At 36.0% G+C, this 72,089-nt stretch overlaps 6 protein-coding genes, 1 long non-coding RNA gene and 1 pseudogene across 8 annotated transcripts in view; 5 read left to right on the forward strand and 3 right to left on the reverse strand.

The window, feature by feature from the left end:
* Positions 1-4,681: 4,681 nt before the first annotated feature.
* LOC125197232 (uncharacterized) lies at positions 4,682-5,878 on the reverse strand. The gene is made up of 2 exons (XM_048095949.2): positions 5,528-5,878; positions 4,682-5,170 (listed from the first exon to the last, which is right to left on the reverse strand). The coding sequence occupies exons 1-2, from the start codon at positions 5,679-5,681 to the stop codon at positions 4,932-4,934; spliced, it is 393 nt and encodes a 130-aa protein (XP_047951906.1). The 5' UTR covers positions 5,682-5,878; the 3' UTR covers positions 4,682-4,931.
* A 9,256-nt stretch (positions 5,879-15,134) lies between these two features.
* On the forward strand, positions 15,135-15,923 carry OFP8 (ovate family protein 8). Its single transcript, XM_048096059.2, has one exon. The coding sequence runs from the start codon at positions 15,230-15,232 to the stop codon at positions 15,782-15,784; it is 555 nt and encodes a 184-aa protein (XP_047952016.1). The 5' UTR covers positions 15,135-15,229; the 3' UTR covers positions 15,785-15,923.
* Positions 15,924-30,871: 14,948 nt separating this feature from the next.
* LOC148928588 (uncharacterized) lies at positions 30,872-32,002 on the forward strand. The gene is made up of 3 exons (XR_016137729.1): positions 30,872-30,982; positions 31,194-31,258; positions 31,771-32,002. It is a non-coding gene; the product is annotated as an uncharacterized LOC148928588 (long non-coding RNA).
* A 589-nt stretch (positions 32,003-32,591) lies between these two features.
* On the forward strand, positions 32,592-37,252 carry LOC125195090 (germacrene A synthase-like; annotated as a pseudogene).
* Positions 37,253-40,127: 2,875 nt separating this feature from the next.
* Positions 40,128-41,846, reverse strand: LOC125192971 (polyol transporter 5-like). Its single transcript, XM_048090657.2, has 2 exons — positions 41,671-41,846; positions 40,128-41,604 (listed from the first exon to the last, which is right to left on the reverse strand). Exons 1-2 carry the CDS (start codon positions 41,774-41,776, stop codon positions 40,271-40,273), a joined length of 1,440 nt encoding a protein of 479 aa, XP_047946614.1. The 5' UTR covers positions 41,777-41,846; the 3' UTR covers positions 40,128-40,270.
* Positions 41,847-52,025: 10,179 nt separating this feature from the next.
* On the forward strand, positions 52,026-54,701 carry LOC125206597 (protein FAR1-RELATED SEQUENCE 5-like). The gene is made up of 2 exons (XM_089056717.1): positions 52,026-52,702; positions 53,276-54,701. Exons 1-2 carry the CDS (start codon positions 52,026-52,028, stop codon positions 54,699-54,701), a joined length of 2,103 nt encoding a protein of 700 aa, XP_088912843.1.
* Positions 54,702-64,426: 9,725 nt separating this feature from the next.
* ALDH2C4 (aldehyde dehydrogenase 2C4) lies at positions 64,427-68,829 on the forward strand. The gene is made up of 8 exons (XM_048093781.2): positions 64,427-64,643; positions 66,741-66,883; positions 66,966-67,349; positions 67,425-67,514; positions 67,718-67,891; positions 67,965-68,240; positions 68,321-68,382; positions 68,458-68,829. Exons 1-8 carry the CDS (start codon positions 64,544-64,546, stop codon positions 68,729-68,731), a joined length of 1,503 nt encoding a protein of 500 aa, XP_047949738.1. The 5' UTR covers positions 64,427-64,543; the 3' UTR covers positions 68,732-68,829.
* A 44-nt stretch (positions 68,830-68,873) lies between these two features.
* The window catches only part of MSH7 (MUTS homolog 7), an 8,937-nt gene continuing 5,721 nt past the window's right edge, over positions 68,874-72,089 (reverse strand). For both annotated transcript variants that reach the window (XM_048093777.2, XM_048093779.2), the window contains exons 13-17: positions 71,928-72,089; positions 70,646-71,056; positions 70,456-70,552; positions 69,647-69,774; positions 68,874-69,531 (exon numbers count right to left, since the gene is read on the reverse strand). The exon at positions 71,928-72,089 is cut by the window's right edge and continues 33 nt beyond it. In XM_048093777.2, coding sequence (XP_047949734.1) covers positions 69,061-69,531; positions 69,647-69,774; positions 70,456-70,552; positions 70,646-71,056; positions 71,928-72,089 — 1,269 coding nt within the window. In that variant the 3' untranslated portion in view covers positions 68,874-69,060. The remainder of the gene's footprint in view (positions 69,532-69,646; positions 69,775-70,455; positions 70,553-70,645; positions 71,057-71,927) is intronic.

The raw sequence follows: 72,089 nt of genomic DNA on the forward strand, positions 1-72,089 counted from the left end.
CTCCAATCATCCCCAAAAAACCAAATTTGCAGTCGAAAACACCTCCAACCATGTTGCAAATCGCATTCCAAATCGTCCTTTTTTGCGTTTTTTGAACAGTGATACGCCAAAGATGCAGTGCACTGTAGCTACTGCATTTCACTTTTTGAAGTTCCTGGAAATTGCACTTGGCTCCCTCATTCTTTGTATTTTCGAATGGAAGCAACGACTATGGAGATTTGTAAATGGTTGAAGAAGTTGTGAAGGAAATTTTGAGATGCAGAGAAGAGAAAACGAAAAATCAGAGAAGGGGAAGAAGACGATAGCTGCGCTGGGAGAGAGAGAAAAAAAATTAGGTTTAGAATATATTTATTGCTAATTCAACCACCTCCAATTAAACATATGTGGAGTATTTTTTTTTGGATTTGAGAATCGGAGATAGGCTAATTAATTATTAATTATATGTATAAATGTAATGATGCATAATATTTATTTGTTTTAGGACGATTTTATTTTCAAAAGGTTTGTTTTATAATAAATTATTAATAAGTATTAATTATTTATTTTGTGTGATTTGTGAAATTATATTGAATATAATTTATTAAATAATTTATTGAGTATTAGTAATTATAATTTGAAGTTAGTGTATATTTGATTGAATGCATAATATATTTAATATAAATATCTTATTATAAATAATTGTATCAAATTATTTACTTATATTTGGAAAATTATTGTGGGGTGAATGTGTAATTTAAATAAATATGTAGTTAAGATTGAAAAAGTGTAAAAAGTAGGTGAATATGGAATATTCTTTTGAGTTTTGAGTTTGGCGTAAATGGTTGGAGTAGAATTACTGTTTGATGTGACAGAACTGGAAAAATGGGTTTGAGTTTGGTGTAAATGGTTGGAGATGGCCTAAGGGGTAATCAAATGCTAACTAATTCTCAATTCAGAACCCATAACTTCAACATTATGTTGGAAATTTCTCAACATATAGATATAATTTTATCAACATAACATATAAATTTAATCTCAGCACAAAGATATAATTTTATCAACACAAATCTATTGAGAAAGTTGTCTTTGTGTTGATAATTTTAATACATAATATTGAGATAGTTCTGGATTTTAATTAGAAGCTTGGTTTTATTTTAGAGGTATTTTAATGCTACTGAACAAAATTAGAAGAAAAAAATAAAAAAATATATTGACAAATCAAATCGATGACCATCACCAGTACTAATCAACTAGTCTTAGGAAATTGGGTAATTATTGTCAATATGCCATCATCCTTATCTTAATCGCTTTCTCTTTCTACTTTTTCTCAAATATAAAATATTAAACCTTACCATTTTTTCAATCCCTCCAATAAATTCATCTTAAATTGCTAATCAAATGGTAATGATAAGTTATTCTATCTCGAGTTTGTGATGTGAAACGTAAAAGATTTGTATAATTTGTTTGATTTTTGTGGTCGGGGTGAGAAATAAAGTAAATCGATGCTTTATTTGGTAGTTATGTACATTTTGAGAACGACAGAAACCACATTAAATTGATTAATATTGCAGAAAAAAAAAAGCAATTCCATCGCTTGATGGCCTCCCACACTCCGGCCTAATCTACTGTATGCCAGAAGCTTATCTCTCAATATCTCACACTTGTGCCTGAAAGATGGAAGCAACTACACGATAGCAGTGAGATTTAAACCCAAACTCATTGCAGCAAAATCTGTCCCTCATTTGTCAACTGTGGTACGCCTCGGCGCGCGTAAATTTGATTAAGTATGAATCATATATAAGTAGTGTTTCTCAGTCACGCAAACTTGCACTCATATATCCAAAAATTATACTAATCGGTTCATTATTTTCTTGATTAAATTTCGATTAATTATATGGCTGCATGGTGTGACGATAGAGGTGAACATTTGGGTTCGTTTCGATTTTCCGCTGAAATAGAATCGAATCAAAAATTCATTTTTTTAAAAATGAATACCGAATCATATCAAATTATTCAAAAGATCGAAATTCAAACAAAATAAATTGAAATAGTACAAATATATAAAAAAAAATGAAAATTCAAAAATCATTTTTTCCTGAATTCACATAAAAAAATATACATATTGTACTACTATCAACAATTTAACATAACAATCTTAATAAAATTAAATACCATCTATTAACAGATACAGTATATTATTAATTTTTTTTTTCTTCCAATTTTTACATATCCAAACAGAAAAAATTATTATTTGCTAGAAATGAAATCAACACTAAACCAAATCTAAAAAGCGAACTAAAATTTGAATTGGTATATATATACATATAATTTTTGGATATTTTGCTCACCTTTATAAGTCGGTCTGCACCAGCAAATATCGGCATCTCTTTCTTCATTATATTACACTACACATCACTGGGAAATTGGCATATGTATATTACAAATCTGAGTCACATATTCAAAATAATATAAATTATTTCATTTGTAAGATGTGCTATATATGAAATGATTATTTTAGTTTAGCACTTTATCAATAAAATTGATGTTGCAATTGTGAGCACATATATGATCACTGATAAAAAAATAATTAAAAAATATCTGGTCATGATAAAAGTAACAATAGCTTTAAAAAAGTCACATAATGAAGAATATAAATATGTGTGCCTCTTGCCTTTATAACTGCTTTATGAAAAGCGACATTACAAGAACCAAGTACAATATGAAAACGGTTTCATATCTTTTAAAATATTTGATGAGGTAGTGAGGTCACGGACATGGGTTTCTCAAACATTGGATTCGCATATGTCATATTGCTTTAAATATTTCATGAATGTGTCATGTTCCACTGTAAAAAGCCTTTCATGTGGAGTGGTACCTTTCAAGTTTCAACCCTTATAGTCAGATTATAAAACGATGTTACAATAATTCTTATGTTGTTGTATTTGAATGTTTTGTTTTAATTTAACTTCAGATTGAAGGTTTTTAATTACAAAACTTATGCAAGGATTTCATATTAACTCAATGACTTCAAGTTCATTTGAAAGTTTCAAAAATAGAGAGTACTACTGATGTAGCTAATTTAACCCTGTGTTAGAGACTTTTTTTTTTCTTCAAAAGTTGAAGTCATTGATAGTGAATTATGATTAAAATTGAACTGCATGACATTTTTAGTTCAATTTAGAAAATTCGAATTAAAAAATTATGAAGGTCATTTTTTTTTATCATTTTAGATCATTCTTTCTGAAATAAATTAAAATTAGCCGCTGTCTTTTAGTTTTGCAATAAGATTGAGTTTTGTATACATAATGATCCCATGAATGTTTATACTACATATAACTCCACTATATATTTGTCTGTCGTATAAAATTAACACATGGTATAAATTTTAATAAAGTTAGGCTAGTGTATTTTATCAATAGAGAAAAAGCTTAATTTTGCTGTTTTTAGTTAACTAATTAATTTAGATAATGATGAGTTATTGTTGATTTTCTTATACGTAGCTCATGTGCAAAATGAGGATAATTAAAGTGTAAATGAAATGCGTAGAAAAAAAGAAAGTTAAGAAAGTCGAGTATAAAGGAAATGTATCCAAAAATGAGGGTAAATCAAATTTTAATAAAAGACATGGAGTATATAATTTAAATGACAATTTATAAATTTTATTCTTATTAAGTACTAGAAAATTTGGATCGAAGTAGCAAACATGCTAACCTCACAAGTCACACCCACGCATATATACGAGAATAAGATAAGTACTACTACTATACGACACTAGTGGTCAATATCATACAAGATTTTAAGGAGCTTAAGTCTCTACCATGTTTGTATTAAAAAAAAAATCGTTCTACAATATTTTTTAATTTATACAAATTTCATATAAGTTGTTTTATAAAATCTCTTCAATAATTTGAATTATCTAAAAATATATATTTTTTTAATTTAACAAATTAAACCCTCAATTTTTTTAACATCTACCACTGACCGTCACTCACACACCGTTCATTCTCTAGCACTACACAATGGTGGTGTTCAATTTCCTAAATAAAATAATACCAAGATATAATATAGGATTGAGTTGTGAGATTATTTTAGTCATAGAGAGTTAGCTATGACTAATTATTCAATAATTATTCATCTAGGATTGAATTGTGGGATTGAATCTCATAAACCAAACAAACTACATATTTAATCACCTAATACAATCCTGCAAACCGAACACCAGTAATATATCTATTTAAACCTGTTATCTCTATTCATATACGATATTCCTTAGTCAATATAAACGTCTTCCGAATATTCAAAACAAGGGAAAGGGAATTAGAAGTTAGGACAAAGATGATGCCACATGCATCAATTTAGTACATTATCCTCTCATAGAGTTTGTAGAATTTCAATTTTTTTAAGAGAGTAAATATTGTCATTACCAATTGGTCTGTCCACTAATCTTGTGACACTTAACAGCAGCACATTGGTGGAAGTTGTAAAAGAATGAGTCAATCACAAACCTAAGTTGATTGGAATATATAGTACCCAATTATTTGGCCTCTATGCAGTTGTTAAAGGGTGAGAGAAATTGGCACATAGCACCTACTCTTTATTTCATACCACATTCATGTAGTTAATATTCTTTTAAGGGTTTTTTTTGTGGTCATGAGAAGTAGGAGTAAAAATGTACTAATGAATTTTGGAAAGATGACAAAGCTAATAAGAAGATCATGTGCAATATTATCCTATCCCCTTTGTTTTTTTTACATGCAAACTCTCTAACAAGTAGAGTTGATGTGTGCAAATCTTTCAAATTGTAGTGACAAATTGAGAAAGAAACCTTTGTACATGATCTCAACCTACCTAACTAATTCCTAAGAGAGATACGCTTCCAACTCATATCAAATCCCCAACTATATTAACAAACCAATTCTTGTTACAAGAAGAAAAGGGGAAATTAATCTCAATCAACATGAATATGCAACCTTTTGGTGGACTCTATCTCTCAAAATGCCATTGTAAAGGGCCACTCTATTGGCTGGCATTTCTTGATTTCTCCTACCTTTGTTTAAAGTGGTTGAATTTGAATATTTATTGAAATTAGCTTTCTGTGATTTCCTGTATTCTTCGCTGTTTCCTCTTGGGTCCACCACATCTTCTGCAAAGTGCACCTTCTTCTTCTTCTTATTTCTTTTCTTCCCTTCATCTGTCCACATGCACTACATTTACTCATTTTTTATGGAGTAATAATTTTATAGGATTTCTTTTTATAAATAATATTTTTTTCTCATCATCAAATACCACATATTCCAATAACACATTTCACAACTAGTGTCCAAATAAAATACACAAATCATTGCATATACACAAAAAAACACACATAGGATTTATATCCATGATTCTTGGACAAAGAAATTGAATATTCTAGATCAGTTTTCCCTACTCCAAAAATGTTGTCTTTTCAATTTTCATTACCCGTTTTGAGCATGCAAATTATATTTAAATATTTGTAGAAGCAGAAAATAAATAGAAAATGGAAATAAAAGTTGATACGAATACATACCTGAAGAAGAGATGATGCAAGATGGTGGCCGTGGAAAATTGACAGTCGACGACGGCGGCTTCTGGTGGCGGCGAGCTGCGAGAAGAATTACTGTGCCGGAAACCGCCATGGCGGTGGCCAAAACCACGCTCTGTGATGACAGGATCGAAGACATATATATATATGTGGTTGCTTACAGATAGAGAGAGAAATAGTTAGAATTGGAATTGGAACGAGAGATGGAGAAGAGAGGGACAATGGTTGTTGATTTAATGTGGCAGTTTTGGCTGATGCAGTTTTTCAATTGCTTTTAACATTTGTTGGTCATTTTTTATTAAGTGTTGTCTAAGGATGTTGAAGGGTTCATTAGTCCCATTTGTTTAACTTTAAATGCCGTATGGTCGTTTTATAATCATATTGGTGTGCCTTCGAATTAAAAAGTCAATACGTCACTATTTTTTGGTGGTTAGAATAAATGTGTCTATTAAGTAACTATTCACTAGTTGATTTATAAAAATATGGAAGGATGAGATAACTGATATGAGGATTCAAATTTGGTCTATATCCATATATTAATCTTTTGATCATTTAATTAAGGAAGCCACTCGGTCATACTCCCTCTATCTATGAAAAATAGGGCACTGTGAATGGCACATATTTAATATAGAATTGGTAAAGTAAGAGAAAAAGGAAAAAAGTAAGAGACAAGGAAAAAAAGTAAGAGCATCTCAAATGGGACGGATATCCCATTGGACTTCCCAAAAACACTTCTTGCCACGTCATAAGGACCTCCCACTGCACTGCCACGTCATAAGGACATTCCACTGCACAATGACGGATATTCCCAAGGACTTCCCGTGTGAACTTTCTGCAATAAAAAAATTCACAAATTCACAAATATGCAATTTACGTTACGGAAATAAAATTTCGACACCAATACGGATGGAGAATATGCAACAACTTCATTAAAAAAACATACATAATTATAATAAAAAAAATTACAATGCAAACAAAAGAAAATTAAAATATCAACGTCCACCCTCCGCGTCCATAGCTCTTCAACGATATCGTTCTGAAGTCGTACATGGGCTTGTGATTGGCGCATGTCAGCAAATGCGCGGATCCGATCGACTTCTCCATGGGGTATCCCCATACGTACATTCGCGGTGCCCACGCCGTGGCTTGGACCGGCACCCATAGCATCTTCATTGGTCCACTGAGTCAGTTCAGGACCTTCACTTTCGACAATCATGTTGTGCAGAATAAACATGCGTGCATGCATCAGCGATGCTGTCAATATACTACAGTCGTGAAGGACCTTTCACTGCCGCCCATTAACTCTAGAACACACCAAATGCCCGCTCCACATCCTTGCGTGCTACCTCCTGACGACCCACAAAATAGATCTTTTTATCTTTTGATGGGCATTTGATCGTCTTCACCATGACGGTCAGTTTGGGTATATCCCATCTGCCAAATAGTAGCTCATATTGTGCTGGTTGCCGTTGGCGATGAAACTGATGGCGGGACCAACGCTCATGCACTGGTTGTTGAAAAGGGGCGACGACTGAAGGACGTTGATGTCGTTGTTTGACCCGGCTACTCCAAAATACGTATGCCATATCCACAGCCGGTAGTCAGCTACAACTTCAAGGATCATCGTGGGATGTTTGCCTTTGAAGCCGGTAGTGTATACCCCTTTCCAGGCGGCAGGACAATTCTTACACTCCCAATGCATACAATCTATGTTGTCCAACATCCCGGAAAACCCGTGCACCGACCCGTGCATATCTATCAGCTGATGGCAGTCTTCGGGGCTGGGCTTCCGAAGATACCAAGCCCCGAATATCTCTCTAACACCCTCGCAAAAAAACTGCAAACACTCGCGGGTTGTCGACACGCCAATGTGGAGGTACTCGTCGAACATGTCGGCTGCGCCTCCGTACACCAGCTGCCTGATTGCGGCAGTGCACTTCTGTATGGGCGTGTGACCGGGTTTACCAACCGCATCCTCCCTGAACCTGAAATACTTGTATCGATGATCTAAAGCACTCACGATACGCATAAATAGCGGACAATGCATCCTAAAACGTCACCAGAATAAGTTATCCCCAAAACACGGCTCCAAAGCGAGGTAGTCTGCAAACAACCGATGATGTGCAGCGATGTGGTCCCGAGGTACTATAGCTCGACGATGTATGGGGCGAGGTACCACTGACTGCTATTGCCGCTGCAAGGCCTCGCGTATCAGGCGATTTATCTCCCGTTGCATAACAACCTGCACCTCTTCATTAATTTGCCCGCCCGCCCGCACCACTACTAGTCATTTTGGATATACTGAGAATAGAAATTTTAGAGGGAGAGAACTCGTTAACACAAGTGGTGCGAATGAAATGAAGTTCAACGAGCTGTATATGTAGAGTTTTTTTTTTAAATAAAAAAATCGGAAGTCAGCGTCGTTGCTGCAATGGCGGATGTCCGCACGGACTTCCCGCCTCAGCCGCGGATGAGCGGTGTCAGCTCCTCACGTCCGTCCGCCGCCCCGAGCCCTAGTGGCGGACGACCGACACGCCGGTCGGACGTCTGCCGGGACGGCCGACATTGGAGATGCTCTAAGAGAGAAGTAGTGTTAGTGGAATGTGGGTCCATATTATTAGTAAGAGAGGATAAAAAAGTAAGAGAAAAGTTGTTAAAAACTTTCATTTTTTGAATGTGCCTATTTTTTATGGACAATAAAAAATAACAAATGTGTCCTAGTGTCCTATTTTCCGCATACGGGGGAGTACTATTTCGTGCTACTCCAATTAATATAGTATAAGAAAACTAAAATTAATGTGAAAAGCATAACCATACTCTTGCCTTGGTGACATACATGTTGAATAGTTATAAAAACCAATCAAATAATGGTGTTCTAGAAACGCCGGCTGATAGTGCCACTTTCCACTTTAGATGGGCTAGATTTGGGAATCAACTTCGTCACTCTCTCATTCTTAAAATATGTAAAATTTAAATAAAATAAGATAAAAAAACAACCAAAAGTTCAAATTATCTTCTTGCCTATTTTATTTATACTTGATAAAAAGTTGAAACTTCTTCTAAAAGAAGCACGCATACACGTAATGCCATAAAAAAAAAATCATAAAATTAAATGAAAAGTAGCTACGGATCGGAATGGTGGTTGTGTCAGTTGTGTGTGTAAAGCATATAGGGAAATTTAGTTACACCAGTGATAGATTAAAGTGAAATGTCGCCTATCTCATCCCTTACGTAAGCAGTATGAAATTTATTTATGAAAAAATATTTTCACGGACCACGAGAATAATCTTATTTTCAATTTTAAGCAGTATGAAATTTATTTATTTATTATAAATTTATACTGTATTTATAATATACAGTTTCATTTTCACTATCAATAGAATTTGGTGGAGCGTGTTTTTTCACATCCCGTCCCGATTAAAATTTTTCCGGTAAAATACGATCGATCTAGGCGCTCGTAAAGTTAAAAAAAAAAGACGCTCGTAAAGTCTGCACGTACACACCATACATTTAAATCCTTACATGCCATTTCCTTTCCTAGTTTTTTCGATAAATCTAAGAATTTGATTGACAAAAATCAAAGTTTAGAGCTGTCTAAGTTAGAGTACTTTGAATCGGAAAAATGGAAATGGTCTGCGTATTTGGAAAAATGTTTTGTTAAATTTCTAATATCTTGTCCCACACCGGCTTGGTGATGATCCTATCTATGCTATATAAGGATGGATAACCCTCCCCCTTATGAGGCCTTTTAAGGGGTGAGTGATTCATTTCTAATATGGTATGTTTCGGGTATTTGAGGAAATATCTGATTAACGAATTAAAAATGCCACGCAATTCCGTCGGAAGGAAAAACCAACCGAAGCTTAATTTTGTGATTTTTCATACCACTTTAATAATAATTTATGAAAAATAATAAATTTTTAGAAAAGTTAATGATTTTATGGAACAAAATTCCTGTTTGAAATTACCATTTATTTTATAAATGATCAATGAGAAGACTACCAACTAGAGTATTAGAGATTTAGATGTGACTTGAATTCGTAAATTTTCAACGCGTGGTAAAGTGGGCCTTCGGATAGTGGGCTTTTAATAATCTGATAAAGCGTGGTAAGTTGGGCCTTTCAATAGTAGGCCGACACAACCCAAGTACTAATTCCCACTAGTTTTAATAAATCTGGTAACGCGTGGTAAGTTGGGCTTTTGAGTTGTGGGCCCATCTACCAATTCGATACAAACAAATACACACTATTTATTTCATTAAAATAGACTCTTTAAGAATGACACAAATTTTAAAAACAAATTTTTCAAGAAAGTTTCTCCCTTATTCGAAACTCAGCAGTTAGACTTGGCCAACTCATAGTTAGGAATGAATAGGTATGGTCTACCTTACTGAAGAGTCCTTTCTTTTTTTGGAGTGTCTAGAAGCTAATGATGATTAGTGAAAACGTGCTCTTAAAAAATAAAAAATAAAAAATAAAAAATACTGAAGAAAACCCTCGGTTCAAGAAATCCGCTAGACACTGGTCTAGGAACTCAGAGAACCTTGAGCTACCTGTCGTCGGGCACACAATCACTTCCTTAACTTCCTCTTCAAAAAACCTCAACCCGTTTAGCTAAAAGAAACTAGTACGTGGAAGTAGCGATCGAATCCACAGAGATGAATGCGCAAGTAAACATGTTCAAGGATTTGGGGACTATTTTTGTGTTGGCTGCTGCCACACAATTTTAGGGTTGAGCTCTTTATCCTAGACTTGGTAATTAAAATATGCTACTCTAACAACTGGATCGAAAGAAATACTTCCTAAATTTACCTAGACCTAGGAAAACAACTAAAGGTGGGGACCATTTTCTGAAAAGGTAAAGTACGGATGAAAGACTGCAAAATAACTAACCTAAGGACCAACTAACAGCGACATCATCTTCTCCAACATTTGGCATGAAACAACCAGTAAAAACAAAGCGAGAACGTAAATCGAAACGAAGCAGACGGAATTAAAGACCACAAAACGAAGAACAGTTAAAACTAAAGCAGATCTACGACTACTAGACGAAATAAAGTAAAAATGAAAGCAGAAAATCAAAAATCCATGCACTACTCATTTCCCCTGTTTAGATCCACACTTCGGATGCTAAATCCACTCCGGATCCAAGCATCCGAGACAAACTCCGATTAAAATCATCACCATAACTATAGATTCGCCGATTCACCACAGATCAACAACAAATTTCGCAGATCAAGTACAGAAACATCCAAGCAGAGAACAACAATCAACCTCCGAAATAAAACCTCAAAACATAGAATCAACGTAAATCAGCACAAAATCAACACCATCATGACGTAAAATAAAATTCATAGATAAACGATAAGTAGCAACGAGCAGTCGACTTCGAAAATGGTGAAGTTCGACGGAAATCAAAGCGCAAAAACTGAAAGGTAAACAATTGTATCTTCGCCCTCCTTGAGGACGGTGTTGCAACAGAATTTCTCGAAAATGAACCTCTAAACTACCCCAGAATCCCCATTTTCCCAAGTGTGTGAGTGTGTGTGTGAGCTGAGAGCTAAATCATGTATATCATGTGTTGCATGCTCCTCTTTATATAGGCGTGGAAGTGGGTCCAGCAGGGGCTCTCTTGTGGGAATAGTCTTCTTTGCCCTCAGCTTTGGACTCCCTTCGTCTAGCCATTTTCTTCTTGATTCTGCTCACTTTCCGCCTCTTTCCTTCGCTGGTCCACTGCATTCAGTTCTTCCTGGACCTGGCGAATTCCTTCACACACCTGGCTTAAAATTTGTGTTAGACCCAGTAAATGGTGACTTTTCATCACATAACCGATGCATGAAATTAGCCTTATCACTTACCAAAACCATAATACCGTATACCGAAGAGCCAGTATGTGCAAAAGTCATACTCCCTCAGTCCCAAGATATTAGACTCATATACCATTTTTGGGTGTCCCAACATACTTGAGTCATTTCTATTTATGGTAAAAAATTACTTTATTACCAACTCCACTTACACCACAAAACAACATCTCCTAAATTCCTGTGCCTAAAAGAAAGGGTTTTAATATCTTGGGACGGAGGGAGTAACTTTTACCTTACCAATATTTTCAAAGTTTTCCATAACATGTTTCGATGAGAATGGAAACTCCGAGCACCATCCTCTCACCCAAGATCCAATGCGCTAAAAAGTAAATTTCTTCTCAAAATTCTAGTTAGGCTTGAACTTTTAGAAAACGTTCTTATTACGGATATCCCAAATTGACTAAGAAATAACATAGAACAAGACAATCTATATTTATTTTTCAACATTGCTAAGAGGAATACCAAGCCAGGACATGAGGCAAGCTCCTGATTAATTAGGAAGACAGAGGGAGATATTCCACCGATCACTGCAATAGTACCAGAAGTTGCTTGAGATCTTGTAGCTGAAGAAGAGATGTTCATCAGTTTTCGGGTCTTCTTTACAGCACATACATTGATCGTCTTTTACTCCAGTACCGAATTTGAATAATCGAGCTTTGGTGTTTAATATTCCTGGAGAATAAACCATGCCTATAATTGAGCTTAGGCTGGGCAAGATTCCTCCGAGCCAATCGTCCTTGATCTGTAGTTGTTTCATCATTCCGCATGAGTTTTGTGACATGTAAAACAAAGTTAGAAACCGAGAAAGATTTCGAAGAAAGCACAAACCAAACTATGACACCCCTCGTGATTTTAAACCACGTGATTAATCTACAATGTGGATTAAAGCACAACCATAATTTGATTTTCACGTCGAGTAACAAACTGCAGCCGTGAATCAAAAAATTAGCTTGCACGACGCCATCAATTTAATCGGAAATCAGTCTTGTGTGATAGTATTATTTTGCTGGATTTGATTTAAGTACAATTTTTCCAAAATAAAGTGAGTTAGTTGGGGTTTGGAGTGAACCGGCTAATTAGCATCAATAAAACTTAAGAGTGCACCCATATATATTTTCGGCAAATTAATGTCACTGAAGCTAACCAATAAGACAAATAAATACTCTCTCGACTAGCTAGTTGAAATGGCCAGACAATCCAACTTACATTATCCAGTACATCATTTTTTTATGTCCGATCTTACTATTAATTTGGGAAACAATTGACAACTGTATACAAAATTTGAACCAACGAAAATCCGTACATAATGTAAATTAATCTTGTAATTTTTGTGCAAAGTTAAACATTTACGAAAATTTGTCCTAAGGCACAGTTATCTATTTAATTTAATTTATACCATTAAATAAGGCTCCCATTTTTTCGAAAAATAAATTACTCAGTTTTTTACGTACACTCCAATTACTCCCTCCGTCCGTCATTAGGAGTCACATTAATGGGCGGCACGGATTTTAAGAAATGTTAAGAAAAATGGATGGAAAAAAGTGAGTGAAATAAAAGTCCCACTTGTATATATTAGTTTTAAATGAAATGTGAGTGAAATGAGTTAGTGGAAGGTGGGACCCTATTAAACATTTACGAAAATTTGTCCTAAGGCACAGTTATCTATTTAATTTAATTTATACCATTAAATAAGGCTCCCATTTTTTCGAAAAATAAATTACTCAGTTTTTTACGTACACTCCAATTACTCCCTCCGTCCGTCATTAGGAGTCACATTAATGGGCGGCACGGATTTTAAGAAATGTTAAGAAAAATGGATGGAAAAAAGTGAGTGAAATAAAAGTCCCACTTGTATATATTAGTTTTAAATGAAATTTGAGTGAAATGAGTTAGTGGAAGGTGGGACCCTATTATCATTTATGGTAAATGTGAACTGGGACTCATATTCGCGGACGGACTAAAATGAAAAAACGGGACTCCTATTTGCGGACGGAGGGAGTATTAGTTAATAGGAGTACATGTATACTATGACTCACAATCACGGGAGACCAAGTTTTGTTCGTACGTTTTGTTAATTTAAATTAAAACCAAATATTCCAATTCTTCTATAATGATCCCAGCCGCTAAACTATCTTTCTTCTTTTACTAGTAAGTTGGATGTAATCGTACAAACTCACTTTAAATTCATGATTTTTGAGACAATTAATCATTTGAAGTGGCATATATACATGGAATGCTGGAAACAATCTGAGTCACATCATTGTTTATCAATGCATAGATAATGAAATCATTTATAAAGAGATAGTTATTACTCCTATTACCATTTATGGTAGTAGTGAACCGGGATTCCTATTCGTGGACGGACTAAAATGAAAAAAACGGGACTCCTATTCGCGGATGGATGGAGTAATTTTGAAGTATGGGTAGCCTAAATAAATTAAATACTCCATAAATTAAGAATTAATTCAGAAAATATCTCCAAGGAAAAGCACCTTCAACATAAATTACTTAATCATGGTACAGATAAAGAGAGCAATTTTAATATAAAACCAAAATGCATTTATTTTTATTGAGTGTAGCGACTCTTTACAGGGAAAAGGGAAGTAGTGGAGTTGGAATTTTATCATTATTATAATTATCTCAAATTATATTTCCCTTGTGTAAACTAAACCTTTAATTTATAGACTTACATAACAAATTTAAATAGTGTAATTTCTACTTCAATTTTTCAAACAAAATTAACGACTGCACAAATCTCATGAAATCATAAGTCAATAACGAAAGCAATATCCCTAACTTTAACAGACCTCGAAGAAATTAATTTATACATATAGCACCTGGATTCACCCCATTAAAGGAGACAACAGTGACGACAAAAACGGCAAAAGTGCTCTCATCATTTTCTACTCATAAAAACAAATTTTTCAAAAAGGTTTCTCCCTTATTCAGAACTCAGTAGTCAGACTTGGCCAACTCATGGTGTTAGTTAGAGATTTTTTATTTTTAAATTTAAAACTTATATTGGCGCATCCTTTCCATTATAAAGGAGGAATCGTGTGGATGGTAGGAATTTTTACATGGAAAAAAAAAAATAGAATTTTAAATATTTTTCGCTGTTGCTTTCGTTATTACATAGAAGTGACAGATATTTGTCTATGTGCCTACCAGATATATCAATCTACCCTTCAAACATTGTTCAATTGTTGTGACATTTTTGAATAAATTAGCTTAGTTTAAAAAGTAACTGTATGACAATCAAGAATTAATAATATGGTGTACTACAATATATGAACAATGAAGAAAAAGTGGCTATAATACTAGAATTGAGTAAAGAATCATATTAGAGCCAAAAATATAAAATAATTAAGAACTCAAATGTCGGGTGATTTATTATAATGCTCAATTTGGGGAGTAGAAGTTGGTGTGGATAGAATATTGTGTACCCAACAAAACTATCGAAAACGTTAAATTTGCAATCATTAAGTATATATGTTGGATAATCAATCTAGCTAGAATGGCATAATAATTTAATAAATTATCTATTGAAACGCCCACCCTCTAATTGCCTCTAAATTAATTCAAGCTTTAATTAATGTTGATATTATTATTTCAGTTAATTTGAAGTAAAATCAGAGGGATATATAATTGTGACTTTTCTTAAATATATACATAAGCAATATTCCAAGAGTAGCAAGTAAAATTCAAATTCAGATACAATGATTTATTTATTGAAACAGTCTTTATTTGAATTACTCTCCCTATATATATAGATATGAAATGAGTCAGCATTTCCCCCCTCACCACCACCCACCACTAATATTAATATGGCGGAGAACAGCCTGAAAATCCGCATCCGGCGCATGCTCCGATCATGCAAATCCAAAGACCAAATCTCCGACGTGGTTGCGCCGTCTCATTTCTCCCCACGATTCAGCTACGCACTCCTCTCTCCCGACGTCGTCAATGGTCGAAAATGCCCCCCGGCCTCCCCCATCATCAACAACTTCTACGATTTCCCGAGGGGCAAAAGAGGCAGGAGAAAAGCGCGTTACAAAAAGCGGGCTTTCGATAACCGATTTCCCGATTGCAAGTATGTCAACGGGCTGTTTAGCAGCGACGGCGAGTACGAAGACGACACGTGGCAAATGCCATCCACGGTGGAGGACAGCTTGGCGGTGGTGAAGCGCTCCAGCGATCCGTACACCGATTTCAGGAATTCAATGGTGGAGATGATTGTAGAGAAGCATATCTTCGCTGCTTCGGATTTGGAGAATTTGCTGCGCTGCTTTCTCTCTCTCAATTCATACCATCACCATAATCTTATTGTTCAGGTCTTTGCTGAGATTTGGGAAGCCTTCTTCTCCTCTAATCATCATTAATTCAATTATCATCTTTTATTCCACCATTACTTTGAAACTGAATCATGGAGTTATAATAGAAATATTTGTTTGTACATCTTTCATGTTGCACTTTTTTCTTCTGCTATCAATTTGAATTTCATCGTACCAAATTCTGAAATGTCGCTTTTGGTTGGATGTCAATTTTTAATTACTAGATTTAATGAATGTGTGACAGACATAATGTAAAATTAACTAAATGTTTTTATGTTGAATGATAATTATTTAATTAATACTTATTCTTCGAGCTTTGAGATCATGATTTTTATTGGTAGAGTAACTTTATTTGGGAATCTGGTAACATGAGTGGTGGACTCAAACAAGCCAGAATATAGGGCCACCATAATTCAAGAATGTCAAAAGGTGACAAAAAGTAATTTTCAATATAATAATGGTCATTTGACAAAGAAATACTTTCAGAAAGTGGGGGCTACATGTTATATGTTTTTTCTTATCATAATAAAACAGTAAATAGTAATGCATTTTTTTGAATAAAATAAATTATTTTAGGTTACACGAAATAAATGTTACTCTCTGTCTAAATTGTTGTATATGTGTTTAATTATTTATATTTATGGGAAGTTTGATTTCTTACATAAGATAGTAACGAGATATAATATGAGATAAGTAATAATAGGATTTGTCTGATATTAAATTAGTTATATGAATAAAGGAGAGATAGTTAATCACGAAATGTAATTATTCTTGACATTTATGAAAGGAGATAAGATACATTTTCATCAGTCAATTTTTTTAAAGAAAACGTAACTGAACAAAAGATAAGATTAATCATAACTTTTAATCAGAAGGTCTTATTATTTCAAGTTTGTATCAATTGAAGAGTCTTACTATTATTTGTCACGACAAACTTTTGATGATTTTTTATGATTAAACTATAACTATATCCAAAATTCTTTGTGAAGTCAACGAAAATGTATGCCCTTATTTATTTATTAATTATCTTGTGTTTTTAGTCAAATAATTCCATGTGAATAATGATAAATTATTGATATTCGCAACATGCATCGATGAAGTTAAACTAATACGCTGTATTGTAAATTATCTAGCCCATACCTACAAAATTAAGAAAGGGATTGGGAAGTATACTATACTTTTCTAAAGAAGATTGGGCATGGCCCATGTGGATGACTGATAATTAAAGACAAATTATCTGAGAAAACTATAGAATCCCCATATACATTTAACAATAAAATGTTAGGTTTCTGTTTTACCTGTCATTATTAACTAATAATTAACACCATTATTCCCTTTGGACATGGTTTACTTTATTGCTTATGTTTATGTCCTTTTGTTGGATAAGTTTGTGGCTAAGCTATGTTTTGATGAAATTTTGTATTATTTCGTTCATTTGTTTCTTGCAGTTTCAATCATTATACTTGTATAGAAAAAGTAACAACAGTTTTATGCTTGAATTCTATAGAAAGAGACAAATGAATTCCTAGAAGAAGGAAGTGGGATAAAATTATGTTCCAAACACATTATACTAATATACTGTTAGTACAAACCTATCCCACATCGGACATTTGTGGAAGGTTGGAAGGTGTATATAATTCATGTCCAACCCCAATTAGTTTGAGGCCTTTTGGGAGTGACCCAAAAACAAATCTGTGCGGACTTGACCCAAAGCGGACAATATCAAACTAATGTTTGCCGACGCCGACAATCCTGACAAGTGGTATCAAAGCCAAGTTGGCATCGGGTCTGGTCCGATTTGCGAGACCCATGTTTGAGTGGGGCCGACGATCCGTCTGAGTCGGAGCCCATTATGTGTTTCGATGTGGTCTCGGTTTGAGGGGAAGGTTTGTTAGTACAAACCTATCCCACATCGGACATTTGAGGGAAGTTGGAAGGTGTATATAATTCCTGTCTAACCCCAATTAGTTTGAGGCCTTTTGGGAGTGATCCAAAAACAAATCCGTGCGGGCTTGACCCAAAGCGGACAATATCTGTAACAGCCCGCGTTTCTAGGGTATAATAAATGCGGCGACTGCTACCAAAACGGACCTAAAAGCAATAAAAAAACATAGGCTAGGTTTCATTTAAAGAGATTTGACTAAGGAATTTAAACGAACTACCAATGCAATGAGTCCACAATTAACCTAGAAGCTTTAATAAATAAAAGAAAGATACCATAGACTATGATCAAAAATCAAGGTTCGACATAAATTCAACCAAAAACCACAACATGTATCAATCTTCTTAAACCAAAGGGAAACAAGTTCAAAATGACCAAAAGCTACTAAAGAGTTTCAAAAATTCAGCGGAAACGACCAAGAGAAAGTGAAGCCGTGTATGAAGACACAGCTACACTCGAAGTTCAAGACATCCATCTTAATTAATTAATATGCTCAACACCCGCCACCGCTCGTCGTCGTTCAACCTGCACATAAGGAAAACACATGCAGGGCTGAGTATTTTGAAATACTCAGTGAACTCGTTGCCAAAACATTTTATAAGTTATGTCACCCTTACTATAGTGAACTCGAGGTTTTACAATTATCAAAATAAATATTCAACGAGTATCACAAAAATATTTCCATAGACTGGCCAGTCAAACAACTCCCCACTTTTCTCATCAATTTCCACAATCACAACATTTCCATGGTGCGGCGAAAGTGTGGCCACACTTTTCGCCCACGAGACGGCCGACTAGCAAGGACGGCTCCCGATCCCACCATGTACACAACCTGGTAGGGTTTGCGGCCCTACTCAGACCCGAATTCGTTTAAACATATCCATAGCCCTTATAGCCCAATGGAGCGAACTCTCAAACTGGGCATCAGACGCACAATATCACAACAAAACAGATATAGGCATGGCATAACAGTTAAACCGCCCTTATTTCTCCACTTTCATAAATTTGCAACATGAGTTTAAGAATAAAGCCCACCTCGATTGCTTAGATTTCAAGTATGTTCTTTCCCATTGTTATCCTGCTTCGCAACCACCTTCTAATCACATAGGCACATATCATGAATCAGATTCAACACAAACTCCTAACTCATGCATGTCTCAACGCTGTCCCTTTTCCCATCGGTTTATCTTAATATCACCAATCAAAATCATGTTCATCATATAAATTTCATTCGCATCTTAACTCTAGATCTATCATCAACATATGTCACACATGAGTGTTTTGCCAACACACACACACAAACACACACACGATGCACACACGCACACGATTTCACACATACACACATGCATACGTTTTCTATGTCCCTCATACCCCACTCTCACTCAATCCAGATGCATGAGGGTTCAAGAATACCGATTAATCGGTTAGAAAGAAGAAGATGAATACGAGAATACCTACCTTTATGAGAAAAACGAACGGTAGAAATCAAAGTATTAGCCTTGGTTCTTCAAGATTCTTGAATTAAACTTCAATTCTTCTCCAAAAGATGACGAAATATTGGAGAATAGAAGAAGAAAAATTTGAGAGAGTGAGAGAAGAGAGGGAGGCGTGTACTTTGGGTGGGGGACGGAAATTTGATGGCTAGGGTTTAGGGGTTTCTCTTATTTATAGAGTTAAATAGAATCTCTAGGTAAATAAAATAGAATATTTGGGAAGATTTGATTCTCCTCAATTAAATAAAATATTGTGGAGTAGGGATGAAGAAATAAAAAAAGTGAGCTAGGGTTCAAGGCATGAAGTTTTCGAAAAATATGGCTCTTATTTAGCCAAGATTTCGTTTGGTATATTTTACGGAGTGGAATAAAATATCACGGAGCAAAATAAAAATAAAAATCCTCCCAATAAATAGGAAAATAGGCGTGTAGAAAGGGGTTCTTCATAAGGAATGGATTTTGAATATTAACTAAAATAAGATATGGCAAGATCTTTTGAGGTATGGTAAGATTTGGTAGAATATTTAAATTCTAGGTATGGAAGGAAATCAAATAAGGGATCAATTAAACAATAAAATAAATTCTTCCTTCCCAAGAATAGGTGATTTTCGAAAATCACCTTAAAAACAATAGGGTTCGATTTTTCTCAATAAGAAGTAGAGAATAATTGGGTTTTGGATTTAAGTTGGATAAATATCCTAAGAATTAAATTAAATCCGGAAAAATAGAGTTCCTTCTCCAAAAGTGAAGGGGTCGAAAATCTCAAAAATTATGTGGCTAGAATTTATGGAAATTTTCCCTAATATTCTCACTCACCCTTAAACAAATAATTCACCTCATAATTTAATTAATCACATGCCACATCATATAATCAACAAGTTTGACTTTTCAAACTTCCAACGCAACCCTAGGCTCGACTCGGTCAAAGAAACTCATGCAATAAATTCATTCCTCAATTAATTCTCGTCTCCCGCGTCATCAATAAAATTTTAGGGCTCAAAAATTAGGGTTCGAAAATCCGGGATGTTACAATATCAAACTAATATTTACCGACGCTGACAATACTGACAAGTGGTATCAGAGCCAAGTTGGCGTCGGGTCTGGTCCGATTTGCGAGACCCATGTTTGAGTGGGGCCGACGATCCATCTTAGTCGGAGCCCATTATGTGTTTCGATGTGGTCTCGGTTTGTATAGGATTAGGTTTCCTAATTGGGATAGGATTATGTTTCCTGGGCCCAGTCTGTCTAATGTGTGCCTATATATATGGGAGTAGAGCACATAATTCTGTGATCTGACAGATCCAATATGTATCTGAAAACCGCAGTCATAATACAATTTATCAAACGTTTGTTGCAGTCGACGATCATAACAAACTGGTATCTAGAGCCTTGGTTTTCGAACTAGGGTTTTGAATTCCGCTGCGAGGGTTTTGTCTGGTAAATCGAGATTTCTGCTTTGAACGTGAAGGTCGACAAATTTGGGAGAAGTTTGTTCGTCTGGCATTGTAATGATGCATCTGCAAGGTGAATTCTGTTTATGGAAAATCTAAGGCAGGGTAGGAGAAGTCTGTTCATCTGGCATTGTAATGATGCGTCTGCAAGGGAGAATTCAAGTCAATGTGGAGATTTGTTAGGATGCCTTGAATTTGTATAGGATTAGGTTTCTTAATTGGGATATGATTATGTTTCCTAGGCCCAGTCTGTCTAATGTGTGCCTATATATATGGGAGTAGAGCACATAATTCTGTGATCTGACAGATCCAATCTGTATCTGAAAACTGCAGTCATAATACAATTTGTTCTCCGTTTTTGCTCGTGGGCGTAGCCAACACAACGTTGGTGAACCACGTAAATTTTGTGTCTATTTACGTTCTTTTGTTTCTCGATTCACAATTTCCCTATTTGTCATAACATATATTGAAGATGCAATTTCTTGTGTTTGCAATTTTCGAATATTCAGGACACAAAAAAAAAAAAAAAAACCGTACTTATAATTAGGACTCTTGCAATAATCATTTGTGCCTCTAATTTCAAGAGGAAAGAGTAAAAAAACTCATCGATCCATCCCCTCGTGCAGTAAATTGTATGTCTGGGAGTCGTATAATACTCTCTCCGTCCCATAGTAGATGACATAGTTGGGGAATGACACGAGAATTTAGGGTAGAGAGAGAAAATAGTATATTTATATTAAGTCGTGTGCACGACGTAACTTAAAAGAATCATCAGTACAATAGTTCATTGTTGTATTATTTTCATATCATTATTGATATATTTTGTATATTTAGCGCATGTTTGATAAGGTAGATAACTCATTTAGGGATGAAATTGAACGAAAATTTCATAAAAATAAACCATGTGGCAAATCAAGAAAAGGGCATTTTAGTGTGATTTCTACTATATAAAGGTTGTATAAAAACCGTAGAATATTTTTAGGTATACTTATAAGTTATAAAGCTGAACCCTTAAAAAATATTTTCAATTCGAGAATACTAAAGCAAAAAAGTTACTACTAAAAAAGCTTACTGTTTGTAATCCAAACATTTTATCAGTAATATATTTATTAAAGAATGTAGAGCAAGACAAATACAGAGATGTCTGATGATTGAGAAATAATTAATGTGCAAAAGTGAATGAATAATTGACTAATAATTGATAAATCCAAAATTTGGATTCGAAACTTAATTAATAATGGAAGTAGCTGATGGTGACATGTCATTATGAAAATTTATGTACATTACTTTTAACCAGCGCCGAGATAAATTGGTTATAATGTACTCCATCCATCGTGCTATTTGAGGCATTTCTTTTTTAACAGTTATTATGAAAAAATAAAACATAATAAATAGTTAAAAAAGTAAAATTTGATGAATAATTTCAGTAACAAAATACTTCCGTCTTTTTTACTGACTTACATATCACATGAAAGTATCAAATGGAGTACATTAGAGCATCTCCATCGGCGGACGTCCCGGTCGCCCCTCGTCGACGTCCGACCGGGCGTCCGCCGTAGTGGGTGGGAAGAGCGCCCACGCCCGCCCCAATTGCCCGTCGGATGGCCTCGCCCCTCGCACCGACGTCCGACCGGACGTCCGCCACTGTGGCGAAGGTCGGACGTCCGCAATTTTTAATTTTTTTTTAAAAAAAAAAGAAAAACTCTATAAATAGGGCTCCCCCAATTTCATTTCATTCACACTACTTGTGTTGACAAGTTTCTTTCTCTAACCTCTTTTTTCAATTATATCTAATGGCGAGTAGTCGTGCGGGCAGTAGTGGCGGAGACGCTAGTGATAGTGATGATGAATTGGATCTCGCTATGCAAGAGGCGATTGATCGATTGCTCCGGCAGAGGCAGCAGCGGCGGCAGCAGGCGGCGGCGGCGGTACCTCGGCCGATCCATCGCCAACGTCATTTACCCCGGGGACCACATTGCTGCACATAATTTTTAATTATATCCGTCATGTATGTTTTTTTTTAATGAAATATTCGCATTTTCACGTTCGTATTCGTGTCGAATTTTAGTTCCGTAAATTTTAATTTTAAATTGTGAATTTAATTTTATTGTGGGAAGTACTAATGGGAAGTCCTAGTGCCGTGGAAAGGGCTAGTGATGCGGCAGTGGAATGAGAGGGGCTAGTGATGACGTGGCAGGCAGTTTTGTGGAAAGTCCTAGTGGGAGGGGCGCCATCGGAGACGCTCTTAGAATTTAGTGCCCCATACAGCCGTCGTAATGACTAACAAGTACTTCCTCCGTAGCAGTGAAAAGGGCTCACTTTATTTTTGGTTTGTCCCAATCAAGATAATTAATTACGAAAAATAAAAACTACTTTATTTCTACTTTATTCTTTCTCTCTCTTACTTTACTCTATCCGCTTAACACACAAAATAAAGTTGCATAAAATTTTGTACCGGAAAAAGTATTCATCGTCAAGTGGCGGATTAAGACGGACAGAGGAAGTAATTCATTGTCAGTGACGGATTAGGGGGTAGGGAGCGGCAGCACTCTCTCGACCATTATGAGAGCTAAATGTTCTCTGAATCGAGTCAAAAATAATATGTTCATCTTTTTTGAGTGCAGAAATATATTTTCTTTCAATATATATATGTTATATAAATTTGGTAGTTTAACGGTTTAGTAATTAGTAGTGTTTTCACTAAGAGCTCAATGGTTCCCTCTATAAAAACATTACATCTTTTATTTTATATATTTATTTTATTCATATTTCTTCTTATTATAAAAATAAATCCTTTTAATACTTTATGAAATCTAAACTTTTACTAATTTGCATATAGTATTAATTTTTTTAGTTAATATCATTTTCTTTATATTGTGTTTGTTTTAGTTGTCCAAAGTACTTATTAATTGTGATCTATTCGCGTATGATTCATTATGTACCAAAATAAATATTCAAATATTTACAATATCTAAGTAAGGGCTGACAATTTTTGATATGACACGAACCCGCACGAAGTTAATACGACATGAACACGCACATTTAGAATTTGGATCCTTATAGGGTCGACCCAATAAGAACCCGAAAATAACGGGTTAGGTCGGGTCGGGCTTGGATCGGGTTAGTGTTATACGTTAAGAAAAAAATAATTACTTTTATTAATTAAAAAATGATTAAAATTTAATTTTAATTATTTTTATTGATTAAAAAATATTATACTTTAATTTTAATTAATTAAAAAAATACTATACTTTGATTTTATTAATTAAAAAAATATTAATTAATTTTTTATGAATTTTAAGAAAATATTATGCTTAGATTTTATTAAAATTAGTTTTTTTAATTATTTAATTTTTTTATTTAGGCTTAATATTACTGTACTATACTTTAATTTTATTACTATTTTGATTAAGAAAATAATATGGTAATTTTTTATTTTAGCGTGTAATATCATGTTTAAATTGTATAATAACATCATGTTTTAGTCATTATCGTATCGTGTCAAGCTAACTGACTATCATTAACAGAGGGTTGGCTTTTTTTTCGAGTACACGATAACATGCACGAATCCGACACGAACCCGTTGGATTGTGACACGATAAGAGTCCGATGATTTCGGGTTGGGTTGAATTTTGACCTTATTGGGTTGGATTAATAATGGGTTGACACGATAACGACCCAACCCGCACGATTTGACAACCCTAGTGCTCACGGTCGACCGCCACATCATTATTACATTAAAAAAAGAAATAATCAATCCATGCGGTCTCTCCATGACCGAGGCCTCTTCCAAGGCTAACACCAACCGGCTGGTCTCCATGCAATTTCATTTCATCATCTAATGAGATTGTGCCAAATGACACAATCTCATTGGTTGATACTCCCTCCGTCCCCCATAATTTGTCACCATTTGATCCGGCACAGGTTTTAAGAAACGTAGTAGAAAGTGGGCTGAAAAAGTTAGTGGTATATGGGTCCTACTTTTATATATTAGTTTCATAATAAAATGTGAGTGAGAATGAGTTAGTGGAATATGTAGTCTACTATCAAAAATGGTAAAAGTGAAATGGGACAAATTTTTCGGGACGGGCGGAAATGAAAATAAGTGACAAATGGAGTATTATTTTTTTATAATTAATAGAACTTTAATATACCAAACTAAGAGCATCTCCAATGCTATTAGGCCAGCCATAGGCCAGCCACTCTCCCTCCCTGCCACGTCAGCAGCACTAAAAATCCACCTGCCACATCAGATTTAGGCCAGCCATAGGCCAGCCGCAAAAAAAAAATTCAAAATATACTACATTTACGGAATTAAAATTACGATTAAATTACGGAATTAAATTTACGAGATATATATGGAAAAATTCATTAATTGCATTTAAAAAGGTACATAGATAAAAAAAAAAGTTACATTTAAAAAGGTACATAATAAAGAAAAAAAACTATCGCCGTGCAATCCTCCGTGCCCACAACTCTTCAATTATATCCTTTTGTAGTTGAATATGAGCATCCACTTGGCGCATGTTGGAAAATTCCTTGAGGCGGCCGGCTTCATCGAGAGGTACCCCACGTCGTACACTAGGGGTGGCCGTTCCGTGGCTTGGACCGACTTCATCGTCATTGGCCCAACTAGTCAGTTGTACGCCTTCGTCTTCGACGATCATGTTGTGCAGGATGATGCAGGCGTACATTATCTGGGAAACGCATCCGACATCCCACAAACGCGTTGGACCCTTAATTGCCGCCCATCGAGACAGGAGCACACCAAATGCGCGCTCCACGTCCTTGCGCGCCGACTCCTGTCGTTCCGCAAAGTAGGCCTTCCTTTCATCACGTGTTTGCCTGATCGTCTTCACAAAGACCGGCCACCGAGGGTATATCCCATCCGCCAAGTAGTAGCCCATATCATGCCGGTTGCCGTTGGCCACAAATGAGACGGCTGGACCGACGCCCTGGCACTTCTCGTTGAAGAGGGGAGACGAGTTCAGGACGTTGAGGTCGTTGTTCGACCCGGCTACCCCAAAATACGCGTGCCAGATCCACAGCCGGTAATCAGCTACGGCCTCGAGGATCAACGTGAGATTCTTTTGTTGGGGTTTGTATACTAAAAGATGCTTCGAGCGTACATGCATTTGTACAGTCAGCTTGTGCATGTATACGAAAAACGCCACGTCCACTTGTTTACCTAATTATGAGAATAAATAATATAATATAATGGTTTATTATTGAAATATGATAAACAAGTCTAAGGCTTTTTACTAAGAAGGTCAAGTAGGGACATTCGATGAATTTCCTCATGAGTTTTCCAGTAGGGGACTTGGCCAGATCTAGTAAGAAGAAAAACGTATTCACAACCTAGATAGGCTTTGGCTACCTATTGGTACGGTTGCGGTGTTTGTGATAATTCTCTCTTACCTAAGAAGAGATTAGTAACACCGGTGTGGTAAAGCACTGAAAGGATCTAATCCGAAATGTATTCTTCATTGCTATCTACTGAAAGAATATATTTCAGAAAGTTTAGTATTTTCTAGTCTATGGTATTAATATCAATATTGTTTATTCAATCAAACGCCACTTTGACTTATCAATATGTGAGAGTTTGTACGTAACTCAAGTTCATGATATCTTGGGTGGTAGTAATTGAATAACATGAAGGTATTGGAATATTATTTCATAGAATTCGCGTGCCCAGTGAGGTATGATTAAATCCCTAAAAGGGTGATCCCCAATGAGGTGTTTGAAAGAGGAATTTATTATTCAGAAATCTGCGCAGTTGGAATTTATTCCACGAATAATAAATAAAGTTTCAAACTAGAAAAACTCTTTGGAGAATTAATTTAATTCTAGTCACATAGCAGACAAAAGAATTAAATTGATGGATCAAGATAATCTTAAACGCGGGAAATATTATAAAATAAAATGGACCCAAGTTATTTGTAATTTGGTGATTTAAGTGGGAGTGCAATATTATTCTTTAGTGGAACAAAATAATATTCCACGATAATATATTAAATCATGGGTCATTTGATTTAATTAGTAATTTATCTAATGGGTGAGCCCAACACTTAAGTCATTCCATGGATCCCCATCCTAGCCCAACAAGTCCATGCTTATAAATAGTGTAGAGATGGGAAACCCTAATAAGCACTCCACACATCACAAACCCTAACCCTAGCCGCCATAACCGGCGCTCTCTCTCTCCCCTCTTGCCTCGGTTTTCATGCCTTTGCACGAGGGAGATTAGGGTTTTGGTTTTTGTTCTTGTTCTATCCTAATTCATAGGATTAGATCAAGACAATTTCGTGTTTGTGTTGGTTTTCCCTAGATCTCATATCACTTTTATTTGGTTCTTCGAGATCCGCCCACACGGATGGAGAATCAAGGACAAGGGAATAGGTTGGAAGATTCGTGGTCGATAAACCAAGGATCTCAGGGTGGTGCAGCTAGCAATGTCAATCCAATGATGGATTATGAGGTAACAATCGAATCTACATCGAATATGCATGATTATGTGTTTATTTGATGTTATATCTATAGATCTATGTTTATTGCATGAAATTGGAGTCGAATGCATAATCACCTAAATAGATCCGGTCAAGGACCTATTTGGTTTCCGTGTCTTCCGCTGCTGTAGTCCCAACATCTTTGACTTGTAGCCGGTCGTGTAGGCCCCCTTCCAGGAAGTCGGGCAGTTCTTCCTCCCAATGCATACAGTCTATGCTGCCTAACATCCCGGAGAACCCATGCTTCTCCCCGTGCATCTGCATCAAATTCTGACAATCTTCGGGAGTAGGGCTTCGAAGGTACTGCTCACCGAAAACGTTTATCACGCCCCCACAGAAATTCTTCAGACATTCCAGGGCTGTCGACTCACCGATGTGGAGGTACTCATCCCACATGTCTGCCACGCCTCCGTAGGCCAACTGCCTGATTGCCGCCGTGCACTTTTGAATAGGGGTGTGGCCGGGTCTGCCAACCGCATCGTGCCTGAAGCGGAAACACAGATATCGACGCTCTAATGCGCCAACGATGTGTATAAACAATTTCCTGCGCATTCTAAAACGCCGCCGGAACATGTTGGCGGGAAACCGCGGGTTCTCTGAAAAGTAGTCGTCGTACAGCCGCTGATGTGCAGCGGCGTGATCCCGATCAATCACTGCTCGGCGGTGGATAACCGGTGGAGGGCGAGGTATCGCCTGCTGTTCCACCCTACGCATGTACCGCTCCATCTCGTGGTTCATGTAGGCCTCCATAGCCTCGTTCATCCTCCGTTCGTACTCCTCAGCATCCCCACCACTACCACCACTGCTACCACCCGCGTTACTCATCGCTCGATGATGCTCTTGTACAGAAAGTTAGAGAGAGAGAAAACTCGTTAAAACAAGCAGTGCAAATGAAAATGAAACTAAAATCGCGTTTATATAGGTTTAAAAAAAAAAAATTATAAATCGTCTTTGGCCGATCGGGTCGCCACAATGGCAGCCAGCGCATCGGCCAGCCACACGCAATCGGCTAGCCTTGGCCGGTTTTTTCACCGAAAATCGGCTGGCCTACTCCAATGGTTACGTCAATCGGCTAGCCGGTGGCTAGCCTACCATTGGAGATGCTCTAATCTATGGCAAAATATTCTATAAATTTTAGTTTGTCATTTATTACATTTTTCTATAAATTTATAATAATAAGTATTTCATGTAATAATATAAAAATAAATACTAATAGTGTGCTTGGGTGGTCATTGATAAACCATGAAAATATGTTTGGTTGGGTTGGATGAATATTGATGATGTGAAAGATGACATGGAGGAGATAGAAATGAATTAAATATTGAAAAAGTGGATGATTGGGTTGGGTTGGGTGATTGCTGATAAACTTAGTCTTAGAGAGAAAGGAGTTTACAAAATTAAAAAGTGCATATTCTTGTGGAACGGACTAAAGAAAAAAAGAGTGCATATTCTTGTGGGACAAAGGAATAGGACGAAGGAAGTATATATATATGCATGCAATCCTCGTTTATTTACTATTTGTAGCTCTAAATTTTTCTTTAACCTAATAATCATGCAGCCGCGAACTATGAGTTACTAGTATTAATGGTTTGCTTTCTCCACTTTGAGAGTTTAAATATAATGTGCTATTTATTGACAACTACAACGCCGTCCCTAACAAGTAACAAGTATTCATTGTCACAACATAAGTATGTATTTAGTTAGCATTATTCGAGCATAACATCACACAATTTAACAAAATATTTTTTGCAATGAACTTTAAAGTTGGTAAATAATATCCCAAACATATTTCTGGTTCTCAAAAAAACTTCGGCGACAAGTTCCGGCTAAAACTAAATGACATAGATTATGCGCCATCTATTTGATTTTTTGACATTACGTGGAATATTGATAACATTCATTATATGAAATAAATGACATTTTATGAATAAAATTATGTTGAATGACATAGATATGAGAAGATTAAAAAAAATTAAAAGATAATAAGAAAAAAAAAATCAAAACAGATTTTATATGTTTTTTAGATAGATAAATGAATATAAATTTAAAGAATATATCACAGAGGATTCGAATCCAAGACTTTTGGTTTCAAGCATTACCTCTAATTCTACCGTTTGGCTAACTCACTCTCTCTATAGCAGGGGCTCCGCGACACGACGCTCACCTTCGACGCAGCCCGCAAGGTCCTTTCCCACTATCATGATCTACTCCACAGCATTCATGGCAAAGAGCAAAGAACAAAAATAATCGTGCATTGCGTTCATGACTAGCGATTAGATATTTTTAATAAATTAATTAATTAAGTGGAACAAAACTACGCCGGTTTAGCCCAATAGACATCCCGACGAGCCATGTAAGTTAAATTCTGCCACCTATATAGTAGAAGTTTATTTCACAATAAAATTAATTTTGTGATATCATTTACCAACTTTAAAATTCGTGCGTGGTAAAAAAAACAATATTTCGTTAAGGTGCATGATATTAGGCTCTATTAATCGTTCTTAGGTATGTGTTCTGTTTAAATTTTAATTATAATTTAACATAAAGATTATTACGTTACTAGTGATAATTTTTAAATTTATGAATTATACTCCATCCGTCCAACATAATTTGGGACAATTTGATCGGGCACGGGTTTTAAGAAATGTAATGGAAAGTGAGTTGATAAAGTTGGTAGGATGTGGGTCCTACTTTTAAAGTATTAATTTTATATTAAAATGTGAGTCGGAATGAATTAGTGAAATATGGGGTCGACTACCAAAAATGGTAAAAGTGAAATGAGTCAAATTATTTGGGACGGACCGATATGAAATACTGGGTCAAACTATGTGGGACAGAGTGTAACACCCCGAATTTTCGAACCCTAATTTTAGAGCCCTAAAATTTATTATTGATGACGTGGGAGATGTGAATTATTTGATAAATGAATTTATTGCATGAGTTTCTTTGACCGGGAAGTTTGAAAAGTCAAACTTGTTAATTAGGTGATGTGGCATGTGATTTATTAAATTATGAGGGGAATTATTTGTTTAAGGGTGAGTGAGAATATTAGGAAAAATTTCCATATATATATACTAGCCACCTAATTTTTGAGATTTTCGAATACTTGGACTCTTGGAGAGGGAATTCTATTTTTCCGGATTTAATTTAATTCTTGGGATATTTATCCAAATTAAATCCAAAACCCAATTATTTCCCTATTTCTTAATGATATTAAGGTGATTTTCGAAAATCACCTAGCTTTGGGAAGGAGGAATTTATTTTATTTTAATTGATCCCTTATTTGATCTCCTTCCATACCTAGAATTAAATTATTCTACCAAATCTTTTCATAGCTCAAGAGATCTTGCCATATCTTATTTTAGTTAATATTCAAAAATCCATGCCTTATTTAAGACACATATTACACGCCTATTTTCTATGCCAATGGGGGAGGATTTTTATTTTTTATTTTGCTCCGTGATATTTTATTCTACTCCGTAAAATATACTAAAATAAAATATTGGCTAATTAAGGGCCATATATTTCGAAAATTCCATACTTGATACCCTAGTCAATTTTTGTTATTTCTTCTTCCCTACTCCACAATATTTGTTTTATTTAATTGTGGAGAATAAAATCTTACCAAATATTTCTTTTATTTACCTAAAGATCTTATTGAACACTATAAATAAGAGAAACCCATAACCCTAGCCCCCATAATTTTCGCCCCTCTCTTCTCTCTTACTCTCTCCAATTTTTCTTCTATTCTTCAATATTTTGTCATCTTTTGAAGAAGAATTGAAGTTGATCCAAGAATCTTGAAGAACCGAGTCTAATACTTAATTTCTACCGTTCGTTTTTCTCATAAGGTATTCTTATATTAATCTTCTCCTTTCTAACCGATTCCTGTTCTTTCTAACCGATTAATCGGTATTCTTGGACTCTCGTGCATTCTTGGACTTTGATTGATTAATGATGCTAAGATAAACCGGTGGGAAAAGGGAAAAAACATTGAGAAATGCATGAGTTGGGAGTTTGTGTTGAATCTGATTTGTGATATATGCCTATGTGATTTAAAAGGTGAAACCTCAGTTGCGAAGCCGGATAACAAGGGAAAGAACATACTTGAAATCTAAGCAGTCGAGGTGGGCTTTACTATTAAACTCTTTTATGTGCAAATTTATGAATGTGGAGAAATAAGGGTGGTTTAACTGTTATGCCATGCCTATGTCTGTTTTGTTATGATATTGCGCGCCTGATGCACAGTTTGAGAGTTCGCTCCATTGGGCTATAGGGCTATGGATATGATTAAACGAATTCGGGTCTGAGTACGGCCCGCAAACCCTACCAGGCTGTGTACACAAGGGGATCGGGAGCCGTCCTTGCTAGTCGGCCGGTCTCGTGGGCGAAAAGTGTGGCCACACTTTCGTCGCACCATGGAAATGTTGTGATTGTGGAAAATGATGAGAAAAGTGGGGAGTTGTTTGACTGGCCAGTCTATGGAAAATATATTTTTTGATACTCGTGATATTCTCTTATAACTGCTTAAAACTTGAGTTCACTTGGTAAGGGTGGCATAGCTTATAAAACGTTTTGGCAACGAGTTCACTGAGTATTTCAAAATACTCAGCCCTGCATGTGTTTTCCTTATGTGCAGGTTGAACGATGACGAGCGGTGGCGGGTGTTGAGCATGTTAACTAATTAAGATGGATGTTTTGAACTTGAAGCGTAGTTGTGTCTTCATACATAGCTGCACTATCTCTTGGTCGTTTTCCGCTGAGTTTTTGATACACTTTAGTATTTTTGAATATTTTGCACTCTCCTTTCAGTTTAGAGGCCTTAGACTATCTTGTGGTTTTTATCTTGGAAACTATGTCATACTCTTGAGATTTTTTTTTAATCGTAATTTATGATACCTTTCTTTTACTTATTTAAGCTTCTAGGTTAAGTTGTTGTTTTAATGCTCTGATAGTTCCTTTAAATACTTTGGTCAAAACTCTTTAAATGAAACCCTAGCCTATGTTGAATTCTTTAAGTCCATTTTGGTAGCAGTCGCCGCATTTATTGTACTATAGGATGACATGCTGTTACAGTGAGGGAGTAACTAGTTAGAATAATAAACAAAATAATGTGACAACTGATGCACGATGAATCTTACTCACATGAATCATATTCTCGTACTCCTAGTACTTTTCTAATAAATAAATAGACCCTAAGTTAATAAAGATGAATTTAATTTTTTGATCCCCCTATAATTTAGTTTTAGTTAACACACGAGAAATTCTTATCCTCTGACTATATATATATATATATATATGGGTGCATTAGGGTGCCACCATAGTTAAAATAACATCATATCACCAATATAGTCCGTTAGATCTTATCTATGGACGCCTAGGATTAAGTTTCGTGAAAAAACACGGGTTTGCAGTCTACTGTATTAGATATTGCAGTCTACTGTATTAGATATTGCAGTCGTGGTAAACTGCAATATTGTTGTGGTAAGACTGCAATATTCAATGAACATCACTGCAATCTGGTAACGTAAAATTAGAAATTTCCTATTTTACCCCTCCGTGTTTTTACACGTGGCAGCATGACAAGCACACGATTTTCAGATCCAATGGCCTAAAATGATGGTATGGTGTTACAATAAAGAGGGTTGTCATCTTAGTACATATATATATAGAGTTGTGATCAATGTCGAACCAATTTTAAATACCGAACTAGAGACCAAATCTGAGCCATTAGATCTAGTTTTTTTGATGAGATGTGCTGCTGTGAAAAAAATTTCGGCTTCATTACAAGTCCATTTTACTTCATTATATAGGTTTATTACTTCATTCTGTACTTCAAATGCTTCTACACATACTTCATTCCAATATTATTCCATGTGTTTATTTATAAATATATATATATATATATATATATATATATATATATATATATTTATAGAGTCCCATTATCCACAAATCCACTCTTAAAGACCGAACCACCGAACCCTACCAAATTAGGGCTTTTAGATCTAGTTTTTTATGGATAAGATACAGAAATTTATAAATTATTTTCGCCTTCATCACGAGGCTATTTTAATTCATCTGAAGGTAAATAAGTCATACTAACATGTTACGAAGATTTAACTTCGTTCCAGAATATATTACTTCATTCTAATAGGTTATTACTTCATTCTAGTAGGTTTTTACTTCATTCCAGTAGGTTTTTACTTCATTCCAGTACGTAAATATGGTTTCGCCGTCGCGTGCCGTTCTTTCTCTCTACAATATCTATCACCAACGCCATGGCGCTAATATGGTTTAATAAACACATGGAATAATGTAATAAATTATTGGAATGAAGTATGTGTAGAAGCATTTGAAGTCCTACTGGAATGAAGTAAAAATCTTATCCAATGAAGTAATAACGTTTCTGAATGAAGTAATAAACTCACTTGAATAAATTGCATTTTTAAATGTTAATCAAGCAAAAATCCACGTCAATGAATTTGAATGAAGCATATGTTGAATCATTTCAAAACCTACTGGAAGCAAGTAAAAACATGTTGTAGTTTCAAGGTATTACGTACAGAATGAAGTAATAAACCTATATAATGAAGTAAAATGGGCTTGTAATGAAGCCGAAAAAATTTTCACAGCAGCACATCTCATCAAAAAAACTAGATCTAATGGCCCAAATTTGGTCTCTAGTTCGGTCTTTAAAATTGGTTCGACAATGATCACAACTATATATATATACATGGCCATGGGTAATGGGTTCATGTGTAGAAACTACACAATTCGCTATCTTCTTGTTTCGGATTTGCAGAGATACATAAATGGCGGCTCATCATTCTGAGGCTAAGTTCGCCCCTAGCTTGTGGGGTGATCAGTTCATCAATCACATTTCTGACTCCAAGGTATATTATCTATGTGTACACTTTTATTTTCACAGATTCATTTATAACTAATTTGGTACTGTTTAATTGTAGGTCAAAGAAAAATACTCCAAGGCAGTTGAAGTGTTGAAAAATGATGTGAGAAGTCTGCTAACTTCTCCCGAAGCCAAAATGATAGACACCATGAATCTGATAGAAACACTCGAGCGCCTATCTAGGTGTTTCGTATCACTTTGAAAACGAGATCGAAGACAAACTGCAACAACTTTTCAATCTCAATACTAATTATCACGACGATGAAGCCTATGATGATTTTTACACAGTTGCTCTCCATTTTCGATTGTTCAGGAAGCACGGCCACCCTATATCATCTGGTATATATACTACCTTTCTTGTTTCAGTTTGGCTATGCATAATAAATCTCTGACTTTTTTTGAAGCAGAAATATTTGCTGAGTTTGTATGAAGCTTCGTATCTTGGAACACGTGGAGAAACCATACTAGACGAGGCACTTGCTTTTACTACGGCCGCCCTCAAATCAATGGTGCCAAACCTCGGGTCACCCCTCAAGAAGCAAGTTGAACGTGCCCTCGTGCAGCCCTTGCACTTGGGGATTCCTAGAATTGAAGCACGGAGTTACATTGACACGTACGAAGAAGAAGAAGAGCACAGAAATGAAACCCTAGTCAAGTTTGCCAAATTAGACTATAACCTATTGCAGATGCTGCACAGAGAGGAGCTCCAACAACTCTCAAGGTAACATATTTAATTTTCAATCAAAAAAAAGGCAAATAATGTTTAGTGTTCATACTAATAACAAATAATCTTGATTGCAATTTGCCATATATGTATATAGGTGGTGGAAAGAATTAGGGCTTATGTCCAAACTTCCTTATGCAAGAGATAGGATAGTGGAGAGTTTCTTTTGGGCTTTGGGAGCGTACCACGAGCCTCAACTTTCTCATGCCCGTGTCGTTCTCGCCAAGAGCGTTGCTTTCACATCTGTAATAGACGACATGTACGATGCATATGGTACGATTGAGGAACTTGAGGTTTTCACCGAGGCAATACAGAGGTAAAATCTAAGAACATGTTTGATATGATGGAATAATGGAGGTAAGAATGAAATGTACATTCCCACTTCTATTCCATTCCTTTGATTTGTACAATATGTTTGCATGAATTTCATTCCTTATGGAATCACCATTTCACTATATTAGAAATAATCATTCCTTTCCCAACCCGTGATATAAGCCAATGGCTGTCTCTTTTACTTAATGATTTAACAATTTTGATAATCAAATTTTGGCTCTCTTATTCTCTCAACGAATTTTCCTTCCATTTCTTGTGTCTATCAAACAAATGAATTATCAAAGTTTTGTTATTCATCTTTTACATTCATACATTTCTTATCTTCATTCCATTTCACTCTTATTTCTTTCATGTATGCCCAAGGTAATTTGTTATTCCTTTTCTATATTTATTCATTTCCTACTTGCATTACATTTTACCCTAATTCAATTTTATCGTACCAAGCATCTCCAAAAATTTTCAAGTAGTGTATATCAGCTTATAACTTAACCATGCTACTTATTTTCTTGCTTTGAAGGTGGGATTATGGAGAAATTTCTCGACTGCCTGAGCGTAGATGAGACCTCCCTATAAAGCTATCTTGGAACTTTACATTCAATTTGAAGAAGAATTGGCTAAGGAAGGACGATCCTACACATCTTACTATACGATAGAAGGAGTATGATTTAGTGTTATATAGAGTACTAGTATAAAGAAATTTTTATTGCATATTCTTACCAAATTTGATTTGATATGATCCATATATAGCTAAAGGAATTGGTGAGGGCCTACTTTGAAGTGGCGTAGTGGTTCTTAGAGGGCAAATTGCCATCATTTGAGGAATACCTAAAGCTTGGTCTCATTACCAGCACTTTCGGTTATCTGGTCCCCCACTTCTTTTATAGAAATAGGATCCGCTCGAAAGGAAGACTTCGAGTGGCTAAGTAACAAGCCTAAAATATTTGTTGCCTTATTCATAATGGGTCGCTTACTTGATGACATAGGTTCTTATAAGGTACGCATATACTATTGCAACAAACTTCGTCACATACAAATTGTTGAAATACGACATTTTTTCATTGTAATTTGATAACACACTTAAATACTTATGTTTTTATGACATTACATACATTAAACTTAAGTTAATATGTACGTTTATCTGTGACATCATAACAATGCAATGGATGACATTATAATGCAAGTTGGCATGAATACATACAAAATACATTTTCCGTGCAAATTTGTAGTCTGAACATATGTAATTGAAATTCCATTAGAATCCTCATAAGATTAAATTTAATTTGGTATATGATATGTTAAAAAATAATTTCAATCTTGTGGCATTAAAGACTCAAAAAATCTTTAGCATGATAAATTAACAATGCATTGAGTTCATTATATACATTGGCACTATGGCATTATGCAAGTGCATCTGCAACATCGTCGAGTATTTCATAACTACAAAAATTGGACTCTCTATTTCACCCATAACATAAATTTTATAGATCTAGCATATGACGTAATCTAGGTTGTTGATCATTTTAATCTAGTGGTTCTTGTTTGACTTTAGTTTTGATATAACATTTGGTTATTTTTTTTCCATTCCTTATATGTGTATAGATACTCCATCGGTAAGCGACTCTCATTCCTTTTTTTTGGCAAAATATAACACAATTCCCTTCATTTCACTATCTTATTCTCTATCCTAATTTATTTTGTTTCATACTTTATTTTTTCTTTACTTAACTATCTAAACATCATTATCTTAAATATCATGTCTCAAAAACACTTAGCTTATATGATAGGATGAAGAGAGTACTATTTAACTACTTTTTTCAATTAGGAATATTTTTTAATACTATTTGTGGTGTTTAGTTTGAGATGGGGAGAGGTCAACTTGCTATTGGTGTTGAAAGCTACATAAAAGAAAATGGTGTGACAAAAAATGAGGAGATGGCTAAATTTATGGAATTATGTGCGAATGCACTGAAAGATAGCAACGAGGAGATGCTAAGGCCGTCTTGTTATAAATCTAGGGATCTTGTTACATGCATCCTCAATTTTAGCCGCACATCGTTTGTTACTTACAAAGACAAAGAAGATGGATTCACTCAATCTGAAATGGTTTTGAAGCCTCATATCGTTGCCTTGTTCGTCGATGCATTTGAAGTTTAGTAAGTTTGGATCACATATATAGAATAAAACTATAGTAGTCAAAATAGTTATATGATATAAATCAATCAATACCAAGCCCGACACTTCACGCCCCAACTGCTCCAGCAGCACTGGGTGTCACAACCCCCATCTCAGCCGGATCGCAAGGTGAACACTCCAAAGCGTTTAATAGTCTATATATATTTGATGCTTATTTTATTTTATTTTAAAATATGTAATTTATTTAAGTTGAGTCGAGCATATGTATAAGCTCCTTTCCGGATCTTTTTTTCTTTGTCGGTTCTTTCGCGGATGGAAAAAGAGAGTCGAACCGCATAAGGTCCATAATAACTCTATAAATATATTTCATACTTGTTGAGTTATTATTATCAATAGAACCAATTTAAATATATCTCTCTCTTTCCCTCTCCTTTCTAAAACCCTAGTGGCGAAAACCCTAGAAATTATTTAGGTTTTCGGTGCATTAGCCCCGTCAGCAGCAGCTTGTTGTTATCCCAATCCGATGCAGCAAAAATCATGCTCTCCGATAACTACATGCATCATTATACCATACACTGCCTCCGTGGCTCCGTCCACAAAAAATAGATTAATTTTACTATTTTTGGTCATCCACCGAAATTTTAAACAAACACTAACCCTACAACATCATTCTAAATATGGACCTCAACATCTACTAACAATATTTCCATCACATTTTCCTTTATTCTCTTTTACTTTACCAATTTGCGCATTAAAACCGATGTTTTTATAACATTGTGTATTTTTTTGGGACGGAAGTAGTATATAGCATGGAATTCTATTTTGTTGGAATGTATTTTATTTATGGAAATAAAAGAAAGTAACAATAATGCTTACTATATAATATAATTGGAGTATAAAATATATTACGGCGTACGGTATTAAAAAGAGTTATGCTAAATAGCCGGATTATGGACAAACCACACAAGGTTATATTCGTAAATTGACATATTAATTATATACTATTAAAATATTATTTGTAGTTTGTGGACAAGTTAAAAAGACTTATTAACCTTCACTCTTATTTTTCATTTATCTAAATCTAAATTCCATCCCTTCAATTTTTTTCAAATTAGAATTAAAAGTATGCATTCATTAGTATTTTATAGTTCCAAAAAAAGTAAAAAAGTTAATATACAAATCTTTAATATACATTAATATTCTAAAATAATTGTTTTACTCCATAATGAATAGACACCGTATCCACTTAGCTGAATAGGAGTATTACTATTGTTTTTTTCTTCAAAATGAGAATTTCAACTCAATTCAATAAATATTCAATTTGATCGATTTTAACCAATTAAATAATTTAATATTAAAATTGATTTTCGATTCACTTTTGTATCAACTTATATTCGATTAGGAGATTTCAATTGATCTTGAATTTGATGAAGAATTTTGATTGGTCTTAGATTTATTTAAATAATTGTGTATTAACGATTTTAAATAATTATTTTAATATTTAATCGTGTTTTATATTCAATAAATAATACTGAATACTGAGCTGATTTTCCTAACGATTATTCAAATTTCTAATGAATTCTCTAATTATACTATGACCAGTAACTGATTATAATTATTAATTACTATTACAATAAAATTATCATTGTTTTTTTTTATAAAATTTTGAATTCTTCAAGTGAATCATAAATTAATCGAATCTAAAATCTACTTAAATTCCCAAATTTTCAATATAACACCATTCATTAGTTATTTGATAATAATTATAAATTGCTACAACTCATAATATAATATAGTAGTGAAAAAGACCCTTTGTAATTGAAACCAACTTAACATATTAGAGCAAATCAATAAAATTAAAAATCCATAGTTTTTTTTTTATTATTTTTTTTATTTTTATAATCAGAAAGCTTAACCGAAAAAATGATGGGCAAGCAAACCAAAACAACTCAGTCCAAAGCACTAGAAGCAAGCCCAAAGTCAACACAAAACTATCAACCAATTAAACAAAGGCACACATACCTCAAAAGAAGCACACAAAACAGGGGCGGATCCAGGAATTCAATTCAGAAGGGGCATAAATATTTTTAAAAAGAAATTTTAAGAATTTGAGGTGGGGATTTATAAAAGAAATTGAAAAATTAGAAAAAGTAATTTGCTCCTTAAACCCTCCAAATAGATCCGTCCCTGACACAAAACACGCAACAAACTCAAACTACAAGCAAACCCGCACAACAAAGCACAAAACAACAAGCTGAATGCAAGAAAAAAGGTCACATTTTCAATAATCTTTGATTGCATTCTTGGTCTTAAGCCTATAGTCCGACCATAAGACCCTTTGTAATTGAAACCAACTTCTTAATTAAGTTTGAATCCAACAATATTTGTTTGGGTTAAATATGTAAATTGTGACATTATAAAGGGCTACTACATTGAAGCCAAGTTTATTTGGTAGTACTATTGTAGTTTTCTCGTGAGAAAAAATTTACAATTATTTTATTTAGTGTAGTAGCTTTAATTTTCTCGTGAAAAATAAAAATAATTTATTTTCATTAGTTATTGATGTGAAAGAAAAGAGATTCTGAATATGTGAATAATTATAGTTATATCTTCTTATTAAGGAGTGCTATAATTATAGTGAGTATGTACTTTGTCATTTCCGCTTACTTGCATATGAAATGAAAGTAGTAAAAATGAGATAAAATTACAAATTTGAAATTTAAATGCAAGGAACTTTTTATTTTGAACTGCGGAATACCAAGCAATTTTTCTTTTCATTCTAAAGAATGTCAAGAGAGAAACTGATGAATTCAATTCTCTGAAAATTCTATTTTTGTATTAATTTTAGTTTGTACTATATTTAACACATAAGTATGTGAGTTTGCACTTTATAATGTATCAAAGAAAGGCATAACCAACCATGTATTTATCAATACATAAATTGAGAAGCAATAACGCTTGAAGCTTATATCACGATGAATTTCATTTCAATTCAACGAATACAACCTAATAATTTGTTACCCAATAAAAGAATGAGTATCAGTTCATTTGTATACTTGTCTTGGGATGTTTATCCTGAAATAGCTCCCCTATCTCCTCTAGAGTCTTCCCTCTTGTCTCAGGCAACATAAAGTAGAAGAAAATGGAAGCCAACACCATTATCCCACTCAACACCAAAAACGTCCCCCCAAAACTAATCTTCTCCGACACACTGAGAAACGACATCGACACCACCCCGCTAACCAGCCGGTTCACCGACACCGCCAGACTCGACCCCTGCGCCCTGAACCGGGTCGGAAATATCTCAGACGAGTACACCCACGTGATGGGCCCCAGCCCAATCGAGAAAAATGACACGTCAGCGCACACCGCGATCACACACACCACGATGGCCCACACTGGTTTCTGGGCCCTATGCTCCAGAAATTTCGACCCCAGGCCCAGCCCACACAGCGACACAGCCTGGCCCATCGCGCCCAATAACAACAACGGCCTTCTCCCGTAGTGATCCAGGAATAGCGCCGATATCAAAACAAAAGTGGTTTTAACCACCCCCATAATCACCGTCACTCCCACCACCCCTTTCCGGCTGTGAATTCCGGCGGCATCGAACACCGCCGGCGTATAGTACACCACGGCGTCGTTTCCCGACGCCTGCATGAAGAAATTGATCCCCACCGCCGCTATCAGAACTCTTCTGAGCGGCGGCGGGGGCCTGAGGAGCTCCCTCCAAACGCTTTGGCTTTGTTGTCCGGATGTATCCGCGCACTTGGTTATCTCATCGAGGCGGGTCTCGGCCTCCTCGTCGCTGGCGGAGATTCGGCGCAGCACGGCGCGGGCCTCGTCGGCGCGGCCCATCATGGCCAGCCACCGCGGCGACTCCGGCATGGCCATGACGCCGGCGGCTATTCCGACGGCGGGGACGGCGGCGAGGCCGAGCATGAGGCGCCAGTTGTAGCGCGGGGGGAGGCCGGAGAGGGCGTAGTTGACGACGTAGCCGAGGAGGATGCCGACGTTGATGAAGACCTCGGGGAGCGAGGTGAGGAAGCCGCGGGTGGTGGCGGGGGAGACCTCCGCCGTGTAGAGCGGCGCGATCATGAGGGAGTACCCGACCCCGACCCCGGCCACCGCCCTTCCGGCGATGAGGAAGGGGTAGGACGGCGCCAGCCCCATCAGCAGCGCCCCGGCTAAAAAAGCGGCGGCGGCTAGGACGATCGTGTAGCGGCGGCCGATGCAATCGGAGGTCTTGCCGGAGGCTAGAGAGCCGATCAAGGAGAATAAATTGAGAGAGCCGACGAGAATCTCGTGCTGAATTGATGAGATTTTGAGGTCTTGTTTGATGAAGAGAGCTGCGCCGCTCATTACTCCGATGTCTGCAATCGGAGAAATTAGTGAATGCTAAGAATTGGGGGAAAAAGAATTGGTTACTACTGACATACCGTAGCCTAAGAGGATGGAGTTGGTGGAGGCCAAGAGGGCGCAGGCGAGGGCGTAAGTGTTGAGGCGAGGCCTTCGCCATTGTTGAGATTGAGATGCGGAATCCATTGGATTGGAAGGATGTGAGAGTGGATTTTTGAATTGGAGATTTTCAGTTGAGAAATTTTTGTGTAGTAATGGGGATAATGCTGAAACTTGAAAGTATTGTTATGAAGAGTGCCACGTGGCCAGATATTTTGAGATGTGGGCGGCAGTCATTCACATTTACTCAAACATTTACTATGTACAGTATTCAGTAATTCTCCTTTGTAAAGGACATTTTCGAGGAAGGAGATTAATAAATTGAACTACATTTTACTTCTTTTCATAAAAACTCATTTTCTAATGAAAAAGTACGTGAGGAGGTATTATATATTTTTTCATTTTAAAGAGGACCCAAAAGATAAATATGATAATTCTTTTTGTATATTTTTATATTGTTTTTTTTTTTTTAAGTGGTATTTGAGAAATATACCCATCTCAATTTCTTGGAGATGATCTTATAGGTAAATGAGAAGTGAGTCAATGAATAATGAAATCAAACGCTCCACTTTAATCTCCCTTCTCTCCTTTCTGTTTCTAGTTTCTACGAACTGATCTTGAATACGAATCGTCTCTCACACTCATATTATAAGCAAAAAATAGGTAGAAAATAACAAGGAATCACATGGTTTTCATAATTGGAATTGTGTATTAGTTACGACAATGTTATTTTTACGTTTTCTTTGACGCAAGTTAAAAGGTTGTTAATTTTGCAGCTGGCAGTAACCAACGGCATTTGTCAAGATCTTCTTACACGGGTATCCTTTCGCTTTAATTTGTTGTGACAAAATTTGTCTTTTACTAAAAGTCTAAAACACAATAATTCCTCTAAAAGGATATATACCAAAGTTGGTCACGTGCTCGCCACGTGTCGTTTTAATTTACCAATCATATTCAAATTTTAAAAATTCCAAATTACTTGATAATGTGACGATTTTAAGAATTCTGAAAGTGAAAGCTGATTTTATTTTAATTAACGATAGATTGATATCTATATGGAGTATAAGATTTACCGGAATCGATATTAATTAATGATAGATCTATATCCATATGCGGTATAAGATTTAACGGAATTGATACTTCCTCCATCCCCGATTAAGAGTCACACTTTTCCATTTCGGTCCGTCCCCAATTAAGAGTCACATTTCATTTTTACCACAAATGAAAGTAGGTCCCACATTCCACTTACTCACTTCACTCACATTTTATTATAAAACTAATATAAAAAAGTGGGTCCTACATTCCACTAATATTTTCAACTAACGGTTCTTTACATTTCTTAAAATCCGTGCCCGGTCAAAATGTGACTCTTAATCGGGGACGGAGGGAGTATTTATTAAACACAACTCGCCAAATCGAATCACCATTTTGTGATTTAATTTGATTTAACTGGGATTTCAATTAAGGAGAATTAAAAAAGCAGTAAAGAATTGAAAGAGTAGTGGAGAAAATACAAAAACAAGTACTCCCTCAGTTCCATAAGGGCATCCGCAATGGTGCGGACGATGCATCGTCCGCCACTGCAGCATCGCGGACGATGGGTTAACCATCATCCGCGCCCGATAGATCATCCGCGGACGATGTGCGGAGGATACCCATCGTCCGTCGCATCGTCCGCCACTGTGGACGAAGCGGACGATGGGTCGCGGACGATGGGCACACGTTTCGAATTTTTTTTAAATTTTTTTTCTTATTTAAACTCTACTATTCACTACCATTTCACACACTCCAACTTCACATCTCTTCAATTTCTCTTCAATTATTCTCTCTCATCGACTCAAAATTGAATCCCGACGACTACGATTTGAGTACATCGGATGGCTGCAGACGGGCCTTGACTCGAGCCTTGTTCGATGCCGTTAATGAAGCCAAGGCGGAATGCTTGGCACAAATGCAGCGGGAGCAGGCGGCGGCGGAGGCGCGGGTCCCTCGCCCGATACGACGACGGACGTTTGTCCCCCGCGAGCACGACGTAGCGCACGAACGTCTGTTCGCAGATTATTTTACCGAGAATCCAAGGTGGGGCCCGAATGTTTTTCATTGCCGTTTTAGAATGAGCCGAGATCTTTTTCCCGCATTGTGCACACGTTGGAGGCCCGTGATGAGTACTTCCAGTATCGGGAATACGAGATCGGCAGACCCGGACTTACGTCGTTGCAGAAGTGCACGGTTGCGATCCGCCAGTTGGCCTATGGCACAACAGCGGATATGTTCGACGAGTACCTTCACGTCGGGGATACAACTGGCCGCGAATGTCTGAAGAATTTTTGCAAGTTAGTTGTGGAGGCTTTTAGCGACACATATTTGCGACGCCCGACTGCTGACGATTGCCAGAGCCTGATGCGGATGCACGAGACGGTGCACGGCTTCCCTGGGATGCTAGGGAGCATCGAATGTATGCACTGGCAGTGGAAGAACTGCCCGACGGCCTGGAGAGGCCAATTTACTAGCGGCTACAAGGGCAGCCACCCGACGATGATCCTAGAAGCCGTCGCTGACCACCGCCTCTGGATCTGGCATGCCTACTTTGGTGTAGCCGGGTCGAACAACGACATCAACGTCCTCAACTCGTCCACCCTATTCGCCAATCAGTGCAGGGGTCGCGGTTCGGCCATTCAGTTCACTGCCAACGGCCGCACACATCGTATGGGGTACTACTTGGCCGATGGCATATACCCTAGGTGGCCTGTTTTTTTGAAGACGATCAGCTGCTTGTTGGGGTTTGTATACTAAAAGATGCTTCGAGCGTACATGCCTTTCTACAGTCAGCTTGTGCATGTATACGAGAAACGCCACGTCCACTTGTTTACCTAATTATGAGAATAAATAATATAATATAATGGTTTATTATTGAAATATGATAAACAAGTCTAAGGCTTTTTACTAAGAAGGTCAAGTAGGGAAATTCGATGAATCTCCTCATGAGTTTTCCAGTAGGGGACTTGGCCAGATCTAGTAAGAAAACGTATTCACAACCTAGATAGGCTTTGGCTACCTATTGGTACGGTTGCGGTGTTTGTGATAATTCTCTCTTACCTAAGAAGAGATTAGTAACACCGGTGTGGTAAAGCACTGAAAGGATCTAATCCGAAATGTATTCTGTATTGCTATCTACTGAAAGAATATATTTCAGAAAGTTTAGTATTTTCTAGTCTATGATATTAATATCAATATTGTGTATTCAATCAAACGCCACTTTGACTTATCAATGTGAGAGTTTGTACGTAACTCAAGTTCATGATATCTTGGGTGGTAGTAATTGAATAACATGAAGGTATTGGAATATTATTTCATAGAATTCGCGTGCCCAGTGTGGTATGATTAAATCCCTAAGGGGTGATCCCCAAGAGGTGTTTGAAAAAGGAATTTATTATTCAGAAAACTGCGCAGTTGGAATTTATTCCACGAATAATAAATAAAGTTTCAAACTAGAAAAACTCTTTGGAGAATTAATTTAATTCTAGTCACGTAGCAGATAAAAGAATTAAATTGACGGATCAAGATAATCTTAAACGCGGGAAATATTATAAAATAAAATGGACCCAAGTTATTTGTAATTTGGTGATTTAAGTGGGAGTGCAATATTATTCTTTAGTGGAACAAAATAATATTCCATTGATAATATATTAAATCATGGGTCATTTGATTTAATTAGTAATTTATCTAATGGGTGAGCCCAACACTTAAGTCATTCCATGGATCCCCATCCTAGCCCAACAAGTCCATTATAAATAGTGATGAGATGTGGAAACCCTAGCACACCATTCAACACAACACTCCTTCCCCTAAACCCTAGTAGCCGTCGCCGGCTCTCTCTCTCTCTCCTTGCCTCGGTTTTCATGCTTTGGCACGTGGGAGAATTAGGGTTTTGTTTTTGTTCTTGTTCTATCCTAATTCATAGGATTAGATCAAGACAATATCGAGTTTGTGATTGGGTTTCCTAGATCTCTTCAAGACTATTATTGATTATTCAAGATCCGCCCACACGGATATATGATCAAGGACAAGGGAATAGGTTGGAAGATTCACGGTCGATAAACCAAGGATCTCCGGGTGGTGCAGCTAGCACTTCGATCCTATGATGGATCAAGAAGAGGTAACAATCGAATCTACATCGAATATGCATGATTATGTTTTTATTTGATGTTATATCTATAGATCTATGTTTATTGCATGAAATTGGAGTCGAATGCATAATCACCTAAATAGATCCATTAAGGACCTGTTTGTTTTCCGTGTCTTCCGCTGCGGTAGTCCCAACACTGCCCAATTGGTGAGAGGAGAGTCTTGTTTGCGGCAAAGTAGGAGTCCGCGCGGAAGGATGTGGAGCGGGCTTTTGGGGTGCTCCAATCGCGGTGGGCAATCGTAAAAGGTCCGGTGCGTTTCTGGTACAAGTCATCGCCGACGTCATGTATGCGTGCATCATCATGCATAACATGATAGTCGAACAAGAACGTGGCCATGTCACCAATTGGGTGGATGATGAAGCCGGATCTAGCTCCAGGCCTCAATGCGCAACCAACAAAACCATACTCAGCTCATGACCGACATGATTAAAGAAGTTTGGACCCGCAACCGTCGCCGTTGAGAAATTGTAGTTTTTTTTTTCGTATTGTAATGTTTGAATTTTAATGAAATGAAGTTTTAGTTTTTCAAATTTTGAAGTATTTAAAAATTCAAATAATAGAAAAATGCTTAGGGCGTCGCTTAGGGCGGGCTATAGTCCGCCCCACTGCAAGTGGAATAGGAGGAGGATAAAATGCTGACGTGGCGATGCATAGGGCGTCGCTTAGGGCGTCCCATTGTGGATGCCCTAATAGATGTCACATTTTCCTTGTTAGTTTGTCTCACAAAAGATGACACATTTTTTTTTTGGAAAAAATTCTCTCTCACATTAATATAAATATATTATTTTCTCTTTCCGCTTAACACAAAAAATAATACCTCCTAAAATCCTGTGTCAATCCAAAAGTGTGACATCTACTATGAGACCGAGAGAGTAATACTTATCGGACACATGCTCGCCACAAACAACATTTACTAAGGGTCAAAAATGATCTTAAACATATGACAATTTTATGATTTTGATCATAAACATTATCTTTTTGAATTATTACATCCCAAGCAAATGAAAATAATTGGAATTTGGTCCATTTTGGACGCAGCCGTAAAAAAATTAACGGTCTAACTGTTGTTTAAATAATTTTGACTGGATTAATGGTTTAAATTAGAATGTTTAATTTTTAATCCACTTTCTCTTTCAACACACTCGATCTTGAGTTTCCAGTTTCCACCGCTGATTCATATTCCATTCATCCATTGTCCGGAGCAAATTTAGGATTCAAGAACAGAGCTTTGTATCGCCGTTTCTATGACATCTTCCATCACTTGAGAAATGACAAAACCAACGAAGATTTCACTCTCCTCCGCTTCTCTCACTTGTTGTCCGCCTTCCTGCAGCCACTGTCCACGACTTCCACCTCTCATTTAACACTGCAATTATCCCGAAGGGACTCCGTGCCTATTACCGTGACCTCAAATTTTATTCGTAGAGGACTACGTGCTATATGCCGTTGATTACGCGGGAGCTCGAGCTCAGGCAGAGAGACACCACTATTTGTGTACCTGCGCGGCTTAGAGAAGAGAGTGTTGAGAGACTGATAATTTATATCCTTAACAAACAAGAAAAAAAAAAAAAGTAAATATTCTAGTTTAACTTAAACCGCCGTTAACCATCAATTTTTTACAGTTCCGTCCAAAATGGACTAAATTCAGATTCATTTGTTCGGGATGCAATAATTCAAAAGATAATGTTCATGATCAAAATCGTAAAATCGTCATATGTTTAGGACCACTTTTAGCCCTTACTCTAAATAATCTCCACTGATTTACCAAATGTTAATTTACAAGAGATAAGAATATCCAAATTAGACGAATTTATTGTCAGTGGTGCCAAAAAAGAGTTCCCAGAACCAGATGGTCATATGCAAGAACAGAAGAAAATATGAGCAATGCATGAGTTTGGTATCGGTTTAAGGGGCAGTGATTTGAGCTAATTTCTTTAAGGAAGGGGAGAGAGCTAGTTGTGAGATTGCTATTCTTAATGGACCATGCAGTTATCCATTGAGCTCGAACTCCTCCCAAGTCCGGCATGTGCCCACCGCCGTATAGGCATCGATGGTGACGGATCTCTTCCATATCAGCAAAACTATAAACAGTGGAATTATATGAATTGTGGACATCCTCATCTACATTTTAGGCAAAACCTAACTCAAATGAGTGATCAGCTGGAAGGAGAAAAATAATGCAACAAGTGGATGAGAAGGATGAGAAGGACCGAAAATAATGCAATAAGTTGCTCATATATGACAATTGAGTTCAAAATTTACTAGGAGTAGTAATTTCTAAAACTTCAAGTGTGGCTGCTTTGAAATCGGTATCATAGTGTTTTTTTTTTTTACTTTGGATGACTTGATCGATATGACAAGTCAAGATAGGGCTAGGGTTTATAACTGTGTTGGAGACTTGGAGCATATACAATTTCTTGATAGGTTGTTTGGTTTTCAATTTATAATTACATATCAAATTTTCGAGAGTCAATCAGAAATTGTAACTTTGCAAACTTGAACTGTGGCTGCTTTAAAATTTATCTTATCATTAGTGATGGGGAAAATTGCACTAGTGTAGCCAAATTGTGGAATGAAGGTGCTTAAACACCTTAATTCATACAAGTTCCATTTGTTTGGGGAAAATGAGAGATATAAAGGCACAAACTAAGGTAAACGTCTAATACTACTAGTATACATATGGGATATCTGATACTTACTCACGTCCACTTGCCATATAAAATGTAATCGAAAGGCTTTTAGAAATGAGTATGGAAATGAAAATTTGATATGTACTCCTCAATTTTAATTAATCATTCATAAGGTAGCTATATATAGTACATTATGAATAAGTACTAGTGATGATGAATTTTAGTTAGGGTGTCTCCGGCGGCGCCCCTCCCACTCGCCCTTCCCATGCCACGTCAGCACTAGCCCCTCCCATTCTACTGCCACATCACTAGCCCTCCCCACTGCACTAGCCCTTCCCACTCGCCCCTCCCACCAGCCCTTCCCACAATTAAATTAAAATTCACGGAATTAAAATTCGACACAAATACGAATATTTCAATAAAAAAAAAACATACATCATTTGAAAAAAAAAATTACATAGTAGATAGAAAAAAAAAACAGCCACATCAGTGTCCACCCCTCCGCGTCCAAACCTCTTCGATGATATCCTCCTGAAGTCGAATATGGGCATTTTTTTGCCGCATGTCGGCAAATGCGCGCAACCGCTCAACCTCTCCATGAGGTACCCCCATGTTCACATTCGCGGTGCCCACGCCGTGGCTTGGACCGGCACCCGTGTCATCTTCGCTGGTCCACTGAGTCAGTTCGTCCCCTTCACTTTCGACAATCATGTTGTGCAAAATGATACACGCGTACATGATGTCGCCGATGTTGGGAATATACCACTGCCGTGCCGGACCCCTGACCATCGCCCATCGACTCTGGAGTGCACCAAATGCGCGCTCAACATCCTTGCGCGCTGCCTCCTGCCGGGTCGCAAAGTAGGACTTCTTTGGCCCGATCGCATGCTTGATCGTCTCACAAAGACGGGCCAGTTTGGGTATATCTCATTCGCCAAATAGTATCCCATGTTGTGCTGGTTGCCGTTGGCGACGAAACTGATGGCGGGACCAACGCCATTGCACTGATCGTTGAATAGGGGCGACGACTGGAGGACGTTGATGTCGTTGTTCGACCCGGCCACTCCAAAATAAGCATGCCATATCCATAGCCGGTAGTCAGCTACAGCTTCAACGATCAACTGGGATGCTTGGCTTTGAAGCCAGAAGTGTGTATCCCCTTCCAGGCGGCGGGGCAGTTCCTCCACTCCCAATGCATACAATCGATGCTGCCCAACATCCCAGGGAACCCGTGCACCGACCCGTGCATATTAATCAGCCGCTGGCAGTCTTCGGGGCTCGGACGCCGAAGATACTGATCCCCGAATATCGCTCTAACGCCCGCGCAAAACTCCAACAGACACCCGACGGCTGAAGACTCCCAAATATGGAGGTACTCGTCGAACATGTCGGCCGGGCCTCCGTACGCCAGTTGCCTGATTGCGGCTGTACACTTCTGTATTGGCGTGTGTCCGGGTTTGCCAGCCACATCCTCCCTGATTCTGAAAAACTCGTACCTTCTCTCTAATGCACCAACGATATGCATAAACAGAGGACGATGCATCCTAAAACGTCGGCGGAATAAGGCATCCCCAAAACGCGGCTCTGGAGCAAAGTAGTCCTCATACAACCGCTTATGTGCAGCAATGTGGTCCCGGGGTACATGCCGTCGGCGATGGATCGGCCGAGGCACGGCCGCCGCCGCCGCTGCTGCCTCTGCCGGATCCGTCGATTAATTGCCGCTTGTACAGCGAGATCCAATTCATCATCGCTAAAGCCATCACTATCACTAGCGCCTCCGCCACTACCACCCGCACGACTACTCGCCATTATAGATAATTGAAAAAAGAGGTTAGAGAGAGAAACTTTTCAACACAAGTGGTGTGAATGAAATGACGTTGGAGGAGCCCTATTTATAGAGTTTAAAAAAAATAATAAAAAAAAATATTAAAATGTCGGACGTCCGAGTGGGACGGGCGACCTTCGCCACAGTGGCGCCCGTCCCACTCGCCCGTCGACGGGAGGGGCGAGGCCATCGCAGGGGCACTCGGGACGGGCGTGGGCGCCCTTCCCGTTCACAATGGCGCCCGTCCGGTCGGACGTCGCCGACGGGCGAGTGGGAAGGACGCCGTTGGAGACACCCTTAGTCACTCATAAGTTGTAGTGAAATTAATACGTTCACATAAGGTAGCTAAATTAATATAGACAACATATATATATATATATATATATATATATATATATAGGAATGATCAAGGTCTAACTATTTTTAAGTATATAACTAGAGAACAAATCTCAGCCACACATCTTGTTAATCTAGACTAATCCTATGGTTTAAACAAAATTTCAGATTTTTATGAAAAAATACTTGTCCAAGGGCATTTTGGGAATTCAATATTTCAATATGAATTAAAGAATAAAAAAGAACATCATCGTGAATTCAATCTTCCGAATTCAATCTTCCCAAATCATGCGCAAATCTCAACCAAATTTAGCTTAGGATTTCTTCCAAAATATGAGATTCCCAATCGAATTCATTCACGATAATCAAGCATGAATTACTGTGAGATTTCTGAACCAAATTCATGCGCAATTTCTCAAGTTTGAAACAAATTCAGCTTCCCGATCCAATTCGTTCACGATTGATCAGCTACATTTTTTCATCGTGATTGAATTCATTCTTCTGTGATCAGCGTGATCGTTCAGGATCGATCAGCGTGGCAAACCGAAGGTATCAAATTCGCTCACGATTTTACTCATTCTTCACGTTCATTCCTTCATCGCGACGTCTGGATTCCTTATCCCATGGATTCGATTCTGATACATTCATCGGAAGATTATTTCGATTCCGATTCCTCTTCATCGGGAGAGGAAGGAGAAACTGAATCTAAAGGTAATTATCAATTAAGTGTTGTTGCTCAGCATGATTAGATTGTGTATGATATGAAAAACGTTAGAATGAACTATATGTGACGATCAGTGAAGTAAATATGCTCAATATGCGTTGTAGTGTAGAAATATGCTTTTTAGTGAGTAAATATGTACTATCGTCTATTAAATATGCTTTTTAGTGAAGTATATTATACATTAGAATGAAGTAAAACATCATTAAAGTGAAGTATTCCATTGCTAGAATAAAATATTTGTGATTCATGGTTAGAGTGAAGTAAAACATGATTTAAGTGACGTATTCCATGGTTAGAGTGAAGTGTCTGTGATTCATGCTTTAAGTGTTCTATTTTTTCATTTTAGTGAAGTAAAATATGATTAAAGTGTAGTATTCGAGTGTTAAAGTGAATTGTTTGTGATCCATGTTTTTAGTGCTCTGTTTTATCATTTTAGGGAAGTATATTATCCATTAAGTGAACTATTTTATGCTCACAGTGGTTCATGCTTAAAGTGCTCTATTTTTTCGTTTTAGTGAAGTAAAACATGATTACAGTGAAGTATTTTATGCTCACAATGAAGTATATATTTCTTACAGTGGTTTACATACCAAAATGTCCCGATGATTTGAAACCAAAAATTGGACAAAGTTTCATGACCCTTGATCGTGCATTGGACTTCTACAACAATTATGCTCGATATGTTGGGTTTGACACCCGTAAGAAGGGATCGAAAAAGGAAAAAGATGTCATTACTTGGATTTATGTGGTGTGTAGCCGAGAAGGTACAAAGCAAAGAAAAAATGAACAACATGAGGTGAAACGCAAGCATTCTTCTATTAAGTGCTTTTGTAATGCTAAAGTGTCTTGGAAGTTTTTTATGGGTATTGGTTATGTTATACAAAGTTTTGTTGAAGAACATAATCACGAGATGGTTGAGGAACGCCATAAGCGTTTTATGAAGTTGAACCGCAATTTGGATTTAGTCCATCAGAAATTCATACTTGATTGCGCTAACGCAAATATCGGTCCAACTTTAAGTTTTAGCTTACTCAAGGAAGTTCTTGGTGGATTAGATTATGTAGGGTGTACTGTTTTAGAAGTGCGCAACTACAGACGTGACCTTAGAGCATACGTGGAAGGAGCTGATGCACAAATGCTATTAAATGAGATGCGCAGGAAGAAGGAACTTTGTGCAGCATTTACCTATGAATTTGAGGTCAACTCAAAGGATAGACTGACACGTTTGTTTTGGTGTGATCCAACTGCCAAGAGAAATTATCATTTGTATGGTGATATTGTTTCTTTTGATACAACATACTCAACAAATAGGTACGTGCACACTAATTATATTCATATGCCTCATAGTTTACTATCTTTCAATTCAATGAAGTATATTGAGTGTATAATGATATATATTGTTCATATAGTGAACTAGTAAATGATTATAGTGTATTGTTTATTTCTGCATGCTTATAGTGTTGTTTTTCAATTCAGTGAAGTATATTAAGCATTTAGTGAACTACAATAAGCTTACAATGAAGTATATTGATCATTTAGTGAATTACAATATGCTTACAGTGAAGTGTATTGAGTATACTTATATTGCTCTGATTTTTCGTTTCATTGAAGTAAAATGTGCTTAGAGTGAAGTATTCCTTGATTAGAGTGAAGTGTTTGTGATCCATTTTTATGTGCACTATTTTATCATTTTAGTTAAGTAAACTATGCTTAGACTGAAGTATTATAGAGTTAGAGTGAAGTGTTTGTGATCCATGCTTAAAGTGCTTTGTTTTTCCATTTCAGTGAAGTAAAACATGCTTAGAATGAAGTATTTCGTGATTAAAGTGAAGTGTTTGTGATTAAAGTATATTCTGCATGTCTTATAGTGATTTTAACATGTAGGTACTGCATGATATTTGCTCCTTTTACGGGCAAGGATAATCATGGTCGCCCTGTGACATTTGCTGCTGGCCTTTTGTCCAAGGAAAATGCCGACTCCTTTTCATGGTTATTTAAACAATTTGTGAAATGTATGGGTGTGGCTCCGAAGCTAATCGTAACCGACCAAGACTTAGGAATGAAAGTTGCTATTGCAGAGGTTCTTCTTAATACAAGACACAGGTGGTGCATGTGGCATATAATGAATAAAGTTGCTGACAAATTGCCAAAGAACATGCTTGGTAGTGAAGAACTAAAGAAGGAATTGAATGCATGTGTTTGGTCGGAGTTGATAGAGCCTGATACATTTGAAGAATCTTGGCATGCTATAATGGAAAGATATGGGCTGGCCAATAATGACTGGTTTTTGTCAATGTTTGCATCCAGAAAGTTTTGGGTTCCTGCCTTTTTCCGTGATTTTCCGATGAGCTCGTTGATAAAGACAACATCTTTGTCTGAATCACAGAATAGCTTTTTTAAAAGGTACTCAAAGTGTCGGGCTAACCTTATGCTATTTTATATGAACTATAACCATGCTTTGGAGGCTCAAAGAAGTAATAGTGCAAAGCTTGAATACTATGATTCAACAAAAGTGCCTATTTTGCGAACAGAATTGGAAATTGAGAAACATGCATCAACAATATATAGTGGCAGTGCTTTTAATGCAATTCAAAAGGAGATAGTTTATGCATGTTTCTCTTTGTCTTGTGCAACTCTAGGAGTGTCTACCAATAGAGAGAATGAAGTATATAACATAAATGACAAGGATTCAAACTCATGGACAGTGACTTACTCCATTGGTGATGACACCTATTTGTGTGGATGTAAAAAGTTTGAGAGACTTGGTCTATCGTGCAGCCATATATTTTGTGTGTTGAAATATAAGTTTGTTAAGTTAATACCCGAGAAGTTGCGTGGATGGAGATGGTTGAAGTCACAGTTTGTGAAGCCAGTATATGGAGGTTTTTGTGATGATCATGAAGTATTCTCTGCTGTAGACGAGAAGAAGATTGCATTTAAATTTATGTATGCATTATTCTTTGAAATAGCACAAAGTATTGAAGGGAACATTGACCAAATCAATGCATTTACTGCAATTATTGAAGAAGGTAAGAAGCAGCTTCTTGGAGAAGGTGTTGTTCTGTCTTCAATAGAGAAGAGAGCATTGATTGAAAACTTCTATGGCTCACGAGTACCAAACTTTATTGAAGTTCATCCTCCTAATGTTGTCAGTACAAAGGGAAGTGGAAGTAGGAGGAAATCAAAGAAGGAGGCAGGAATCAAGTTAGCAAAGAAACCAGGCCGAAAGTGTGGAAACTGTCATGTGATAGGACACCATGATTCGAGGAATTGCAAAAAGGTGAATGAGAAGACAAAACAGAGGCAGTGAGGATTTGGAAAGAAATAGTTCACTCTGGTTTTAGGAGGAGAAGAACAAGAAAAAGAGTAGAAACCAATGTTGAAGCTTGTTGTTTTGTTCCAATAGTTCTGTTCCAAAATTTATTACTTCACTCGCATATTTTTGTTCTTCATTCCTTTAAATCTGTACTTCAGTCTTATAGTTTCTTCATTTACATATTGAATTTGAATTTGTTTAAACTTTTGCAAGCTTAAATAGAATAGACTGAAGTGTTTTTATAATGGCTTATTTTTTCTTTATTATGACGTTTATCTTAATCTTACTTTGATATATTTTACATTTGTCAATCACTTATCAATAGATCTCAGAAATGAACTAAATATGGTACCCAATGCAGTGTTTCATGCTAACACTGAACAACATTTAAAGAGGAAAAACCAATGTTGAGGGTTGTTTCTTACTTCTGTACTTCAATCATGTAGTTTCTTACTTCATTTACATTTTTGAATTTGAACTTGTTTAGACCTTTTGCAAGCTTAAAGAGAATAGACTGAATTTTTTTTATAATGTCTTATTAATCTTAAATAGAACAGACAAAATATATAGTACGAGTAGATTATTAATCTTACTTTATATTTTCCATTTGTCGATATATCTTTGAAATGAACTAAGATTTCTGAAATGAACTAAATCGGTTACCCAATGCAGTATTATAGGCTAATAATGAACAACATTACAAAGTGTGGTATTTTATTCAAAATTGCTCATAACAGATGTATGTCAAATACAAAATTTGATTCATTAATTCTTCTTTAAATATGAAGCAATCATTTTCTCAACATCAATTTCAATGTGTTTGCTTTCCTCTTCATAATATGCTGATGTAACAATTTTGTTGTTGAAGCTTTCGTGGCTGTTTTCAGCTAACAGCAGTGCCGAACAATATTTTGCCCTCAAGCTTTGAAGCACACCTGAGCTTGATTTCTTCAAGCCGCAATTCCAGCAACCTTCACGCTCACCCTTGTACGTTTCCATATGCCGCATCAGAAATACTCCACAGTCTTCAACGTTATCAACTGTCCTCCATGGCATTTTCAATCTCTCCATTTTGGCGTTGGAAACGATCTTGCAATATGCGTGGAGACCATTCTTTGTGAGGAAGTGACAAAACTATGATCTCTGCATGTACAAAACAAATACATGGCATTTGTAGTTGTGTGTATTCATATGTATGTGCTATAAAATTCAATCATAAGAGAAGAATACGAACCAATGTTTCTGGAATATGACCATAATTAATTGTGAGGTCGTTGTCATCCCCGTTTGCAGAATTGTCTATTATAGCAATAGCATTTCTCTTGAATCAAAAACAAACAACATAATAATGCTGATTTGAACATATGGGGAAGAAGACCTATTGAATGAAGTAACAAGCAATATGAATGAAGTAATAAAGTATACAAATGAAGTACTGCACAATCTGAAAATGAAGTAACATGAAAAATGAATGAAGTAATAAAATGTATGAATGAAGTAATAAAATGTATGAATGAAGTAATATAGTGTAGAAATGAAGTACTAATGAAGTAATGATGCTTGTACCGTGTTCACATCTTTCCATTTGAAATATGGAATTTCCTTCACCTCTCTGTCCAAGTTGTTACAGAAGTTTGCAATAACTGTGTTGACATCCATGGATTGAGGCTTTGTCACAATGGTGTACAACTGCATATTAATATTAATGTAGTTAGGATCTTCACAACATACAATCTTATTATATTTCAATAATTTGTACTTACACATGGATAAGTGGTGAAGAATAGCCGCCTTGATGAGTATGGTGATCGGATTTCTTCCATGTTGTTGAGGTAGGAAGCCCATGCATCTATAACGCCAACAACAATCAATTGCCGAGGTATCAAAGAACACATTTCCATCTTTGTAACTTTCACAACATCGTCGTCATAAACAAGTACAAATCTGCACATTGTGTAATACATGTTAGAATTTCACATTCTATTGTTGGATATGTTAATAGTGTGATATACTATTAGAAAACAATATTAGAAATCATACCCATCTCTTTCATGTGTTACAAGAATCCAGTAATACGATTCTTTCTCATCTTTACTGAGCTTATTTGTAATCTTAACTGGTCTGTCAGCGAATAGAGATCGCAATGCATGAGAAACAGTTTTCTCTGCTCTAGTACGTACCTCCATTCGACCCTTCAAAGTTTTGATCTATTGTTTGCAATAAATAAATCACTTGTAACACATGATTTATTAACCACAAGACAAACTTCAGAGTATATATTATTAGATTCTTAATTTGTACAGGATTACCTTGTTAGCATTGTAAACAGTGATCTCAGTCCCCACCGGCTTACCAACTAGAGGACCACTATCCATGAAATCATCATCAATGTCTATATCCTTGTAAGCATCAATAACTGATTGTATTTCCGCAGCGACATTAACATTCTATTCACCAAAATATTGATATAAGTTTTTCCATGATGTAGTGTATCATATTAATAATGAAGTATTATATTATTAGATAGTTCATTCAGAGATATGTTTACTTCATCACAACCAAATATTACTTCATCCAAAATAAATTTATACCTTTGCTCCATTATCTGTATGCAATCTCATATTTGCTCCATGTTGAACTACACACGGTGTATTAAAATCCTGGTAGTGGCAATACGTCCATTCAAAAAATGTTTCATTTCAAGGACAATTTACTTCTTCATATAGGAGGCATACTACTAGCTATTGTAATATTACCTCTGCCACTAGATTAGCTTCTAAGTTTCCCCTTAGTCCAACATCAACATTGAAGATTGATGGTGGAATATTCTGCTGCAAGTAGTATTATATAATCACATAGTTCATTCAGTAAGATGTTTACTTCATCACAACTAAATATTTCTTCATGCAGAATGGATAATTATATAACTAGAGAGTTCATTCAGTGAGATTTTTACTTAATCACAACTAAGTGTTACTTCATCCAGAATAAATTTATACATTTGCTCCATCTTTTGGCTCATTATCTGTATGCGATCTCATATTTGCTCCATGTTGAACTACACACGACGTATTAAAATCCTGGTAGTTGCAATACGTCCATTCAAAAAATGATTCATTCAAGGAAAATTTACTTCATCATATAGGAGGCATACTTCTAACTATTGTAGTATTACCTCTGCCACTAGATTAGCTTCTAAGTTTCCTCTAAGTCCAGCATCAAGATTGAAGATTGATGGTGGAATATTCTGCCATTAGTATTACATAATCAGATAGTTCATTCATTTAGATATTTACTTCATCACAACTAAATATTAGTTCATCCAGAATGAATAATTATATAATTAAATAGTTCATTCAGTGAGATTTTTACTTCATCCATAATAAATTTATACCTTTGCTCCATCATCTTTTAGCTCATCATCTGTATACGATCTCATATTTGCTCCATGTTGAACTACACACGGTGTATTAAAATCCTGATAGTTGCAATACGTCCATTCAAAAAATGATTCATTTCAATGACAATTTACTTCATCATATAGGAGGCATACTTCTAGCTATTGTAATATTACCTCTGCCACTAGATTAGCTTCTAAGTTTCCCTTAAGTCCAGCATCAACATTGAAGATTGATGGTGGAATATTCTGCCAGTAGTATTATATAATTAGATAGTTCATTCAATGAGATGTTTACTTCATCACAACTAAATATTACTTCATGCAGAATCAATAAGAGCCAAGAACAGCTTCTTACCTTGTCCAAATCTTGGACAGGCATGAATTGCATAGCCTTAAAGATGTAGCTTCCGGGATCTATGTCCCTTGTTGGTGTAGTATCAACCTGTATATAATAAACAGGTATACAAACAAAACCCAATGAACAAGTATTCTTCATTTTAAAACCCCATTATGGAGGAAGTCAGTTAGTTACAAAAACCATATAATACAACAAAAAGGTTTAGTTCATCCCAAATACATGTCATACTAATGTGTTTTATAAATTACATCACAATAACATAAAATTCCATGCACAACATCACGACACAACCCATCATCAACTTACGTTTCTTCCATGAATCTCTAATCCTAGATCAAACGATGGCCCTTCTGTTTGCCATTTCTTTCTTTGTTCAACCACCCTCATTACTTTTTCTACAGCCTCAATAAACTCAGGATTGTCGAGGTCATCTTCTTCCATTGCTTGAGACATGGACTGTACATCATTGGCATCTTCTTCCGGCTCCATCTCATTCAACCCCATCATCTTCATTGTGCATTTGGCTGCAACTTTAGAGCACCCATCATTCTTTATCTCATCTGCACCATCTTTCAACTCCGTCATCAGTTCACCAAGGACATCAGCAGCCTTTCCCATAAGTGTGATAACTGTAGTTCTACGTTGGGTTGCCTTAGAGATATCATTGGGCTTTGCCGCAGAGGAGGACGCAATATTGACCTTGACAACGTCTTCAGACAGGTAGCTTGTTCGGGGATCAAAGATTGGCTCCTTAATGCCTCTGCCGAATGCCCCGGGCTCAAGCTCCATTTTCTGGCGTTGGTGGATTAACGTGCTTGTCCAGCCCTTAATGGTTGGGAATGTTCGGGTAACAGGCCTCGATCGAAGCACAATCCTATCAATATAACATGGCTACAAAATGAAAGCTATCATTAGTAAAGTTCATATTTAAAACATATTTATTCAATGTTAATAAAATTTTGAATATAAAACTTACCACCAGAAATGAAATTGGGCCAGTGAATGGTTTGTCCTTGTTTTCAGCCCAGGTATTATAGGCCTTGAGTAAGCTATCAATGACATAGCCACACCAGTTGTATTCCTTGACATTATCAATGTCATGGATTACCCCTTCAATTTGCGTGTGCAAGTATCCATCTGCCTTAGGGTTGATCAAGATTGTATCAACCAAAATCAGGAATATCTTCCTGAACTTCTCCCCTCCACTGACATCACTTAACATCTTTTCTATAAGCATATCTGCACCTATTGTAGACCTCTTTCGACCTCCAAATTTTGCAATCTCATCTATGAAATTGTTGCTCTTTTGACGTCCATTATGCTCTAACTTCAAACTACCATTTGGCAACCCCAAGGTAGCCCGCACATCATCATGCCCAATATGTAGTATACCACGTTGGTAAACTACACCGCATGTATCTTGATCAAAATGATCAAGAATCTCAAATGCGAGCTTCGCTGGGATATAGTTCAAGTTGAAGTGCAAAAGACTTCCAAACCCAATATCTTCTACAGCATCTCTTTGATCACCATTAAGCGATTCAATCGCTTCAACAAATTTCCTAGGTCCTCTCTTAAGACATAGGATTCTCTGGACAGAAGGTCTACTTGCATCTTCTTTAGCATCATTACGAACAAACTTTTTACCTTTCTCTTTTCCTTTTTTAGCATCATTTCCTTCTGTATTTTCCGATTCTGCAACTTTGTTAACAATCTTCTTTCTTCGCTTTTCCTTATCCTTATCTCTCTGTTCCCCACCAGGTAAAGCACCTTCTGTTTCTCTGATACTCTTTGCGCCTAACATATGCAAGTAAAATTATTTAGTTCATCAGTTAACTTATTTAGGTCATTGCAACTAAAATTTATTTTAAAACTAACCTTGGTTCTCTGTATTTGCTGGCTTATCATGCTTATGTTTAGTCCTCAATTCATCATTAAAGTCATTACCACCACATACTTTGTTCATATTCATCATTTCTGAAAAAAGTGGACTATTTTAGTGAATGAATTAAATTACATGTTGTATTAAATCAAACCATAATGGAAGTTTTGGAATTTAACCTTGAAGCTTCTCAATGGGTGTAATGGTTTTCTCTATAGCCTTCAATTTCTTGTCCCCTGCATCAGCATCATCATTAATAAATACAATTAATAGTACTAGTTAACTACACCATGTCAATTTATTATTTCAAAACAAAAATAGCTTAGACTTCACTTTTTACCTTCCGGAACAGAATTTTTGAGGCCTTTAACTGCATCCAATTTCTCTACAGATGAACCTTTGGCTATATAAAAAGTACACAACACATTGAAAATTAAAAATTAGATAAAGATCAAGATCTTACTTAATCATATGAATTCAATACTTCATTCATCTATGCTTTAATTTAATTTTTTACTTTTGGTAGCAGAGATTTTAGAACTACCTGCATTCTTGCTAGTTGCAGAGGAATTTTTATCTATACATAACAAACACAGAATTAATATACAACATATCATCCACAATAATAGATAATTCTCTTGGAATACTATGTAACCTCATTTATTATGATTTTTTCACTTTATATTACTTCATTTTTAGAGTATGATACTTCATTATAATGTTATATTACTTCATTTTAGTAATAAACCCTATTGTATAAACATAACATTTATATTACTTCAATACAGTAAATAGGTAGTTCATAGTTAGAGTCTGTTACTTCAGAATAATGTTCTATTACTTCATTAGAGTCTGTAACATGGAACATGAAAAAAGTAATAAAGTGTATGAATGAAGTACTTGCCTAAGTAATTTGAGAGGATTTCTAAAGAAATCTTTGAATTCATCTTCTTTTTAGATGAATTTTCACCTATACATGAGAATAGAGAATAAATTTACAACATATCATAGACAATTATAGATAGTTCACTTGGAATACTCTGTTACCTCATTTAATATGATGACAGATAGTTTAATATGATACTTCATTATCATAACTTATTACCTCATTATATGAATTCAATACTTCACAAAAACTAGATTATAGTTAATAGGAAAACAGATCAGTTGCATTACCTCATTACATAAAATATGTAGTTCATTTGAATATGCAAACAATGCAGCAGTTAATTTTAGTTTTAAATCCTAAACTAATACAAAACAGTAAACATCTACTTCATTTTTAGAGTCATTTACTTCATTATAATGTTTTATTACTTCATTTTGGTAATAAAACCTATTGTATAAATTATTACTTCATTATATGAATTCAATACTTCACAACAACTAATATACAACATATCATCCACAATTATAGATAGTTCACTTGGAATAATACTATGTTAATTCATTAAGTACACATTAAATATCAATTCATTTTTTTACCTTTTGTAGTAGGGATTTCCGTAGGGATTTTAGTAGAACTACTTGCTTTTTTACTAGTTGAAGAGAAATTTTTACCTGTACATAACAAATACAGAATTAATTTACAACATATAATCTACAATTATAGATAGTTCACCTGGAACACTCTGTTACCTCATTTAATATGATTACAGATAGTTTAATATGATACTTCATTATCATAACTTATTACTTCATTATATGAATTCAATACTTCACAAAAACTAGATTATAGTTAATAGGAAAACAGATGAGTTGCATTACCTCATTACATAAGATATGTATGTCATTTGAATATGCAAACAATGCATCAGTTAATTTTAGTTCTAAATCCTAAACTAATACAAAACAGTAAACATATACTTCATTTTTAGAGTCATTTAATTCATTCTAATGTTTTATTACTTCATTTTGGTAATAAAACCTACTGTATAACTTATTACTTCATTATATGAATTCAATACTTCACACAACTAATATACAACATATCATTCACAATTATAGATAGTTCACTTGGAATAATACTATGTTAATTCATTAAGTACACATTAAATATCAATTCATTTTTTTACCTTTTGTAGTAGGGATTTCCATAGGGATTTGAGTAGAACTACTTGCTTTTTTCCTAGTTGAAGAGGAATTTTTACCTGTACATAACAAATACAGAATTAATTTACAACATATAATCCACAATTATAGATAGTTCACTTGGAATACTCTGTTACCTCATTTAATATGATTACAGATAGTTTAATATGATACTTCATTATCATAACTTATTACTTCATTATATGAATTCAATACTTCACAAAAACTAGATTATAATTAATAGGAAAACAGATGAGTTGCATTACCTCATTACATAAGATATGTAGGTCATTTGAATATGCAAACAATGCATCAGTTAATTTTAGTTCTAAATCCTAAACTAATACAAAACAGTAAACATATACTTCATTTTTAGAGTCATTTACTTCATTCTAATGTTTTATTACTTACTTTTGGTAATAAAACCTACTGTATAAACAAATGATTTATATTACTTCATTATCATAATTTATTACTTCATTAAAAAGAATATATAGTTCATTTTGATGAAGAACACAGCAGTTAAGTTTAATCCAAAAATCCTAAACACATCAATAAGAAACACAATATTAATATACAACATATCATCTACAATTTTAGAAAGTTCACTTGGAATACTCTGTTACCTGATTTTCATAATTTATTTCTTCATTTTACAAATTTAATTCCTAGGTTTTACCTTCTGGATCTGAAATTTTCTTTCCAGCCTCTGCATCGATGTTCCGAGTTGCTTGTTTCATATCCGGCTGCTTCTGAGTCGATTTTTGTACTATTTTGACAAAAATCAGAATCGAAGTTAGGAATGAGATGAACTTAATGAAATAAATTAAGAGTAATAACCTTGAAAATCTTCAGATGTGTATTACCTTCACCAGATTTCCGGCCAGAACGCAAATTGCGGCTAGAATTTTCCGTTGAAGATTTACGAGTATCAACCATTTTCTAAATGTGGATTCGATGTAGATGCTTAATGGTACAAATGCTGAACAGATGTCGTCGATTTTAGTCCTATATCGCCGGAGATGAGTGGTGAAGATGAAGATTAGCCGTCGATTTTCCGATCGCTAGGGTTTTCTGCGAGAATTTTGAGAGAGAATTAAGTTTTGCAAATGTGAGAGGAAAACCTGAAGCGGGAGGAAATTTCTGAGGATTTTGATTTTTTACCCTAATTCTGAAATTACATAAATACCCCCGCTGAAGTAAATTATGTATACAATGAAGTGCGAAAAATTACCCTTACTTATCTAATCTAGCCCTTGATTTTCTTAATCTTGTGGCTATAATTTGTTCTCTAGTTATGTACTTAATGGGCACTTGCCCTATATCACTACTCTATATATATATATATATATATATATATATTATATTATATATAGGGGTGTGTTAGGGTCCTTACAGCATCTTAGTGTAAAACACAGCACTAATCACAGCCCTTGGATCATTAGATTGGATGGTTGTGATTAGTTACATTATCATACTAAAAATCTACATTATTAGCCGAGGTACATTATTAGACTAGAAATGTACATTGTAAGACTAAAACTGTACATTATTAAACTAAAATGCTACATTATTAGTCTAAAATTCTACATCATTAGATGACACGTGGCATTAATCTAACCGTTAGATCATAAGATCCAATGGACTGCAAGTGTTTTGAGTTTTACTTATACTTAGCGTTCTGACCTGAATACATCCCTATATATATATACCGACGTATTGTCAATAATGGCAAATGCGTCTTTTGACATGTTATTTATTCACGAAGATTATCTTGGACTAATATAAAATATTTATCTTGTTCACAATATTGAATTTGGCTCGTGTTTTCTTATCATGAGTTAAATATTTTGTTATTATTTGGTCTACATTATTCTCATATTTTATAATCCTATATAGTATGACCTATCATTTTTCCTCTTTTCAAACTTCAACTAATAAATGACTAGTATTTTAAAAAAAATTAACACATTTTAATAATTTTACTTAACAATTTGTTTAGTTAGGCAGGTCGCCTCTCTCTCTCCCTTATTATTTAGAGCAGACAAAGCTTAGTTCCATTGGCCTTTAATCTACATCTTGAGAGAGAGAGAGATAAAGAAGCAATGGCGCTGCAAAACGGGAGTTCAGAGTATCACATCAATTTACCAAAAATCAAGTTTACACAGCTCTTCATCGACGGCCAATTCGTCCACGCCGTTTCAGGTTACATTCTTCATATATCTATACATCAAATGGAAATCACTTTATCTTGATTGATGTTTTTTAAGCATAAGATTTGGTTTTTAATATTGTACTTAGTAATCAGTAATCACCAGATTCAGATTCAGTACTTCTCTCTCGATTAGTTTGTAATATCTTGGTTTAGGTGCTTAAATTGATTTGTTTGTTTCCGTTTGATTGAGCGTTTTACCCTTTTGATAGATATTTTTTTTGTTGACTTTTGGATAATGAGTACTCCATCCGTCCCCGAATAAGAGTTATTACTAATTTTCATTTTAGTCCGTCTCCAATTAAAAGTAGCAATTCATTTTTACTATAAATGGTAAATATGTCTCACATTCCACTAACTCATTTAATTCAAAATTATAAAACCAATATAAAAAAGTGGATCACACATTCCACTAACTTTTTCAACCAACTTTTCTTTACATTTCTTAAAACTCGTGTTCGGTCAAAGTGCTACTCCTAACGGGGGCGGAGGGAGTATATTGTGTGGAGAAGAAGTACAAAGGACATTCCGGTTGAACGAATGCAATATACAGGAGCACGACAATCATACTTTTGCAAATCACATGCTTCTGTTTTTAGACGTTGTGTTCATAATTAATTTAAATAAAAGTTTATATATATTGAGTTGATTATATATTTATCAAAGTTAAGCTAGTTATCATTTATACGTGTAATTTTATCATAAAACGAAGCAATACTACGATGAACTGCGTTACAGAGTATTGAAAATTGCAAGGAGCACTCACATAAATTGGGATGTATAGCAAACATTTCAATTTAGAACCTCGAATGATCCGCAATTTAGAAACATTTCATTTAATTTTAAATTTTTTAGTTGATACTTAAATTGAGGTTAATGAGGATAGAGGGCTATATTAACATAGGCAATAAAAGTAAGGTTCTAGACTTACCAAACTGATGGTTGATTTTTGTCTTGATCGTATTGTAATTTATTTTTTAGACTGGCACCTCAGCAACATTAATTGTACTCCATCCGTTTTCACGAGTAATAGAGATATTTCTTTCTGACATGGAGATTAAGAAAAAATGTGTTAGGTGGGTTAGTAAAAGAAGAATAAAGTATGAAATGAAAAAGGTAGAGAGATGAAGAGAGAATAAAGTAAGTGAGAAGAAATGTGTTGACTGAATGGGACGAATTTCCGGACTACACTATCCAACTCACATAATTAAGCTAATTAGCTAGCTTTAAAATAACATTACTACCAACTAAGCAATGGTTTACCTTCATTTAATATCTACTACTCCCTCTGTTTCATAGTAGTAGAGTCATTTTGTCATTTTACTATGTTCCATAGTAGTGGAGTGATTTTCCTTTTTAGTCCGTTTTTTCCTTTTAGTTGTCTCATTCAAATTGTGGACTTTATATATTTGAAAATAAATCCCTCTTTTTTTTTTCTCTTTATCAACTATTTTTTTCTCTGTACTTACAACCTAACAACCCTTTATAAAATCCGTGTCACTAAAATGTGGACATCTTAAATGAGATTGAGGGAGTACTATTTTCCAAGAGATTGTTTGGGACAAAATATTTTAACATGGCTGAATCTCAAACAAAAAATGCTAATTTTGTCGTTTTATGTTGGATAAAAATAGTTTATTTATATTTTTATTTAAATTATAATATTTCTTGATTTATGATCAATTCCATATTTTTAAAATTAGAACATACTAATAATAACTTTTCCAATTTTTCACCATTATCTTATTTTGGTCAATAAAATTACATTGTTTCAGATAAATCGGTATTATTATTGTTTTATCCAAATCAATATCGTGATGTTATCACATATTTGATTTTTCATACTTCTAGTTTTGATTTTGATAGTTGTGGGATACAATTGCAAAAAAATACATGAAAGTTATGATCACTCCATGTAGGTATTTTAGTTCAAAAGTTTTGAAATATAACATCTCAATAGTCTGTGTGACCATTTTCAATACTAGTTTGTTTCCTTGAGAAACAATATGCAAAATACCCTCTTGAATATTTTTGAATTTGTAATTTGTGTAAAATACTGAATTGATCTTAAAATTGTGAATGAAAATCAGGTAAAACATTTGAGACAATAGATCCAAGAAATGGAGAAGTAATAGCAAAAATAGCAGAAGGGGATAAGGATGATATTGATTTGGCTGTGAAAGCTGCTCGTCATGCTTTTGATAATGGCCCATGGCCTCGTTTCCCTCCTTCCGTAACTTCATTTCTCATTTCTCATTTCTCATTATTTTATAGATTCATTAAATAGTTTAATCATGGACCAAATAAACATACAGGAAAGAAGAAGAATGATGCTCAAGTTTGCAGACTTGATCGACCAAAACATGGAAGAATTGGCAGCACTTGATAGTCTCGACGCCGGAAAGCTATACAGCTTCGGGAAGCTCGTCGAGATCCCTAACGCAGCCGAGAAGCTCCGGTACTACGCGGGCGCAGCAGACAAGATTCACGGATCGACATTGAAGATGTCCGGGCAGCTGCACGGCTACACGCTTAGGGAACCCATAGGGGTGGTGGGGCTTATCATCCCATGGAACTTCCCCTCACAGATGTTCACTATGAAGGTGGGCCCAGCGTTGGCCGCCGGCTGCACCATGGTCGTCAAGCCCGCCGAGCAGACCCCTCTCTCCGCCCTCTTCCTGGCCCATTTGGCTAAGCTGGTTAGACTTTCTTTTTTTTTTTTTGTGTTGCTTACTCATTTGTCGCATTCGTTGATTTTTCATGCGTGCGTGCAGGCTGGCATCCCTGATGGAGTGTTGAATGTGGTGACGGGGTATGGCCACTCTGCTGGTGCTGCAATAAGCTCTCACATGGACATAGACAAGGTCATCATCCATTCATGCATTTCTTGGTAAAATGAAAGAAAAAAAAATACGTATAACAATTTCTCATATGTAATGAAAGAAATTAAACTACTTATATAAGTCTCATGGGTCAGTCCTATCACCAATTGATTTTAGGATAATTGGTTTTAGGATGGAATTTATGGATTTTTATCAGCAGTATTGATGCGCATGTTGTGTGTCAGGTTAGTTTCACAGGGTCGACGGAAGTAGGGCGTCTGGTAATGCAGGCGGCCGCTGCTAGTAACCTAAAACCCGTGACGCTAGAACTTGGAGGGAAATCACCTTTCATCATATTCGACGATGTTGATGTTGATAAAGTTGCTGATCTTGCTTTGCGTGCGATTACATACAACAAGGCAAATCCGACACCTATATTCGTCATCTTATTTATCATTTCATCATTCAATTCTCACCCATTGTTTAAACCAGGGGGAAATCTGTGTTGCTGGTACCCGCGTTTTTGTTCAAGAAGGGATATACGACGCGTTTGTAGTTAAGCTGTTGGAGAAGGTCGAATCGTGGGTGGTCGGAGATCCATTCGACCCAAATGTTCATCAAGGCCCCCAAGTGGATGAGAAGCAATACAACAAGATTCTTTCATACATAGAAATTGGGAAAAAAGAAGGAGCCACTTTGTTAACAGGTGGTAAGCCTGCAGCCAACAAAGGCTACTACATTGAGCCTACAATTTTCGCTGATGTAACAGTAAGTATTCCAAATTCAAATACTATACTACTAATTATACTTGTATGGTTATAAATATATATTCCATTTGGGGATTTTAGGATGATATGACTATAGCCAAGGAAGAAATATTTGGACCAGTGATGTCACTTATGAAATTCAAGTAAGTAACTCTGTGGTATGGTGATTTAAGTAAAAATTAAGTAGAATTAGGAGATTGAAAATTTTGGTGGCGCAGGAGCGTGGAGGAAGCGATCAAGAGAGGGAACGCGACTAAGTATGGGCTGGCGGCAGGTGTGATGACCAACGATTTGAACATTGCGAACACGGTCTCTCGATCTATTCGCGCGGGGATAGTGTGGATAAACTGCTACTTTGCATTTAGTGATACTCTTCCTTACGGAGGTTATAAGATGAGTGGTTTTGGAAGAGATATGGGAATGGAGTCACTCGAGAGTTATCTTCAGACAAAATCTGTGGCCATGCCCATTCACAACTCTCCTTGGCTCTAATCTTATAGTATATCCATATATTTATGTACAAGAACCTCTACAATTCTGATTATAAATAAAACGCATCATCAGTTGCCCCGTCTTCGAAATAGATAAAACTGATTTCACCTACTCCTTTATCTATGCTAGAGCCAATCAAAGGTGAAGAAACATTTGCATAAAGATAGAGATTATATAGCATATTTCAAGAGTGTGACATACCTAAGAAAAGAAAGACCCCTTCACATAGTCGACACTTGAATTCAGTAGATGATGAAAGTGCATAATAACATACATACAGCAGTAGGAAGAATTTACGAGGCAGGCTGAGGACGTGTTCCTTCTCGTCATCAGTTCTCCTTGAAAGATCTTTTCAGCTCATGCCACAGGCAAAACAAGAGATCAAACGCATCGTCGTCAAAATCAGTTTCCTTTGTCTTCGAAATAGATAGAATTGATTTCAGCCACTCTTCATGCAATGTCGAGAAATTCTCCCTCTGCTCGCTTGACTTGAAGCTTTCTCCCACAATTTCTTTCATGACTTGTCTTGCTTTTGAGGCTGCTCGAATCACTGTGTTTGGAATTCCAGCCATAGCTGCTATTTGCATTCCATAACTCTGTGGGCACGCTCCAGAGGCCAGCCGGTAGAGGAAAATCAGCTTTTGGTCGACTTCTGATGATGTGTCAGAAGTCCCATCAAAACAGCATGCCATATGTTGCAGTTTTACATGAGGATGGGCTGAAAACTCCTTTGTTAGAGGGTGATAATGTGTTGCAAATAACAATCGGCAGTTGACTGACTCCACAAGATGACGAAACACCTGGACAAAATATTGGTGAGCGCACACAAAAAAAAGCAAGCAACTGACTTCCACATAGTTTTAAAAATATTGTGTTAGCAGATATAATTAACCTAATGGAGGATAGGTAACTCACAGCATAGGCAATAGCATATCCATCAAAAGTACTAGTCCCTCGACCCAATTCGTCAAGAATAACCAGTGAATTCTTAGTAGCATTTTGCAAAACTGATGCTGTCTCCGTGCACTCGATTAGGAAGGTACCTACAGAAAGATGTTTTTATCTCTACATTAGTAGGAAGAAGCTCCATCAACATCTTTTGAATGTTATGTTTCTTGCAGAACTATATCGAAAGAATAGGTCTCCAGCAAAACCAAAATTAAATATTAGAGAAAATTGGACTTTCAAATCTGTCTGCCATAAGCATCTAGTTCTGCATTAGTATTGTAGACTGCGAACACCTCGAGGCCAATCACATGCAGGAACTATTTCGAATATCAATTCTAACTGGCAGAGTTTATTTCTGTGAGGACGATAGTGATCACAGGTAATAGTATCAACTCAAACTCTCAAAGCAACCTAGAATTCGTCTCTTGGGAATTCTAGAGATTTAATCATGAATCATCAAGTCACTTTGATTTATCTGAGTGATATTAAAACTCACTACTAAAGTTTCAATCCTATATCAAACAAATCAACTTCATATTATCATCAGGATCGTGTGATGGAGTCAGGAATGTACTAGAGACAAATAGATCCAAGATAGGCAGAACACAAATTATTTGACATATTTCTACAATAACCTTTTTCTTCCATCGATATATGTTGTTCGTATTCATTATTCTCAGACACGTGTTGTCACAATTACCTTACTACAATCACAAGTTTTAGCTTTCGGGACTCTTCATCCAAGAAAAGGTACACTACTAAATGAAGAAACTTACTCTCGCCAGTCATAATACGATCCGTTGCACCAAGCCGGGTAAATATGATGTCGACAACTGATAGAGTGCATGTTCTGCCCGGCACATAACAACCTAGCTGTGGAACAGAAACACTTGTTGTTAAGCAATGATATTATGAAACTGAGATGAAGCTGCATGTTTCCACCAATTCCTGACTAACAAAACAAACCTGTGCCAGTACAACAGCCAGACAAGTTGCACGCAAGAGTGTTGACTTCCCACCCATATTTGGCCCGGTCAATAGCAATGTCACTGGAGTACAACTACTACCATCTTCTCCAAGAATAATATCATTGGGTACAGGCGCCCCCCCATTCTCATCAAGGGCATAAGGATGCCATAGCCCTTCCATATGAAGTACCGGGTTTTTCGCCATGAATGAGTTAGTAACGGTGGCGTGGGGCAAAACATTAGGTCGGCACATCACTCCACAAGAAGAAATCGCAGACACAGCAAAAGATCTTAATACATCAATGCAATTTATGGCATGTATCATTTGAGACCACCGAGCTGCCTTCTCGACAAGTAACTCAATCAAAATAGTTAATGTTTCAGCCTCCGAGTCTGTAACGTTATGGTCCTGTCATCACAAAAAAAAGGAAAACTTACCAATATAAAGATATTACTTTCCACAAGGCTTACTCTTACGGATCAAAGCAACTAGTAAATAAAATCATGATAGAGCAAGCAAGAGAGAAAGGAAGGGAGAATAACTAGTAGCATTGAGAATGAAATTATATGAATTGCATACTAGTCATATATTTCAGCATCTATCGAAGATAAATATAAGGCAAAGAAGTTAGGCAGAAAACTCGGTATTATCTGGCAATGGATCAGCATTCAAAGTAGTTTTAAGGAAGAAAAGGAAAAAAGGAATAGACTTCAACAGTTCCCTACGACTGATGCAAAGATTGTTCCAAGACCAAGCAGCCAGCAGAACATTATTGAGGTCATATTTCAGTCTAAAAGCAAGAAAATAAATGCTTGAGATATTTAGACATTTTGCAGATGGTGCTGGGAGAGAAAAATAAAGAGGGATCTTAATCAGCATCGTTGCTTAATGGTTGACATAACTAAGAAAACAATGAGACCAGAAAGCATTATAAGAACACCACAAAAATTCCCAGAGAAGAGCATATATATTTGCAACTAAAAACTCCAGAGGGCGTTCACAGAGATTTATTGTATGTTTGTAATGTTTTGGAAACTTTCTAAATAATTTCATTCCAGTATTTCATGCTTATAGTAATGTTTTGAGAATCAGATCAAGAATTAATTTCATTGACCAAATCTTTTTCCAAGATTTTATTTTCCAAGACATAAGCATTAGTATACATAAAAAGTATCAAGACTGAGTAAGATCCCAAGGATAAAGAACAGTGAAAAAGCACGAAAAAATAATTTATATAACTTCAAATGCATAACTATGTCGAGAAATCAACAAAGCAGACCTGGTAATTGGGGAATTCGCTATCAATTGCTGCTTCAAACTGAGAAAGATATTCATCAAGCCCCCCGCTGCCACTTAAAACAGGAACAGTTATAACTTTTGACAATGATGCAGTCATGATTTCATCGTTTTGCAATAGCATTAGCATTTCCATTCCGATTCG

This window comes from Salvia hispanica, chromosome 4, assembly GCF_029641045.1.
Source record: "Salvia hispanica isolate PSC_SH4W2 chromosome 4, Shi_PSC_v1, whole genome shotgun sequence".
Classification (NCBI taxonomy): Eukaryota; Viridiplantae; Streptophyta; class Magnoliopsida; order Lamiales; family Lamiaceae; genus Salvia; species Salvia hispanica.

What these genes read in the sequence shown, in the direction of transcription:
- LOC125206597 (XM_089056717.1), top strand. Translation starts at nt 52,026, where the DNA reads ATGACCCTTGATCGTGCATTGGACTTCTACAACAATTATGCTCGATAT. An exon ending in ACAACATACTCAACAAATAG is followed by an intron (nt 52,703 to 53,275) that starts GTACGTGCACAC and finishes TTTAACATGTAG; the next exon opens with GTACTGCATGATATTTGCTC.
- OFP8 (XM_048096059.2), top strand. Translation starts at nt 15,230, where the DNA reads ATGGCGGAGAACAGCCTGAAAATCCGCATCCGGCGCATGCTCCGATCA.
- LOC125192971 (XM_048090657.2), bottom strand. Translation starts at nt 41,776, where the DNA reads ATGGATTCCGCATCTCAATCTCAACAATGGCGAAGGCCTCGCCTCAAC. An exon ending in CTCCATCCTCTTAGGCTACG is followed by an intron (nt 41,605 to 41,670) that starts GTATGTCAGTAG and finishes CTCCGATTGCAG; the next exon opens with ACATCGGAGTAATGAGCGGC.
- ALDH2C4 (XM_048093781.2), top strand. Translation starts at nt 64,544, where the DNA reads ATGGCGCTGCAAAACGGGAGTTCAGAGTATCACATCAATTTACCAAAA. An exon ending in TGGCCCATTTGGCTAAGCTG is followed by an intron (nt 67,350 to 67,424) that starts GTTAGACTTTCT and finishes GCGTGCGTGCAG; the next exon opens with GCTGGCATCCCTGATGGAGT. An exon ending in GTGCGATTACATACAACAAG is followed by an intron (nt 67,892 to 67,964) that starts GCAAATCCGACA and finishes TGTTTAAACCAG; the next exon opens with GGGGAAATCTGTGTTGCTGG.
- LOC125197232 (XM_048095949.2), bottom strand. Translation starts at nt 5,681, where the DNA reads ATGTCTTCGATCCTGTCATCACAGAGCGTGGTTTTGGCCACCGCCATG. An exon ending in TTGCATCATCTCTTCTTCAG is followed by an intron (nt 5,171 to 5,527) that starts GTATGTATTCGT and finishes GCATGTGGACAG; the next exon opens with ATGAAGGGAAGAAAAGAAAT.